The 72089-nt window shown below is 35.0% G+C and overlaps 5 protein-coding genes across 6 annotated transcripts; all 5 read right to left on the bottom strand.

Moving 5' to 3' along the window:
• Positions 1-19377: 19377 nt before the first annotated feature.
• On the bottom strand, positions 19378-20747 carry LOC122020606. The gene is made up of 5 exons (XM_042578605.1): positions 20676-20747; positions 20368-20490; positions 20074-20176; positions 19849-19992; positions 19378-19620 (listed from the first exon to the last, which is right to left on the bottom strand). Exons 2-5 carry the CDS (start codon positions 20479-20481, stop codon positions 19538-19540), a joined length of 444 nt encoding a protein of 147 aa, XP_042434539.1. The 5' UTR covers positions 20482-20490; positions 20676-20747; the 3' UTR covers positions 19378-19537.
• Positions 20748-23439: 2692 nt separating this feature from the next.
• LOC122019623 (F-box/kelch-repeat protein At1g16250-like) lies at positions 23440-23973 on the bottom strand. The gene has a single exon (XM_042577076.1). The coding sequence runs from the start codon at positions 23971-23973 to the stop codon at positions 23440-23442; it is 534 nt and encodes a 177-aa protein (XP_042433010.1).
• Positions 23974-25570: 1597 nt separating this feature from the next.
• On the bottom strand, positions 25571-29324 carry LOC122021046. 2 transcript variants are annotated; one of them, XM_042579115.1, is made up of 2 exons: positions 28967-29324; positions 25571-26366 (listed from the first exon to the last, which is right to left on the bottom strand). In XM_042579115.1, the coding sequence occupies exons 1-2, from the start codon at positions 29253-29255 to the stop codon at positions 26212-26214; spliced, it is 444 nt and encodes a 147-aa protein (XP_042435049.1). In that variant the 5' UTR covers positions 29256-29324; the 3' UTR covers positions 25571-26211. The 2 variants fall into 2 exon arrangements, with proteins under 2 accessions (XP_042435049.1, XP_042435050.1); XM_042579116.1 differs by lacking the exon at positions 25571-26366 and adding an exon at positions 28313-28824.
• Positions 29325-30665: 1341 nt separating this feature from the next.
• On the bottom strand, positions 30666-47359 carry LOC122018868 (protein translocase subunit SECA2, chloroplastic-like). The gene is made up of 19 exons (XM_042576323.1): positions 47289-47359; positions 47090-47182; positions 46906-47001; positions 46750-46835; positions 45869-45947; positions 45650-45763; positions 45321-45416; positions 45153-45216; positions 44748-45037; positions 40083-40138; positions 37065-37182; positions 36896-36976; positions 33917-33996; positions 33240-33294; positions 33090-33159; positions 32825-33014; positions 32595-32718; positions 31209-31283; positions 30666-31125 (listed from the first exon to the last, which is right to left on the bottom strand). The coding sequence occupies exons 2-19, from the start codon at positions 47111-47113 to the stop codon at positions 30961-30963; spliced, it is 1863 nt and encodes a 620-aa protein (XP_042432257.1). The 5' UTR covers positions 47114-47182; positions 47289-47359; the 3' UTR covers positions 30666-30960.
• A 10-nt stretch (positions 47360-47369) lies between these two features.
• Positions 47370-64359, bottom strand: LOC122018869 (protein translocase subunit SECA2, chloroplastic-like). Its single transcript, XM_042576324.1, has 13 exons — positions 64080-64359; positions 63875-64012; positions 63694-63763; positions 63481-63545; positions 63257-63377; positions 62480-62571; positions 62328-62393; positions 62146-62210; positions 61994-62081; positions 61824-61889; positions 61639-61754; positions 61036-61126; positions 47370-47424 (listed from the first exon to the last, which is right to left on the bottom strand). The coding sequence occupies exons 1-13, from the start codon at positions 64251-64253 to the stop codon at positions 47404-47406; spliced, it is 1173 nt and encodes a 390-aa protein (XP_042432258.1). The 5' UTR covers positions 64254-64359; the 3' UTR covers positions 47370-47403.
• Positions 64360-72089: the final 7730 nt, after the last annotated feature.

Raw genomic sequence — 72089 nt, 5'->3', positions numbered from 1 at the left:
GAGTAGTCAGTATTTCATGCAAGTTTCATCTCATGGACTTAATCCGCTTCAATCACCAGAGATTCAATCAAATGTATCGAGAAGAGCTAGTGTTGATGCAACTGACAGTGATAAAGGTACACCTTATGCAGTCCCCGATTCACAATTTCCTCCATTCTCATCTGAAATAGGGTTCGACGATATTATTCTCAATCAAACACCAGAGATGGGCAACCAATTAGATGAAAGACCATAGTAAGCGAACAGTATGGATAGTAGCAAATGATAAACTCCTTGCAGCGGCCTACATAATTATGAGTGAAGATTCAGTAGTTGGTAATGTCCAGAAGAGTGAGTCATTTTGGAAACGAGTTGTGGCATACTTCAATACCAATCGAGCTAAGGGAGCTAAAACGAGAACTGCGGAGAAAACAAAATCACATTGGGCTTCGTTGAAAAAGATCGTAAATAGATACAATGGAAACTATAATAAATGATATAATGATCGACCAAGCGGATGAAGTGACGAGGATTTGATGGTGCGAGCTCATGAAGAATATAAGAGTACTTCTAAAACTATTTTCTAATATGAGCATGTATGGAGAATCGTGAAAGATAGTTCGATGTATGCTCCTCAATCCTTAGAGCGGCGGGTTACAAAAAAAGCAAGAACATCAGAATCATCAGGTGCACATACTGATTCTTCTAATCCTAATACAACTTTTGATATAGATGATAGAGGAAAGACAAAGGAAGAGTAGACTTAATTGATGAATTGAATCAGACTATGCAATAATTAATGGTACATTTGGAAGAGTATAATAACAATAAGAAAGTGGATCAACTCATCCAAGCACATCAACTCCTCATAATGGACACACGAGACATGATAGACGAACAACTTCAAAATTATCTAGCGATATGTGAACAACTGAAGAAAAAATTAAACATGTAGTTAATTTCTATGATTTATTTTATCCGCTGTATGTTTATTTTATTAATTGTAATTTATCGTTATGTATTTTATTATTTTAATATGATTTGTATCCTGTATTTCAATTTTAAATTTATAAAATATTTGTATTTGTATGAACTTAAATTTATATATCTTCTATTATATTTTTCTTAAAATTAAATGTAAGTTAATTAAATGGTCGTGACCCATAAATATTTAGTTGGTGATCAGATATTTGATTGTGGAATTGAGGATATTTGAGAATGAATATTTGATAGGTGTGACCCATAAATATTTGATTGATGGAATATTTCATTGTGAAAGTTGAGATATTTGAATAGTAGGATATTTAAAAAATGATGTAGAAGTGGGGGTCATAAATATTTGGGAGAAATATCCTTAACTATCATGCATGTTCTTAGAATCACGATCTTCAATCCCTTTAGTGATAAAAAAAATCAAAGAATGGAACAAGGTATTCCATAGTGCTTGAGGAGTCCACTTGGCAAGCATGTTGGCATGGTTCTTGAGTTCAGTTGCAAGAATGAACTGCTCCCCTCTGAGTCTCGAGTTTCTGTCTCCAGTCTATGGAGCTGTATTTCGGATCAAACTCGTTGAGGGCGTTCAATATCATGAAAAACACTAACAGAGAGCATATTCAGGAGGGATATAACTTACAAAATGAGCTAAATTTTGTGACTACTTAGCTTATTCTCCAATAACCCTCCTAGTAAACTAACGCAAAGGTTCCTCAAGTTTGTCGTGGTCCAACATCTGATGTAGGCTGGTGTTAGTTATCTTTGTTTTGAAGAATTAAATGGACCACTATTCTTCTATCAATTAATCTTTGAGCGAGACGCCCTTCAACTTCAATGGGGCATCCAGCAGAAAAAGGCATGGTTTTAATCACTCCTGACACCTTTTGGATGGGTACGTTAATAAAGCAAGAAGAATTATTAAAGACAGAAAACTAATATAATGAAAGAGAGACGAACGATTTAACTACTGCACAACAAGAGCTTAATTATAAGTTTGCAGTTAACAATCATAATTAATTAATTGACATTATCATCATCTACTTTTTCCGATTTAATTTGCTCAGTCATTACACGACGCTGAAAGCAGGGCATGGATCCAAGATCACTTAAATACGATAATGCAATGGCGTTGACAAAAAGTAGAGGTGATTATTGTTTAGGGCATCTCCCACGTAAGATTTTTAAGAGCTTTGTAAAAGGAAAAAAAAATTTAACTATTGTGAATGTGAGTAGTGAACTTTAAAACCTGTTTTTTTTTTTCTTTCAAAATTAGTAATGTGGATAGGATTACTTGAAATAAAGATGTATTATTTGATAATGTAGGATGCAAAAAAAAGTTATAAGAAGATTTTAGTTTTTTTTATCGTGAAGAGAATAATGAATAATAATTTTTTATTTATATTTAAATAAATTTTATTTTATTTTATTATTGTTAATTAAGTTTTTTTTTTTTTGATATTCCTCTTCTTCAATTTAATGTGTACATTTGTCATATTAGTCGTAGATAGAACTATGGAGTTTAGTAGGATAAAGAAAGGAGCGTAAGCAAACATTTTCAATTAATTGATGCTTTAATATTATGAAATTCACTATATCTTTGATTCAAAGAAAATAATTTTTTCATTAACAAAAGGAAAGATCTAGTTCCCAGGGAAATACAGTTTCTTAGAAGGCAACACGAACCCAAGGCCTTACCAATTGATCTACTGAAACTATTATGATACATGTGGTTCATAGCTAGAATGAATTGATTGAGAATAGAATAGTTGTTCCTAGAGAGTGAAATGATGAGGAATGAAGTGGGAATAAATTTTCCTTAATTTGGTTCACGGAACCAAATAGATACATCATTTTCTTTAAAATATTTGATTTACAGTAATATAAACAAGTACAAATTCTTGCACGCACCATTCTATTTCTCATATTGAAAATAGTGATATTCTATCACTATTAGTAGTAGTTACGGAGCAATTGTTACAATGTGATATATATATAAAGAACGTTTATATAAAAAAACCTTTTACTAACTTAATTAAAAATATTGTAGAAATTATTTAATAGTTATTTATAAAAGTTTAGTAATTACCATAATTATTTTAAAGTAATTTTGACTAAGTTAGTAAAAAAATTTATATCTATAAAAGTATTCTATGTATAGTATGTTTGGCCAAATTGACTTAACATATAGTGGCCACTGACTAATTGCTTACAACAACTAAAATAAAAGTATTTTATGTGAAATATGGTGGGATGTTTTTTTTTTTAAAAAAAAGGAGTTACCCTTTGATGATTATATTAATTAAGAGAGCCTTTTAATTTTTGATTAAAATTCTTTAATATGGTGAAATATTTCCACCGATAATAGACAATTATTCATTTGACCTATTTAATTCACCAAATTTATTTAATTTGCTTGATCCACGTAATTTAAATGGCATGTTTGCCTTGTTCCACCAGAGCAATCGGTCCATCGGACTGCTTGGTTTGTTGAGTCGATTCAAAATATATATTTTTTATAGAATTGAATAAAGTAGGAATGATATCGGAGTACAAATAGTTGAAAATTTTATTAGAAAATAATAATTTTATGAAAAATTAGGATTTTAAAAAATAATCCACTAACATAACCGTTTTCCTAGTGCCTAAAAAATTAAAATTTCAATTTCATTTTTATAATCAATTATAGGAATAATTACTCCAACTTACCCGCTAGTTAATGATGTAAGAAAATCTCGGCACAATGATAAAATTGTTGCTACATAATTTTTTTTCCCCACTAGCCAGTGATAACATAATCAAGAAGTAAAAATTTTTTTTTATACTTGAAAATATAAGAAGAGATAAAAATAAAATAAATTGAATTAAAAAAAAATATATGAAATAAAAAGTACATAAAATATGGGATAAAGTCATTTTGGACCATGCAATATCCAAAAAGTCTAAAAGTAATATATAACAATTAAATATATAAAAAAATAAAAAACCGAAAAAATTTATTGCATAAAAAAATAATATATCTATTAATAATTTTATTTAAAAAATCAAGGGTTTCATAGCATTTCAACCAAATGTATAATTTGGGGGGTTAAATTCACATGTTAGGATATTCTTTTTCCATGTGACACCTTCACCCAATACCAAAAATAACTTTCCACTCACTTTAATGTGTACAAAAGAAAACTTGATTTACTTTACTTAAAAATGTTTTCCTCCCTAGAAGTAGTTTCAATTTTCATCAAATCCATGAACCCTAAGCTAGAAATTCAGGTGCTAAAGAGGAGTGACTATATAAATACTTCAACTCACCAAAGAGAGACAAAAGTGCTAAACAATATGAAATTTACTGGTCTAAATTTCATAAGAAGCTTAATGTCCCACAACAAGTCTTAACAATTTTTACTTTGAGTCACAAGATAAAAATTGGTTAAACTTAAGGCATCCAAGCTGTTGTCCATGTTGTAAGTCAATAATTACAGAAATAATGTTCTTCAGGTAATCTGAAAGTGGTACTAGCATGACAGAGCCTTTAAAAACTAATGATATAGATAAAAGGGTAGTCCGGTGCACGATGCTCCCGCCATACGGGGTCCCGGGGAAAGATTCATTGTACGCAGTCTTACATTTTTTTTTACAAGAGGTTATTTCCAGGATTCGAACCTATGACCTTTTTGATTACATGACAACAACTTTACCGTTGCGCCAAGATTCCCCTTCTAAAAATTAATAATACAGATATTTAATTTAATACAAATCATCATCTTATTTAACAACACATAGCACTTAATCCATGAAATATGTCTACTATATAATTTTTAATTATAAGAATAAGGTATGAATACTCAAACTTGATCAAAACAAAGAATCAAGGATGAGAATAACCTGCAAGACATAGGCAGAGTGTCTTTGAGCTGCAGCCTCTTGCTTTGAAGAGGTGAGCATCTTTTGTGACCTTCTGTTCTTGCTCAACCCGCATCAATATCTTCAAAAGGCAAACCTCGTTAGCTTAGATATTAAATAATTAACTATAATGAACAATGTGAAAGGATATAAACATATATCAAGTATTCATGAAAAAAAAAAGGCATGAATGTGTAGCATGGATAGTTTAAATTCTATAATTCTATAAAGTGAGCACCAAGGCAAACAGTTTCGTGTCCATTGTCTCAAGAGGCTCTTGTGTTAGTAATGGCCAGTTAGAATTGTTTGTTCTATTACTTAAGGTAACTAAACTTCAAGAACATGTGTGCATACATGAGGACCCTTCTTGGAAGTGACAACAGTCTAAGAATGTAAAGGATAAATCAAAAGACATCAAGAAACTGTGGCACGTATTACTTTTGCATTCAAAAGACATCTATTATCTTGTGATCCTGTTCAGAATCTTAGTCAGATGAAGGTCGGATGAGTTGTGGTTGGTGTTGACGGAGAGGCGACTGAGACACCTTTCTCGTATGCGCTTCCAAAAATGGACTCCCACGTAATACTGACGGACGATGATGATTGAGCCGGCGGTACCTGAGCTTTGCGTACACTCAAACAAGCACATGGGTATTAGAGGCCAGAAACTAGGTAAAAAGTCCCCGGAGCAGGCCCTCCGACATTCAAGTCAGGTACTTTTTCCCTAGAAGAACATTGTACGAAGGAGAAAGAGGTAAAAGATAAGTGCGAATGTGCAAGAGAGTGTACCTGTGCAAGGGAGAGGACCTCCCTTTTTATATGACAATGCGTACCTCTAGAGGCTGGCCGATGTCAGAGAATGTCGGGTGTCAGGTCTGTCGGGTGATGGAGGACACGTGACATCCTCCTGTAGACTGAAGGAAGGTTCCATTAGTAGATGATCGCAGTCTATTAGAATATTCCTTGACACTCAGCAGTTATTCTCTGACAGACAATTACGATTCCCTGATCTTGTTGTCATGTAGCGCCTTCTATCCTGATCGGATATGAATAGGGCAGCTCGGGATGATCAGTCGGGTATACCACCTGGACTAAACCGTGGGGGGTCGGGAGCTATGGAGAGATCGTCCAAGAGCCGACCGAGAGTTGGCTGACCGGGCGTTTAGCTTACTGAGGGTACTAGGCCTAGCTACAACCAGGTCGTGAGAGCCTGATCAGTCAGATCCAGGTCAGGTATCACCCCGACTACCTACCAGGTTTTAGACCAAGGTGTCTCAGATCTAGAGTTCCAGTCTGTGAGAACCCGACCGGGAATCATGTTGCTGACATCGTCACATGGTCCTACCTCCTCTTTCCATACCTGTTGACTGTCCCATCCCCTTGACTTCTAATCGCCATGCCCCCTTGAGTTCTGATTGTCACGTCCCCTTGACTTCTAACTGCCCAACTTTATCGGACCCCACCATTATGTATCGTATCACAAGCCTCCCCCCAAGTCTAGTCGAAGGAAGCTCAGGTCCGACTAACTAGACTCAGGCTTTGATTTACTTGTTCCACCATAACATTTTTAAATGCTGCTCCTTTCACCATAGTGTCCCCTGTACTTCATTAAATACTTCCTTAAATAAATGCAAATCTGGTCGGGCCTTAATCTTTGTTTCTTTTTTCTTTTTCCTGGTACTTCTTTGTTTGCTGATAACCTGCCCGAGAATAAGAGTACCTGATCCATGAGTTACTAAGCGCGCGTGTTAAGATGCAAAGACGAGAGTTTGAAATCCTTCCAGACGGATCATTGGTTGTGAAAGCAGGCTCACTTGTAACTCGCATTAGGGCGAGAGTTTGGAGGTGTGAGAGCAAGCTCACTTATAACTCGCACTGGGGCGAGAGTCTAGAAGCCTGACGAGAGGTTGTTGGTCGTGAGAGAAAGCTCACTTATAACTCGCACTGGGGCGAGAGTCTAGAAGCATGAGAGAATGCTCACTTATAACTCGCACTAGGGCGAGAGTCTGGAGGCGTGAGAGCATGCTCACTTATAACTCTCACTGGGGCGAGAATCTGGAAGCATGAGCGCATGCTCACTTATAACTCATATTGGGGCGAGAGTCTGGAGGCGTGAAAGCATGCTCACTTATAACTCGTACTGGAGCGAGAGTCTGGAGGCGTGAGAGTAAGCTCACTTATAACTCGTACTGGGGCGAGAGTTTGGAATCCAGACTGAAAGGTCGTTGATCGTGAGAGCAAGTTCACTTATAACTCGAATTGGGGCGAGAGTCTGGAGGTGTGAGAGCATGCTCACTTATAACTCGCACTAGGGCGAGAGTTTGAAATCCCGACCGAGAGGTCGTTAGTCGTGAGAGCAAGCTCAATTGCTCTGAATCTCCCAAGTTTCCTTTCTCTCAATTGCCATTGTATGTAACTTTGTAGACCTACCCAAGCACTGGTTCAAGCAGACCTATCATGTCTAGGGTTCCCACTGCATGGAAAGCTAATAAAAACTTGCCTAGTCAGAAGAATGATATTGAAAACTCAAAGTCAGGATTCCCATCTGGTCGAAATGATTAACACTACAATAGTGGACAGAAGCCCCGCTTTTAAATGGCATGATATTAGCATGAAATTATTAGATCATCATTAAATTGTATTTTGAAATATTTTCTTTCAATATATTTTCTAAATTGGTATGTGACCATTCTTGTTTGATGTGAAGCTGGTCTTGACAAGACCAATCAAACTCTTATAGAAATGGTGATTTTACCACTAAAAGAAGAGACCTTTTTACTTGTCTTCAAAAACCAGCTAGAGGTACATCTTTAGTTGATATTGCAAACTTTGAATAAGAGGAATCCCTGACTTGGATTTTAAATTTTTATATGTTAGGTCTTCTCCTCTTTGGTCCACCTGACAATGGGAAAACAATGCTTGCCAAAGCTGTTGCATCTGAATCAGAGGCAACATTTTTTTAATGTTTCTGCTTCATCTTTATCTTCAAAATGGGTACATGATATTCCCATTTATAGATTTTTTTTCTTGAAAAAAAGAGGTATGTATTATTTATCTGGAAAGTTTGATCACACTATTTTTTCATTTTCAATTATTGGTGACATAGGTTGGAGTCTTGGAGAAGATGAAAAGCTTGTTCGAACTCTTTTTGAGGTTGCTGTTGCCAGGCAGCCATCTGTAATCTTCATGGATGAAGTGAGTTACTCCATACATTATACACACACATATATAACATGATAGGTTATTTAAATGCACTTCATCAGTTCATATTAAAAAAAAACTTGTAATTAGGACTAGAAAGAGTTACTTTATCAAATTAAGGAATTCTTGACAACTATAGCTTAGTATGATGGTAGATGGAAATAAGCCTCAAGGCACACAGATTAGTTTGTTGTTCTTTGTAATCCATGAAAAAGAGATGATTAGGTGGTGAAAAGTTAATAATGAGAGCGTGGAACCATGATAGTGTTCACTTCCATATACGTGTGTTGATGTCATTGCTTATTCTATCAGGAATTCCTGCAGCTATCATACTTGAATCATAGAATCCAATAAGCTATGTCTAAAATAACCTAGGTTTATGAATGTTTAACATTTGTCTTTTGATTGAGGTTTCAATATAGTTTTCTCATGAAATAAAAATATCACCATCAAAGTGCATAGTTTCTGAAGCCCCAATATATTTGGGAAAAAGTTTGTCAGCTAAAGTAGCCTAATGACTGAGTATGGACTGGAGTGCTAAAACATCCCTGCTTTTCTTGAAGCTTACATATAGTAGGTGCAATTTTTGGTCAAGTTATAACTTTTCTTCTTGATGAATGTTTGGCATAATTCTTTGTTGACTGAGAAAACAATATGAAGGATTCAACAGTATGAATCCTTCAAACGTAAAATAGCTGAAACCTGGTATTGTGAAGATTCTAAAGTAGGAGGTATAAATTAAGAAAGCTCAAAAACTTGTATTGCATATCAAAGGTTCTATAATAAGAAATGCTTCTATGCTATTAGTCAATTGGCATATATCCTTGTTTCCTTTCTGAAGAAGCAGATACAAGCAAGTATTTTTGCTACTCCTTCTGAATTATCTGATTTAAGTATGTGGATTGTGAATAATGTTATTCTATTTTTACCATGTGGATTAAGGAACATTAATGTGGGAACTGTTCCTAGAATTAGATTGGAGACTTTTCAAACGATGTTGTTAGACTTTGAATGTTAATATTTCCTTTTTTGATCATGATCTATGAATTTCATCAATTATTCTCACAAAGAAATATGTTTATGTCCTTGGGGGCTATTGCCTAATTTTTTCTCGTACTCTGTTATCTAATATGAAAAGTTAAAATTCTATATTGTAAATTAAATGTACAACATATTGATACATGATAATCTGATTAATTTGCATTTTTCATTCTGAAGATAGACACTATTTTGTTCAATAGAGTTGCTAATGAGAATGATGCAAGTAGAAGGCCGAAGTCAGAAGTCAGAGTTCTTAATCCAGTTTGATGGGGTGACTCCAAATCAGAAAGATTTGATAATCGTAATTGGTGAGGGCATGTCTCTCAATTTTAGGTTAATAGACATATTTTGTTAAGTCGTATATGATTTTTATATACTTTGTACATATATTGTGTTTTGAGGTTAAATATTTTTTGCAGGTGCAACTAATAAGCCTCAGGAATTAGATGAGGTTAAATATTTTTGCAGGTGCAACTAATAAGCCTCAGGAATTAGATGATGCTGTTCTACATAGGCTGGCGGGTATAATATAAAGACTTGACATGCCTAGAATAAATGTGTTGCATGGGTTTATATCCTTCTAGGACTTTCTTCCTATTACTTTTATGTTTTAGTTTAACTTAAAATCTCTGTCAGGCAGCTTATGTTGATAATTGATATATCCTGTAAAAGGGGGCCATAAAAAACAAAGGAGGAACTTGCATCTCATTGAGGTTTCATCATTGGACCTCGTTTTTAATGTTTGCATGGATGCTTATCACCCTACGTGATCCCATGCCTTGCTCGATATTGTGACGCGCCATGAATGAGACTATGCTAAGAATGACCTGAACCATATGGGGCTTGGTCCATTTGACACTTATAAATTCTGATACTATCATACTGCCTTATCTTGATATAAATGTTTAAAAAAAAGTAGGAAGTGAGAAAGATAGCATAAAACATTATCTCTATCAGGTTTAGCTGATTACCTGTTAAACCTTAGACAAGTTAGGTTTTTGATAACAAACTGAATATCAAGATATTTTTTCTAAATCTTCTTCCTTACGTGGTGTCTTGGTTGATCTCAGCACTTAGACAATACCATTCTGATCATTGACCAAAAACCAATACGGGTAACTAGCACTTTAAACTGTGGAATGGCCTATGGTACATTTACTGGAGAGATTTTCTATTGAATTGGATGCAAGGTAACTATCCTATAGAATTTAGCTCTTTTTAGGACAGGATCTAAAGTTTGATGGCAACTAGAAGGGCAACTACTACAAAACTATAAATCCTGAACATAGCTTGTTGGTGCATCGATACTACTACAAAACTATTAATCCTGAACACTATCAAGTTGATTGCCCATGATGGCATAAAAAAAAAAGTGTGATCTCCTACTGTAATGTTATGCTATCTTAGCGTCCACTTCTGATATATCATCTCGGGTATGCAAAACAGGTGCTATGTTGTTTATTTGATGATAACCAATCTCTCTACCAATGCTTGCTTTTCTCGTAATGTGCATAAACTAACTCTTCCTATGAGGGTGATGAACTCCTTTCAGAAAGTGATGGTAACGAATTGCAACTGATATCTGGGATCCATTTAGACGCCCCCGAAAGCAATAAGGAAGCCAAGGATTTATACAGTTGCTGGAGCTCTACTTGGTGCGGCACGTCTAGGTGGAGTTTCAATGAGATACTGAAAGAGTCCACGCAGTAATATTTTGCATTCCTTTTAAAAATTGTTGGTGATAACAATTTCCAACTGCATTCTCATACTTGTGCGGTTCAACCACTTGCATGTCAGATATGGTCTTGAAGTAGTTCATCGATGGCGTAAGGTTTGCGGACTAAATACACCTTAAAATGGATGTAGTTAAGTTGTTTTCAGGAAAGGCTTGAGAGAATGGAGAACACAGAAACTCAACTTTTACTTTGGTTTATCTTATAGTCCTTGAAATGCTTACTTCTTTCCAATGCCATTGTTCATCTGATATATTAGGAATGGAGGTTGCTGAACATTGGAAGCAGCTCAACAAGATTGATACTCGTTTATTGGTGGGAGGATAAAAAATTAAATTGGTGATCTTTCTTACTTTACTTTCTATGATTCAATTATTAATAACGACTTAATTAGGTTGGTGATCTCTTATTACTTTACTTTCTATGATTCCATTATTAATAAATGGATTCTCAAACCTTGAGATGCTACTTGTTTTCTTTATTTATGATAATTTTATATGCTTATTTTACGTTAGAAGAGTGTGTATGCCATCGCCTCGTAAATTGATGCTTGTTAGTTGTTTGGATCAGTTAGTCATTTGTTGCAACCATTTCCTCGAATTGAATGACTTGAGGTACTCCAAAGTACCAATAGTAGTTGCGCAAGATGAATCCACTGAGGTTTCAGGTGCTACCACAAGAACTACTTGGGCATCATCATCTGGTCTTATGTACAAATTCAGTTATCCTTTGGCAACCAATCAAGTTTATAAGAATTAGCTAAACTCTAGGAAAGACTTCATTTGAGTAGTATTAGTTTTGTTTTTGTTTTCCCGCTATGCACATTAAAATTACTTCCATAATCACATCTTCGCCTTCGAGTCCATGATGCTTGGATCGGTCGAAGAGTTGATGCAACAAGGTTGATGCCAAACAGGTCAGGCAGATCAAACTACATAAGGAGGTTGTCATCTGGTTCGAGTCTCTTAACCAGCGATAGAGCATGGAGGTTGCCTTCTGTTTCGAGTCTCTTAACAAGCGATAGAACAATTGTGCAAAAATATATTATGAGCCAGTCCACTACTTAATTATTTTCTAAGTAATCACTGAAAGCATTAAATCTTAATCCAAGTTGGATTATAATTCATCTTACAAATATCCACCTTGTTATCTCTGATTAGGATAAAATCTGCTTATTTAAGCAGATATTTATAGAGGAATTGAGTTAGAATTGGATTAAATTAGTGTTTAAATCAAGTTTTGTTGGTGTGGCAGCAACATTGACTAAACTAAGTTCTACAATAAACAAAAATAATAATAATTAATAAATTAACTTTAATTTATATTTTTTTATTCAAATTGATTGACACCATCACTTACTATTATTTAAAGAATTAAACAACAAATTTGCTCCCAAAGTAATAGCGCAGTGGTTAGGTTATTCAAATAGTTAATTAGACATCTAAGAATTGAATCTCAGCTACGGTCTATTGCATATATTTTCTTTCGGTGGATTACTCAGTTGTTTCACGCAATGTTTGCCTACCTGAACTTAATGAGCCAGCAGTAATTTTCGACAAGGAAACTACACTAAAGAATATCTGCCAAGTTTAAATTATATTTTGGACCAATACATTCTGATTTTTTTTTTAAAAAAGACAAAATATGGTTCAACACCTGCATAAATTGTGCATGTTTATGATACTTATCTTGTTCATTTTTTTTCAAAATTTATATGATTTTTTAGACATAGGATTTGTCGCTTTAGTTTTGGTTTGATTACTAGATAAAATCATCAATTTTGATTTATTTTCAGTTTATATTTATATAAACCGTTAAAATCAAACAAAATTATTTAAAATTTTAAATATATATTTTGGTATTTACGTCAACGAAATATATGCAATGGCAGTAGACACATCCCAGACTTGTTATTTTCTTTAATACTGATAAAGAGTACTGGATAAGGCTGAGCATGGGAATATGGGATGTAACGAGTGGACCCGAAAGATTGTATGACACTCAAAGTTAAGATGTGGTGGAGATCAAAATCAAGACAGGATAGCAGTCAGAGGGTCACCCTAAGGCAGAGTTTAGACTCTCGAGTAGTAAGTACTAAGGCCTCCAATGCAAAGATGATCTGCTTAAGGGTTGATTGTTCTAAGGATGACCTGCTTGAGGATAGGTCGTTCCGTAATAACGAGCGTTCAAGTCTTAAGGATAGGCGGATAACCCTGTATATGGTAGGGAGGTCACAAGGCCGTTCGGACTCAAGGGACTCGTTTCTATGACTCCATATATTTGAACGACCCTAAAGATCGAGCGGTATTTCATACAGCGCTTCAGATGACTCATATATCCGAGCAACCCTAAAGACCGGGTGGTTCCTCACCCAAGACCCCAGATGACTCTATATATCCGAGTGATCCTAAAGACCAGGCGATATCTCACACAAAGCTTCAGATGACTCCATATATCCGAGTGGCCCTAAAGACCAGGTGGTTCCTCACCTAGAACTCAACATGACTCCATATATCCGAGCGACCCTAAAGATCGGGTGGTTCCTCATCCAGAACTCTAGATGACTCCATATATCCGAGCGACCCTAAAGATCGGACGATATCTCACACAGAGCTTCAGATGATTCCATATATCCGAGCGACCCTAAAGATTGGGTGGTTCCTCACCTAGAACTCCAGGTGACTCCATATATCTGAGCTACCCTAAAGACTGAGCGGTATCTCACATGGAGCTCCAATATGCCCACGCAGGTATGACAAAGCAGTACAACAAGAACCGAGCAGTAACTCATTCAGAGCTCTAACATGACCATGTAGGTGTTGGAGTAATCTAGTGATCCTAGGTTTTGATGTTTGTGTAAAGGTTTAAGTTAGGATTATTGTTGTATTTGATATGCATTAGGAGTGTGCAGGATACAGGTACAACAAGAAAAATCTAAGTGTGATCTTGGGAAAGGAGGAAAGTCCAAGGATGAGTCTTGGCGGTGTAAGTCCAAGTATGTAGTCTTGGCAACGTAAGTCCAAGTGTGACTTGACAATGGATGAAATCCCGGAGGCGCGACCTCTTGGCAAAGGAAGACCCGACAACAATGACAAGACTGATGGAAGCTCTAGAAGGCAAGACGTGAAGGATAGGAAGACATCCGAGGGACGCAAGGCTGATGAAGGAGGCTAGAAGGCTAGATCTAGGTTGGTCGGACGAGGATGAGTGCTGAGCGAATGTACTCGGGGGTCAAATCATAGACTCTAGGGTTTTACTGTAGTAGTTCTGCAGCGTTACTGTAGCAGTCGACTACATGTTTTAGCAGTCGACTGGTAAAGTCGACTGCGCAGTCGACTGAGTGCAAACAGAATGGTTATGTTCGTTCGGTCAGTGTGGAGTAATCGACTGCATATTTTAGCAGTCGACTGGTATCGAGCCGTTGGGATGTAACGGTCGAATTTCCACAGAGGACAGTCGACTGCTAGTTTTGGCAGTCGACTGGTAGGCGGAGTTTTCTAACTTGTGGCCTATATAACCAAGCATTGGAAGCTTGGTTAAGGTTGACGAAATTAGTGGTGGTTAACCCTAATTAGAGTCTCCAAGTGCCCAAATGATCTAGCGTGCTTGTACGAGGTTGTGGTGAGATTTCTCCACCCACAAGGAGCTGCGTGAGCTAGCCGGAAGTTCTCCGGGGAATCATCCACCGACGAATCGGGATCGTCCACCTTACGGACAGCCGTGGAGTAGGACCTTTATCTCTGAACCACGTTAAATCAACGTGTTAGGTTTGCTTTCTATTGTTAGTATTTGTATTTTATTTTCCGCTGCGTACTAACAAGTGTAGGAAGTGGCGATTTGGATGAGATGCTATTCACCCCCTCTAGCGGTGTCAAGGTTCCAACAGCAGGTACGGTAAAGCAGTACAGAATATCGACCAGTCTTATATAACTCAGGTTTCCATTCTGTCTTCACTTCAAGGGGCGCTTGGTCTGGCCAACTTTCGATCGAGAGGCATTTGGGAAACAATATTGTCAGAGAATTCTAACAACTTCTCAGAGAATATTCTTTTGGAACCTTCTTAAGGAGTTATTATGTTCCCCATCAGGCAACCACTTATGACAGCATATTCCTTCAACATCTTAGCAATGACATGAATTATAAACGACAAAAGAGGTATACATATGAGTAAACGGAAAATTTCTCGAACAATTATCGTAAATTGTTCAATATTGTTCAGGCTATACACTCTCCTTTACCTAACAACCTTTGAGATACTTTTCCACCTCATGATTATGGAAGTTAAGAGACATGGTATATAAAGGGGGAGCCATCTCCGTTGGCAAGGTACGTTCTCGGAGCATTTGAGTTTTACTCCTGTACGCACGTTCCTTATTGTTCTTCATTCACTCGCTCGGGCTAGTACTGATTTGAGCATCGGAGTTTTTGGACGGCCCTGAGGAAAGAGGCGAGCAAATGAAAACTAGACTTGGGTCCAGTTAGTCGGCTACACCTATTTCGACTAAACTTAAAAGGAAGACTAGTGATATGTGATGTAACGAGCGGACCATGAGGATGATATGACAGTCAAAGTCAAGATGAGGTGAAGGTCAGAATTAAGGTAGAGTGGTAGTCAGAGGGTCACCCTAGGGTAGAGTTTAGACTCTCGACTAGTATTAAGACCTTCAATGTAAAGATGACCTACATAAGGGCCAATTATTCTAAGGATGGTCTGCTTGAGGGTCGATCGTTCTGTAAGAACGAGCATTCAAGCCCTACCGGTTGGCGAGTAGCCTGTATATGGCAGGGTAGTCACAAGGGCGTCCGAACTCAATGAACTCGTTTCCATGACTCCATATATCCGAGCGACCCTAAAGACCGAGCGATATCTCACACAGAGCTCTAGATGACTCCATATATCCGAGCGACCCTAAAGATCAGGTGGGTCCTCACCCATAACCCTAGATGACTCCATATATTTGAGCGACCCTAAAGATTGAGCAATATCTCACACAAAGCTCCAGATGACTCCATATATTTGAGCGTCCCTAAAGACCGGGTGGTTCCTCACTCAGAACTCAAGATGACTCCATACATCAAGACCATGCGGTTCCTCACTCAGAACTCAAGATGACTTCATATATCCGAGCGACCCTAAAGATCGGGTGGTTTCTCACCCAGAACTCCAGATGACTCCATATATCCAAGTGACCTTAAAGATCGGGCTGTATCTCACATAGAATTCCATATGACTCCATATATCCGAGCGACCCTAAAGACCAAGTGGTTTCTCACCCAAAACTCTAGGTGACTCCATATATCTGAGCGACCCTAAAATTCGGGCGGCATCTCACATAGAGCTCCAATATGCCCATGCAGGTATGATAGAGCAGTACAACAAGAATCGAGTAGTAACTCATTTAGAGCTCCAACATGACCATGTAGGTATGGTAAAGCAGTATAGAATACCGACCAGTCTTATATAACTCAGGTTTCCATTCTACCTTCACTTCAAGGGGTGCTCGGTTTGGCCAACTTTTGGCTGAGAGGCATCTAGGAAATAATATTGTTAGGGAATTCTAATAATTTGTCAGAGAATATTCTTCTGGAATCTTCTTAAGGAGTTATTATGTTCCCCATCAGGTGACCACTTTTGACAGCATATTCCTTCAACGTCTCAGCAATGACATGAATTATAAACGACAAAAGAGGTATATATATGGGTAAACGGAAGATTCTTCGAACAATTATTACATATTGTTCAATATTGTTCAGGTTTTGCACTCTCTTTTACATAACGACCTCTGACACACTTTCCCACCTCATGATTGTGTCAGAGGTTAGGAGAGGTGGTATATAAAGGGGGAGTCCTCTCCGTTGGCGATGTACGTTCTCTGAACATCTGAGTTTTACTCCTGTACGCACATTCCTTCCTTATTGTTTTTCATTCACTCGCTCAGGTTGGTACTGACTTGAGTGTAGGAGAGCCTTCACTAGGGACCTCTTGATTTTGAGATACTGACATTTTGTTGAATCATTTCTGTATGCACATGATTAAAAGGAAGTTTTCCCGTGTAATGAAAAATCTTTTTCTAGTCAATCGCCCATCAATCTGAACTGAATTCTTCATTCCAGCGTTGCAGCTCCTCCCACGTGCTCTTCTGTAAGCTTGATCTGATCACTACTTGTAATCAGTTAGTTTTAATTTTTAAATTCATTTCTAGTTTGTCATTCAAATTGTTGTTCCACTTGAAAACCATGCTTATGAATAATGAATAAAAATATTAAGGCTCATTTGGTGTGGGGTCTTCATTCCAATGGAATGGTATTTCATAAGAAATATATCACATTTTCTGTTGTTTAGTTTTGCTTATGGGATATGTAGGGATTTGATCCTACACAAAGTGGGATTAGAAGACGAATGTGAGATTTGCTATTGTCCATCGATAGTTTGAGACCCAACTCGTGAGTTGAACAAGAGAGCCAATTGGCCCCTGACGCATGATTTTTTGTATCGACCAAATAGCCCTCCATTACATTCATATCATCTTTTGGTTCCTAATCATCTATTTGGAAAATAGATCTTCTAGTCCACAAATAGATCCACAGGTCAATAAAAAAAAAATATCAAAAAATGAACCACTTATAACTATGGTCAGATCGTGGTCATGATCCAGTTATAATTGATTACAATCTCTCTCTGAATTTACCGTCTGGCCAGGTTATAGTTTGGGTCGGGACAGGTGGCCACTGGCAGTGGACAAGTAGCTAGACAGTCTGTCGTTTTGAGGGGGGGGGGGCGGCTCCGATTGACCTCCGCCCACTCACCCCGACCCAAATATAACTTGGGGACAATAAACTTAGGGAGGGATCACAGCCAATTGCGATCGGATCACGACCATGATCCGACCAAAATTACAAATAATTCATCCCCTAGTCTATTTTTTGTGGACTAGGAGATCTGGACTCCTCTATTTGGATGGGATGAGAGGAGATCCATTAATGAAAAAGAAAGGAAAGGAAGGATAACTTCCTTACACCCTGATTTAAGGTATAAGGAAATAGTTTATTTGGGGTAAGGGAGGGTAAAAGAACCCCCCCACCCAAACAAGGGTAGACATTACCTTTCCTTCTCTTATCCTTTCCTCACCTACTCCCGGATACCCCCCCAAAACAAGGGTTAGACATTACCTTTCCTTCTCTTATCCTTTCCTCACCTGCTCCCGGATAGACTATATGAGCATCTGTATTCGCGTTCAACAGTGAATGTTATAACTGGATGTTAATATTAAAACCAATGTGATACAATGTTAAGGTTCATGTATTTTTAAAAATTTTATTTACTAAAAAAAATAAAAATTTTAAAATTAAAAAGGGAATAAAATAGATAAATAATAAAAGATGAGTGTATTTTATTATTATTATTTATTTTTTAAAAAATAATTTAAATAATTTAAAATATATTTATTTAATATGATATAATTTTAAGATAATTGAGTGACTTTTGGGATCCATAAACAATGAGTGTTAAAAAGGAATGTGGATAAAAATGATATGTTGTTATAATGAGTATGTGATAGTAAACTCCATATTTTTTTTAATGAGGTGGTGAGTGTTATAATAAGAATAAGTTATGGATGCCTAAGTTAACAAGTTAAACTTGTTATCCAATCTCATTTTTTTAGACACTGTACATCACTACTACTAAGAGCATCCAACATGAATGTCACAAAGGAACTCTCTCCCATAATGGAAGACAACTCCTTTGTTGCTTCCGAGGAAGTGGCTCCCTGCTTGGTTCTTGTTTTTTTTTTTAATTTATGTTTAAAGAAAAAAATAAATATTAAAATATTAAAAACAAAAAAAGATGATAAATATGAAAGGGAGAATATTATAAAAATTTATAAATTTAAATTTTATAAAAAATTAATTATATATAATGTAAAATACTAAAGAGAGATAAAAAATATATAATGAATATTATGAGATTCTAAAGGAACTATTGAGAGGAAAGACATGGCACGGATGTAACAACGAAAGAATTCATAGTGAAATTTCATGACGATAGATGCCCTAAACAAAAGCTATCTTAGAAAATAATAATTTAATATTTTTTTGCGTAACTTTTAAATCCGATTCCGAAGCATACAATATTTACTTTGTTTATCCTTCCAAAACCATTTTTTCAAAAAAAATTTATTTCTCTATTTTTTTTTCCGCACAAATCTAACCATTATCCTTCTTATCTATACCTCAACCATGTAAACCACGGTCGGTCTACAACCCTGCAAGGGCTGCACTATGCAGCCAGCCTCATGCCGCCACACCCCCCTACAAAGTGCGGGCAACAAGCACTACTGCCTCGTACTTGTCCAAGCAACAGGCAACCTTGCACCCGCTCGAGAGCAGGTGGGCAGCCAAGGAGAGATTAAAAATATTATATCCCCGTGTCCCCTCGTTGCTCAGACAAGTTAAATCACATCTCAAAAATACAATGCATATCATAAAAATAACGTGACCATCCGATCTTTAAGGGGACAAAAAAGACAGTAATTTTTGGGACAGAAGATAACCGTCGGATCGATGAAAGAACAAAGGGACACAATATTTGGGGACAAAGGATCTCAACTCGGCAGTCAAGGGCACTCGCCCGCGAGCATGAGTCGACAGCGAGCAGTCGAATGGCCTGGGGCACTCACCCACGAGCACCCAGGCTAGAGGCCCTTCCCCACGAGCATGCGGGGTGCAGTCGCCTGGGAGGCAACCGGCCTCTTTTTTTTCTTCTCTTTCTTCCATCCTCTGAAGCATCAAGTACACTAATTTTCATAATATCATATCTATTGAACATAACTAATGCTTAATGAAGTCTATAAAACAGCATAAATAAAAAAGAAGTTAATAAACTATCAAAGTTATTTATTTACATCATAAGAGTATATGTCTGTAACATTAAATATCTATCTACGACTGATATAATATTTCCACCAAACATAAATGATCATGATGGAATTGGATATCATCATACCATGTAAAATCAATCTCTGTGCTGGGTCATGCGTGTATAAACAAGCATTAACATATAGTGCAAAAATAATAATATAAACGACAGTAGCAGCTATCTTCTTGAGAGCAATCTTAGAAGATCCTCCTCCTCTTCCACCAGTATTACCTGAAAAGTAATATAATTTGTTAAGCAAACAAATAAATAAATAAAAAATAATCTATTACTCAATTTATAAAAAAATATTACCTCTGTCGATCTTCTCTAGGAGGGTTTCCTTTAAATCCTTGAAGTGATTATTCAATGTCACCTCTACTTCTTTCCGTGTAAGTATTTCATTATCTGATTTTATCTGTATTCATAAAGAATAAATAATGATTTAGATAGTCATCAATTTTATCATTGTAGAGGATTTAGATATTCTATTCTTATGGCAATGTTACTGCAAAATCAATCTACTCTACTACGAATTCCTAATAACAATCTCCAATGTAGGGTCAAGCATAAGCAAAAAACGTTATAAGTGATGACAAAAAATCGGACCTTTACTAGGAACTCGTCTAGGATATTTGGAATGATCACTTCTGGGGATTCCTCTGTAATCTCCTCGGACTGAAAACAGTTGGAAATCAGATCGCAACTTCGTGCCTCTGCCATGGCGTTGATCTATTGGAGCTCCAAAAAAAATGAATTTTTATAAGAAATAAAATTTCAAAACGGAGTTGAATCAGAGAAGATGAGTTTCCGGTGCCGAAACCCGCAGATTTTACAGTTTCGGTACGGGATCGGCCCAGAGACCCCCCTTCGACACCGGATCAGCGGAGAAGATAGAGAGAGAAGGAGAGACTTACCTGAGCGGCGGCTACGTACGATGAAGATTGAAGGGGGGCGTGAATCGGGACAACTCTAAACCTAACCCTTATTCTGATATACAATATATATATATATATATATATATATATATATATATATATAAGCATTATTAATGGTATAATTATAATATAAATTTAAGTTTTAAAAAAATATACCAAAAATGATTAAAATTAAATTTTAAATTCATGTTGCTAATTAATTATAAACAATCTAAAATTTTCAAAAAAATATAATTTCAAATATTCAAACTGGGGTTTTAAAAATTATTTTTTAAAAAATATATTAGAATAAATTTTTGAAAAACAAATTTAATATTTTTTTAGAGTTTTAAAAATAGTTTTATAATTTCATCTTTAGTTTTATTTTTTAAAACTAATTTTTAAATTTATTATTTTTAAAACAATTAGTTTTAATAATTACTTTTATATTTTTTAAAATATTTTTTTGGACAGTGGTGTATTATTGGAGTAAAAATTGCATTATTGTATTTTTTTTTTTTGGACAGTGGTGTATTATTAAGTACAGAAAAAAATTGCATATCTATCCACATAGAAACCTATTTTTTTTGGACAGTGGTGTATTTTTTATAAAACTTAATATCAAGTTTAAATAGAAACCTATTTTTATAGTTATAAAATTTCCATATCTATCCACATATAAAATTCATTACTTATATAAAGGCTAATTCATTTATATATATATTTTTTATAAAACTTAATATCAAGTTTAAATAGAAACCTATTTCTATGGTTATAAAATTTCCATATCTATCCATATATAAAATTCGTTACTTATATAAAGGATAATTCGTTTATATTTTTATTATAAAACTTAATATCAACTTTAAATAGAAACTTATTTCCATGGTTATATAATTCCATATATAGTTTACTTATTTAATTCTATTTATTCTTTGTAATTTCCCTTTATATATCACTTAACATTTTATTTCATATTAATTAGATAAATACTCTCTATAAATTTGTACATACTAAGTTTTTGCATTAAATTTCGTAATTATGTATATATATATATATATAAAATTCGTATGTTATATTAGTTTAGTGATTAGCTATTAATCTTTTATTTAATTTGTGTATACCATATAGATTTATATTTCTCTTCTATATCATTTAAATGAATAACCTATAATAAAATTTATAAGTCTTTCTAAATTTTACAAATATTTGTATTCTACTATCTTCTTAATATAAAATAAATAAATTCATAATTAAATATATATTCTAATTAATTATAATTAATCCAATAAATATCTTTCATTAAATAAATGATTTCGGACACTACATGATGCATTCCCAATTGTTTGCCTTATCTAAGGTACTTGCTTTAGCTTCACCAATATTGTAGGTATAGACTTTTCCTGCTCTAGAAACATACAATATTGTTACTGATATTTGGTTTTTTTTATTAATATGTGAAATGTCTACAGAGTTGTAGTTTGCCATTTATAAGGACAACTAATGTATGTCTTTGTATTATTGCAAATGGGATTTCCTATGTATATTGTCTTAAAGTTCAAATTATCATAGTTTGGTGTTGGCATACCTGATCGTAATATTTCTCTATGTTACTAAGTAGGCCCTTGATGTTGCGTTGGTTATCAACCCAGTGGCTAGTAGGTTAGTGTTGTTTTATTGATTATGCTGAAGAGTTTGTAATGGCATTAAGCATCAATGTCAAGATAACTCAAAATTTCATGTGAAACCATAATATATATACTAGATCTTGTAAAAAATATCCCACCATATACTAGAACATAAGAACATGAAAGAGTTCATGAAACTCAGCTGTAAAAAAGGTAGATAGAGATGAATGCACTTCAATTTAGGAAGAGATTTTATGGATAAAAGAGAAGAATGCACTTCAACCGATGTGCCTTTTTGGCTCAGCCATACATAACATGAATTTGCATTGGAAAAGGGATGGGCTATGATTACAATAGAGGGAAAACATCCATTTTTCACTTGAACATGAATACATCAATCAAATTTAAATAGTGTGGGAAAAATCGATGAATTTTAGGAAACAAATTAACAATAAACACTGTCGATAACAATAAGCTATGCCATGGAAACTGAGCTATGCCCTTAGTTGCTAAATTTTCTATTTCCAAAGCATATGGAAAGCAAGATGCTGAAGACTTCTATGGTGCGATTTTCTATGCTGAATCCATGACCTAAGTGATAGGAGAGTACCTACTGTATAAATTTATGTACCAGCCTTGTTGGTTAGTCTGTGAGTCAAGGAAAATATATTTGAGAGGACGCACTAACCTGAAGGCAAGAAGATGCGCTTGGCATGGCTACAAATATCTGTAGACCTCTCGCAGGGAGAGGAGACTTTGACATGACCAACATTGTTGATCTAGATTCAGTAGAAGATAATCATCTGTTCTTTACAAAGCCAAAGAGAACAGTCTCATATTCTTATCGAAGATAAAGGGCTCAGAAAATTTTGTTAGGAAGACCAGCCACAAGAAGATACACAGTCTGAAGCCACAAGAATACTTTCGAATGAAAAGCTATAAATAAGCATGCCAATGTTTATGCGACACATGATACTCGATCTGTAGATATAAATAATCCTCTAGTTACAATGACAAGCTACTTCAATATTTCTATGGCAACGCACTGAGTAATGCCAGGAAGCATTAACGGAATCCTTATTAAGATGTTTATTAAGAAACATGATGTTCCAAAATGAGTATGATACAAAGAAGCATCATCTTTGTTCCTCTAAAAAGGCACATCCACATATATGTCCCACTTCAATTGGCATTGATTTGACATCCTTCCATTCTAGCGGTAAAGTTGTTATGTCGCAAAACTTAGTTGTCTTTAGCTTTACAGTGGCATATGTAAAGTTGTTTGTGTTATACTTGAGAGTCAGACCTCCAATAACATATATGTGCTTTCGAGATGCAACAAATCCAAACCCAAATGATCTTAATTGTCTATTATGGCCTCGAAGAACCACAAGAGGATATGCACATAATTCGTGCCAGACCATTTGATCAGTTGTCATGACTGTAACAGTGCCATCTGCAAGTATGTGGTAGATGTTACTTCCAAGAAGAGTTGTAGAATGCCGTGACAATTCACAAATTGGCTCAAAATTTTCCACAACACGCCACTTCCGTGTTAGTGGATTAAAGATAACATAAGCATCTTGCCGAAAATTGTGAATTTTTGTGCCAACAACATGAAATTCACCTCCATGAGATATGCTGAAACAATCAATAAGACGGAATGGCATTGGGGGTAAATCTTCCCACCTGAAAGTGTTGAGTCCATGAGTTGTATAAGATTCTCCCAAAATAATAACAAAAGACATTTTATTCAGTGATGCATAGTGGTCAAAATTGATTAATTCAATCCAAATGAATTGTCTTACAAAATCAATACTTAGGATGAGCAACAAGAAATCAACTGCCAAGCATGAAATAGATAGAAAATATACCGGAATCCTTACCAAAGCAAGTGGAACCCGGCTTAGAGGATACCGGAAAATCCTACCAAACCTAGTACTATGGTAAGGATCCAGTTTAGAGGATATCGGAAACCTTGTCAAAGCTTGTGGAACCCGGCTTAGAGGATACCGAGCAACACTACCAAACCTAGTACTAGGGAAAATGTTTGGCCAAACGAACAAAGGTTGAGGTAAATGAGCCACTTTCAATGAACTATACTCATTTAAATATTCTAAAGTTTAATGTTGATGCGAAAGTAAATGTTTAATGTTAGTAAATTACAATTTGAAGGTGTATAGAATTAAATGGTGGCAGGAAATTCTAAATTTCATTTTAAATGTTCAAGCCATTTCCTTAAAGATATATTAAAAAGCATGTGTATGTGTAGTTATTTCTTGTTATAAAATGTTGAACTTGCTGAGTCATTAGACTCACTAGGTCTATATAGTGGAGGTAGTGAGGGGATGGAGGGTCTTGATGGATGAGCTAAAAAAAACTTTAAAAATCATTAAGTGTTAGGATGTTTCATCTTAAACATTTTATGTCCCATAAACTATTTCACATATTCTCCTTATAAATTGAAATATGATCATAAAAGGCTTAGAATTTGCAATCAAGATATTGAAAAACGAATCAAATTTTACCTAAAAATACACCTTAAATAGATTCAAATTTAGAAATACTCAAAATCATATTTCTTCAACTAAAGAATCAAATTTTACCTAAAAATACACCTTAAATCAAAGCTAAGTAGTGTCGATGTCTTGGAGCTATTTCTTTGAATTGTATCATTTCACATAGATCTCATTTCTTTCTTCTTAGAGATGGGAATATTCATTTTGACAGTGCCCCTTCTTATGGCACCCATTGCAAGTAACATCTTCCTTTTAGGACCCTCTTTCACCTTTTCTCTTAAAATTTTTGAAAAGTCTTTTGAAATCCATTTACTTATATATTTGCTCTTTCTCATCATTCTCTTCACATAATAGCCAATCTCATTTGCTTGATATTTGTTGCTATCAAATTCGAATAAAGAGGATGATGATGAGTTATCTTCTTGAATTGGCTTATTACTCTTCTTCTTCTCTTCCTTGGCAACAAATGCAATTCCCTTCTTTACTTTCTTGTTTATTCAAATTTGCTTCTTTATGAAGGTTCCATTTGGCAAAAAAAACCTCATCCAATTTGACTAATTTGAATTATTTTTGACACCTTAAAAGCATCAAACATAAAGGTCCACAAAGGAGTCCAAGAGAATGCCTTAAATGTGTATCACAATAAATTATGGTTGTTAATCTTTTTAATTCTCTTTGATTATAAATAACTCATTGCAAATCTTTTTAATTATTTTATGCATTTGACTCATGAATTCTCCATCCCACATCTTTAAAAAAAAATATTTGCACTTGTTTTACAAAAAGATCTCTCCTGGCCATGGATTTAAATCTCGTGTGATACTAGCCAACATAGGAGAAATTTTTCGTTCTGTCTACCAATCGATACACAAGAAGTTTCAACATCCCTATATGTGTGCAGACGAGTTCTTCCGCAGTCTCACTCTCACCTTCATTGCACGCCTTCTACCTTAGTTACAAGCTCACACAAGCCTTTCTGGTTAAGAGCTTTGGCCAACTTTTCACCTTCATCACGAGCTCTACCTAAATCTTTGGTCATCATCACAAGTTCTTCCTCAAATATAATTCATGCACATTTATCAAGAATCACACTACACACTTTTGTGCTCATTGTCTATTTTTGGCTTCCTGCTATAAATTAGTTATCAAGTTGGTCAGACTTCAAATATGATTTCCTTTTTATGGTTAAGGTATGTGGTTTAGTTATGTTTGTTTGCATTATACTACTTTAGATCACTAGCATAGAGCAAATTCTCCTTATCGATTGGCCAAGCTCAAGTGAGGGATGACAAACTGTCAACTAGAACATTTATTTAGTGTTGGCATCCAAACAAACATACATGACATATGCCAATGTAATGTAAATGTGAACCCTTAAATTTATTAAACTCATAAGTAGATAAAAGCATAATAATTACTAGGATAAAATTGAAGAATAGAATATACCACAATTCCTAGAGCATTTAGTGCAAATTCAGCTTCTTTAGCTTCTACCCTTGCAATCTCTTCAATAGAGCCGTCTAAGCTAGCTCGACCATCAAATCCTACAAAAGAAATTAAAAGGAACAACTATTTCACTAAAACAAAAAACAATTAGTTATAGTGTTTAGGTTTTAGCACGCCGAAGATGCAGTGAATTTTTTTTTTTTAAATCTAAACAAGATGCTAACAAAATAGATTAGATCAAACCAAAAGGAAGGCACACAAGAATATTCCTTGTGGGCATGAAGCTACTCGAGAGTATAGGCTCTAACTCATCCATAAGATACAAGACCTCAATAATGTAGTGGTCGGATAGACTAATAATCACCTTAATCCTTCCAAAGGACCGACACTAGAACAAGAGGAACTTCGAGCGAAGCCCATCAATTGAATAGTGAGGAAGGGGAGAGTTGGTTGAACCTTAAGGAATGGAGGTGGTGACAATAAGAGGGAGAGAGAGTAACTAGGTTTCGTACAAAAACAAATTAATATCAATCTTAACTATAATTGTTTGCTTCCTTATTTATAGTCAAACCTTTTATAGAAATAGTTTACTAAAAGGAGAATAATTTTTACAACATTTATTGAAATTCTATTACATACTATTATATTCTTGTGAATCTATTATTTTATCAAATTAATTCCATTCTATGAGATCATTCTATTATTTCTACAATTCTTATAGAAATATTCCTATAAAACTACTCTGATTCTTGTAGAAATACTCCTTTTATAAAAATAAAGAAAATTGGCTTTTGAAATTTATGTCTAATTGCAATTTATGTCTCTTAACCAAATTTCAAGTAGGTCCCTTTTAATCTTACTGAAGTAAATTAACCTTTAATTAGTTTCAATTAAGTCACTCTTAATATCATACTAAAGCAAATCAACTTTTAATTAGTTTCAACTTCATTCAATCTTTACATGCATCAACATCCGAGGATACACACTTTGTGTGTCAATTGTGACTCATTAGGCTCTTAAAATATTGATAGACGTTTAATCAATTAAATATTTTAATCTCACATGAAAATTAGGTAGACAAGTTATGTTGTCTCTAGTAAGGTATAGTGACTACCCAATATTTTGAAAGGTTTTATTGGCCCACAAAGCCTTTTACAGGAGTAGCTTGTGTAATTTAGTTCTTTTTATCATCTTATATGATAATGTGTCGTAGAACTTGAAATAGTGTCTATCTCATCAGTCATATATATAAATAATATTCAATTTCAGAATGATAACTCAATAGAGAGTGAACCTTTCACTATGCGTAAATTCTTTGAATGATTGCCTATCTAATGGTCAATTAAACACTCTCCATTCATTCAAAACAATAAGTTACATTGTTGACCATGCATTTAACTTCATAAGGGTTAGCAATATACTAACTAATAATTACAAATATATGTGCATTCCTATCAAGGGACTATCACACAAGTATGAAGGCATATTTGTTTCCAAATAAGATAATTATGATAATGCCAACTTTAAGAACCACTTTTGCATACGCATCATGAATACTCATAGATGTTCGAGTGAATACCAAATGAATTGTCAAAGTGAGTCAAATCACTTGCTAATCACAGGATTTATAAGCATGAGATTATTACCTTCTATCCACTAATAGAAACATAGGATGTATTAGTCTTACTGTAATATCAATGTTTATATTGCTGCAATAGGAACAATTGCTAAGATAGAGGCAATTAATAATACTATCTCAATGTATTAGTGTCATCTCACATTTAAAGGATCAATCACTAATATTGACATTGTCTCAATACGAACAATTAGTGATATTATAACAATGTATTAGTGTCACCTCACCTCCGAAGGATCAATCAGTAATGTCGACATTGCGCCCTCACGGCGTAGCTGAGTTGATAACCATGTGACAGATTTACAACATGGAGCAAGGTCGAATCCTGGCGAATCATGTGAAAAATGTCCTTCCCTATGAGGGCCGTAATATCAACATTGCCATGATATAGACAATCAATAATCCTCTCTCTCTCTCTCAATGTATTAGTGTCATCTGGCATCCAAAGGATCAATCACTAATGCCACAGTATCATAGAATTTTTATTATAATTATCAAACTATACAAGATAAGTTAAATTGCAATAAAAGAGTAACTTTACTAAGTAGTGCAATTATAATACATAGTAAAATTAACTATCTGATTGCCTTTCGGACACCATCACTAGCATTGTGCTCATAAGGCCTACTCTTCACTAATGATGTCTCCTAGTTAAAAACACAACTTCTCATGAGACTTCACAAATTGGGCATGCCTTCCTTTTAAACACTCTGTAGCAGTCATCAATTCACCTTGGACCATGTATGTCAAAACCTAATGTACATGTGTTTCGACATCTTATTATTTTTTATACAATCCAAGGGTGAAAAGGGATCTCGATGTCATTTTAAATTACATTATTATAGAGCACACTCAGTTGGGACAAAGTTGCATTTTTTTTCTCTTCTCTTGAACAATATTTCTAACACCGACGCAATTGCCTTTAACAGTAAGCAAGAAAAACACAAGAAAAAACAAAAAATCAAACTCCAGAGAAAGAATTGAGAAGCAAGAATTGACAGAAAACATTGATTCTCTGAGAGGATCAAAGTTCCTAAACCAAGAGTTAGCGGAGGAACTCACCAAAGGCTTCGAGATGCTCCCGGTTCACATTCAAATCCCCTTTCGTGCTCTCGCCCAGGTAATCCACATCTGATTTGGTAGAAGTGACGGAGAACACCTCCCCTTGCACGCAAGCCGCCTTGATCGCCTGGCGGCAAGGAGCACGGGAGCTCGCAGCGCCAGGTGAGGGGAAAACGAAAGTGGGCACCGGCCTTTGAGTGCGCTGCTCGAAGTGGGAGGAAGGCGTCGTCGGCGGCGAGTGGGATGCGAAGAGGTTCATCCTCCCGAAGCTCTCCACCATCGTCGACATTGGGAGGGGGGGAATTTGAGGGTTTGGAGCGGCGCAGCGTTATCTAATAACGGAAAGCTCTGGGTTTGAGAGAGCGGCTCAAAAGCTCGAGTCAAAAACGGTCAAAAAGTAGAATCTGTGTTGCGTCAGCAAGACAGCAACGGTCCACCACGACCACGAGGAAGAACACGAAACAAATGGACCACGTGCTTTCAGCATTCGGTTGAAGTTAATTAACATGTGTGAACTGATAAAATATTTTTCAATCTATAAATAAATAAATTAATTTTTTATATAAAAATATTAAATTTTTTAATAAAAAGTTAATCAGTTTAATGAAAAAATAAAAAATATTAATGTTTTTTTAATTTTTTATTGTTTAATAAAAAAATAAGATTAATCAATTTAACTCAATTTTAAAATTTATAACTGAAATCACCTAACCAATTTAATTAAAATAATTAATATTTTTTAAAATAAACTTTCAAATAGACCAAATCAAAATTTTGAATTAATTCAATTCAATATCCAACTAAAATTTTACTCACTCCTATTCAAAAAAAATTACAAAATGGATGAGATAATTTTCTTAGTTTATTTGATATAAAATTATGAAAAACAATATTTTTTTTGGATAATTTAACAATTTTTCATTATTTAAAATTAGATGAAATAAACTTATCTTCCTACCAACTTTGTGTCTTATGAATTCAATGTACCATGTCGCACCTAAATTGATTGAATTTGAATCCATAATGAAGAAAACAGTGCTATATCTATGTTAAAGGGTGGTATATCCATATACCAAGGATTTGATTCCCACATTGATATTTTCTATTGTTGGGTCGTCCTTTAGGATCTAGTTATATTTCTTAATTTATCACAGTGAACAGTAAAAAAATTTCTTAAAATTAGTTCAACATGCCTAGATTAACAAAAATTAATACCTTCTTGAAAATAGACTTCCCAAACACAATTTATATATACTCAAAAGTATAATATTTATCACATTTAAATTCAAATTATAATTCTCTTTTAATTCTTGTGAGTAATTCACCACTATATCAATTTCAAGGGTGGGTCGATGGCATGATGAGAGCTCAGATTGTTTATAGCATGTGTCACCTGAATTGAATGCATAACAATGAAGAAAGTTAGCATTCTTTCCAATGCTTTGATGAGGGGAAAAAAATACATAGTAAGAGAAGATAATAGATTTTTTTACAAGAAAAAGAAACAAAATTAGAAGAAGAAAAATTTTAATTCACTAGCTTTATTCTCAAGACATGTAAAATTAAATTATTAGGTAGGTGATGTACTACTAAAATTGAACCCTAACAAAAATAACTATCTTAAATAGAAGAAGAAGAAAAAAAAGCTCATGCAAAATCTAAAAATTTTACTAATTGAAAGATCGCTAATACATTGAGATGAACTAAACTAGGTACTCAATTAAACTCTTACTAAATCAAAACATATTACAATTCAAAATTCAAATGGAGGTTGCTTTCACTTTAATTGAATTCAAAAACAGTATATGATAGCAGCCACTCCCAGTCTTAGTTTTTTAACATATACAGGATCGTTACATCCAAAGCTTCATGATTCTGTGTAAGAGCAGTACAAGCAGGTAGTCTTTCTCGTAAAATGTTTAGGATAGAAAAGCTCACTTTAAATACATGAACATACTACTGGGAGAGAAAAGTGTAAGCGACGAGTCTGAATCCTATGGTGCATACAATTCTTCAGCCTCCATTGGAGATGACCAATAATTAAGTAATGATTCTACAGTCAATCTTCGAGTTGCACTGAGCATTGATATGAAAAAACGGCACCCATCGATCTTATATTCTTCCAGTGGATTTCTATGCCCGAAGCTCCGAACATTCACCTGGAGAATTATTAAACTTGTGATTTAGAGATCATATAGATTCAAGCAAACTGGTCCTGCTAAAGCTTAGTTTTAGAAGATACCGCAGAGCTGAGCCTGTTCATATTTATCAAATGGTCCCTCCAGAAGGAATCTAATGTCTTGACTATAACTTCTCTCTGATGTATGATGAGAATATATTAATTTTTGCGAGCACATATATAAAGAAAATCTGGCACAAAACAATTCAATTAAATCATGCTTAAGATGAACTCACAATTATATGTTCAAGGTGAATGAAATTATGCAAGATAAGTTTCAGAACTACAATTTAAGTGGCATTGAAGTTAAACTGGTGATAGAACCTCAACTTGAGATAGCTTGACTTCACAATTTAACTGGTTAATTTGGGATCAGATTTAGAGGAATTATGATAAAGTATTTACAATGCCAGACCTAGATAGGTACGGCGAGATCATCTTTAATAAACCAGTCTGACCACTCTTATTTCGACTTTCTTTGGTATTCTATAAATGTTTTCCCACATTCTACTTCACAAATTTTCCTCATCGCCCTCTCATATTTGCTTACAGTCACTCTGGTGCTGATCATTCCAAAATTAACAGTACTTGACTAATAACTGAGAGATGAATGTCCCATTCTGAAGCATGCCATAATGTTCAAGAAAGATTGAAAGATTGTAATTCGTGTTTGGTTGAATAGGTTCTGAGTCATTTGCATATTTAGAATCAAGATGGAAAGTGATTTGTAATTCAGATAAGAATTCACCACTGAGGTAAAACACGTTGATTGGATGATCACATATTTCAAAATTTTAACCAACAAAAACCTGTTGACCTATGCAATAATATTTTCAAAATGAGTCTGAGCAACAAATGGACAGACTTAATGGCAAATATTATCAATTCTAACTAATAGCAGATGTACCTTCAAAATTATTTACACTAGTATCTATTTAGGAAAATTATAAACGCTAGTAGCTATTTACATTCATATTGCATTATGGAAAATTGGTGAATTCAAGAATCTCTTTCATAATTGCATTCAAATTTTTGTGTTCCCCTCTGGTAGCAGATTACACAGAACTCTAGTGATAAAGCTTTCATGATTATACTCAAATTCTATGTGCTCCCTTAATTGAAGAGCAAAAACTATTGTGGCCTTAGATAAAGTCACTGAAAATGCTTCTAGGATGGAAAAATTGACCAAAGAGTTTAAAGTTAGCGTTATACACTGGATGCACACTATTCATCTCAGGAGTAGCCTCTAATGGCCGACTTTTGAATCATGTATCAAGTGATTAAAGGACATAGTACAAACAAAATTAGAGCTCTCTAAATGTTCTTCAAGTGGTTTCAAGATTCAGAATGTGCTAAGCAAGAAAGAATATTTTCATACGTAAAGAATAGCATGCACAGATTAACACATAGCAACAAAAGTACCATATTTTAAAGTGGCATGTAGGTTACCTCGATTTCTTGAATGTATGAATCATCATAACCAGAGTCTTGTACAACTTCTAAATAGGAAGCAATCAAAAACTCGCCTAAGTACTTGCGGAGAAGATTAATGGTCACTTGGTATCTTCCTTTCCTACAGGGAATGAACCACATACCACTTAGTGTGCATTAAGTAATATTTATTGTGCAAAGTGCAAGGAAAGAAAAGCATGTATGTGATTTTATCAAAAGGAAATTACTTAGTCGTCTCATCCGTACAGATACGAAGCCAACGTTTCAATGAAGAAATCTTCTTGCGGATTCCTCTGAAAGTATTTGGAGGTAAAGGCAAGTTTGGAAGAGAAAAGTTCCCCACATCCACTACATGTAACCTCTGAATTTGTTCAAGAGATGTCAGTAGATCCTCCTCCCCGACCTTTGCAAATGATTCTAGAAATTTAAAATAAATATTCTTTACATTTCCAATCAGAGTTATTTCAAATTAAAATATAGCACTAAATATACCAGCCAATACGCTCCTGCCAATTTGAAGAAACTCATCCAAGAGCATTCCCAAATTCCAATTCCTAGGATGCTTAAGCATAAAAGCAAATCATTCAGATGAAATGCATGATAAATTAGAAACCTCTTCAATGTAGTGACTAAGTTATTTACCTTTTCTGGATCACTATTTCCCAGGACAATTTCATCAACTACTGCTTGCATGTACCTAGAAGGAATAAGAAACTTTACAACTGTTTGATGGATTAGTTAATGATCAAAAGAAAACAAGATGTAATATATTAGAATTGAATAGACTACTTTGATTGTGTTAGCTGAGTCTGATTCCATAATGACTCTGAAATCAGTTTTACTCTGAAATTCTCCCAAGACAAAGATTCTAAACAAAGATTCATTGATCATTTTTTTTCCAATTATCTTTTCTTTTTTTCTTTCTTTCTCCACGGGGTATTGTATCAGTTTAGGGGAAATAGAGGATTCTCCATTAAATGTGATATCATTATCTGAAAAGCTCGCAATATTAGATCATGGAAGGATTTAGAAAATCAATCATTCACCAATCATGATGAATAGAGTTTGCAAAACAAATGACGATGAATAGAGTTTGTACAACAACAACCAAGTCTTATCCCACTAGGTGGGGTCGGCTAAATGAATAGATGCTTTCATTTGCAAAGAGAGGAAGCAAGTATTCTCAAATCATGACTCAAGTTTCTGAATGTGATCCTTAATGAAAAAATGTGGATCAACGGACAAGAATAATAGTTTTTTCAAAAAATGCATAATACAAACAATACCACAGTCAAAAGAAAATGGATTCAAAAACTCACTGGAATATTTGGTCAGTGCAGCTTTCAGAGTCACCAGATAATATCACTTGCCTAAGATTATAGACATGCTTCCTCTGGACCTATTTAGTCAAATGTCTTTGCTTAGTCAAATGATGCAAGAAGATACTACATGTAGTGTCATATTTGAAGAAACATTTAGTAGATCATAAAGAAATGAAAAGGCTTCCACAAATTGTCAACAAGTGTTAAAAATGATATGGCAGCTCATATGAAACCAAAAAAGAGAGTAAAAAAATGCAAATAGACATTGAACCGAGGTTACAAAGAGAAATTGTTGGTAACAAATGTGAAGAAGATGGCAAAGTTGTTGCTCCTGAGGAAAGAGAAAACAATAGCTATGGACAAAAGTAAAAAAGACAAACTTTTTTTAGCCATGTCCCTTGCTCTACTTCAATACAAATTTGAAACCAAATCACTAAGAGAGAAGCAGAGAAGAATACTAGTTTGGAAAGAAATAGCATCAGTGTGAGAATAACTGGTGAACAATATCTACTGGTGTATTAATCAAATGCTTTCGAGGGCATGGAAACCTAAATAACTAAAGATTAAGATGAAAATACAATAGGATTAAGCCAAGGCAAGAACAGTAGTGTCAGTATTGATTCTAAAACCCAAGTGGAAACACATGAAAGTTCTCACCAATCAAGCAAAAATACTGGTGTTAGTTATGGTGGAGATGCACCTTACTACTATGTGATATTTGTACCATATATACATGTATGATGAATATATATTTAAAGGCAACCCAGTGCACAAAGCTCCCGCCATGCGGGGTACCGGGGAAGGATCCATTATACGCAGTCTTACCATGTTTTTTGCAAGAGCCAGTTTTTAGGATTCGAACTCGTGACCTTTTTGGTCACAAAGCAACAACTTTACGATGAATATATATTTGATTTTAAAAATGTATATAAAAGGAGACAACAAAGAGATAATCGCAATCACCGTACTAACCATTAACTAATGACTAATCAACCTCTAAAATGCCATTATAAAGTTCTGAAATCAAGTGGTGGGTCTACTCTTTATTATTGATAAGAACAAATATACAAACACGGTTTTAGGGAGTCAAACAACAGTAGAAATGTGCAAAATCAAACCTTACCTTTTGACTCTATGATATTAAATTTTTTTCGGTCTACCACCTTACACCACTTACGTCCCCTCACTACACACAATTTAATAATCAATGGTGAGATATTTACTTCTTAAGATTTATTCTTTAATATAAACATACATAACATGTTTTTAATATTTTTCATTGTGAAATAAAATTTTTAAAAAAATGATATAGGAAGTACAATATGTATATATAAGAGAGATATATGGTAACCGTCAAGGTAAGAAAAACTATCAATTTTCTTTTATTAAGAATATGTGTACAATAATTAGATTTAGACCACCAAGATCAAATTTACAATTATAAATAAAAATAAGAAATGATTTTTCTTATATATTCATCACAAGAAAAAGGTACTCAACCTTGCACAATTTTCAAATCCATAATTAATGCAAATTAAGAATTTAATTTCTAAGATTCTAGATTTTGTAAAATGTTGATTTTGGCAAATCCTCTTGTTTAGGAGCATAAGTATTTAATTTAGTTTTTAAGATAGTATTTTTTTAATCTTAGGATGTTAAATAGTTTTGTTATGTTTTAGTTTATAAGCTAGGATAGTGTTCGTTGGAGATTAATGTATATTGATTCATTTTCTAGTTCATTTAGATTATGGTATATAAAGAAAATTCTCCAACGTATAATAATCATTTATTGGAAAAAATGTTTTGTTAAAGAGTTTTGTTCCTCATGTTCCTTTTGTTCGTTCGAGAATTTAGTTCCTCTCGATGGAACCTTCAGCTCACTCAATGTTAAAGGAACATAGTTGTAGCAAAAAAAAAATGATAACCCTCACCCCGGGCCCCTCCAAGACTGTCCTATGCAATCTTGAAGGAAGGTAAATCACGGGGGGCTTTGCCCAGCACAATGACCCTTTGCATGGATACCCGCGATGCATTTCGCACACGCTAGGAATCAACTGTGTCAACCCGTGGGGCATGTTAGAGGAACATAGTTGAGCACATAGTAGAGGATTCATGAACTCCTTGCTTTCTGCTCATTGTCCTCTTGTATGAATCCCAGATTGCCACCCACCTTAATTCTAACATGCTTCCGTGAAAGAATCTGCGACTTTCACCTTCCCATTCTCTGATCCAACGAGCAACAAGGCTTCCTACCTCATTCCCGTTACCATGCATGAACCTCTCAAAACCAAACAACAACTCTTAGTCAAAATTGATTTAAATTTTAAAATCAGATATTAATTTAAAATTAAAATCAAATTTTAAACAATTTAATCAATTTTAAAATAGAATTAACTTAATTCGAAATTATAATTAAATTTAATCAACTTTATATCTGAATTAAATTAATTTGAAATCAAGATTAAATTTAATCAATTTAATCAAGAATTAAATTAATTTAGAAACATCATATAATAGATGCATGATTTTTAAGTTTTCTTAATATATTTTTTATTTATTCATTAAATATTATTATTTTGTTGTTTCATTTTTCTTTTCTTTTATATATATTTTTTTAATTTTTTTATGAGTTCTATCTGACCTATTAGATGCGGCTGATAACTAATTTTTTTAAAACTTTCAATACTAATACAGATCTGGTAAACATAAATTAAGTGTAACAACCATTGTAAGCAAGATAAGGAAAAAAAAATATAGGCAGGTCACTAATAAAAATGATGTTATCCTATTTTAATGCAATCTATGCTATTAATTGCAATTGATAAAAGTATATTATAGTTCAGTAAACTGTAGAGAGAACAAAACTACTGCTGATTAATGAGGACTTTAGCATGTCCACTTTATCAAAAGATCAATATGCTTTGAACAAAACCATATTTAAGCCATCAACAATTTTACAAGTGTATAGATTGATACCTCCAAAACTTCATCAAACTCCACGAGGCTCTTTCTTATGCCAAAGAAGTACTTCTCTGCATTAATTTGAAGGGCCAAAAGCTGTGCAGTTTTGCAAACAAAAATTGAGCATAGAGAAAGCTGCTTTGTATCAAATAGGGTAATGCAGAAAGAGGGTTTCTGAGAAAACCTGTTTTACAATAGTTTGACCTTCAATCGGTATATCCTCATTGTTTGTTATTTTTGATATAAGTTTCACGGCCCACTCTGTATCAAAATTAAACTTCTGGAACATTTCATCCTGTAAGCTATTCAATACATTAAACTTAGTCTACAGACATAATGAGGAATAATTTTCCAAGAAAAAAGATGCACTGTTGATTATAGAAAAAACTCCTTGTTAAAATGAAGTCTAACACTATGGAGTAACCATTCACTTTAAATGAATTTCTCTTTTCATCTAAACAGCTCTAGATTGTCAACTACTCTTATAACAGGTTTATGCCAATCAAAAGAGCCAGTCTCAATGCATCATTGACCCTAACAGTCAAAGTAGTAGACAGACAGAATTGCATCAACTTGTTTACTCCCTCCTGTCCTCTCATTGACTACCTTCACTCATTAGTGACACCTCTCTCAATCTTCCCAAAAATGCTGTAGTAGGATTTCATGAGTTGTCACCTTAGCCACATTCCCAAGGCCAATCAACCCACTCTTCTAGATGGTATTTCTGCTACATCTCTGCTACTGATGTCTTCTACAAGGCAGTCAACTGACTCTTCTAGAGCATGTTTCTACTACTAATGTCTTCTACAAACCTGAATTTTCTGACAATTACAATGTTAGTTGTCATCTCATTCACCATACAAAGGTTTAAATGCTCAAGCCGTGCTGGAGATTTCATTAACTGAAACAGGATGGTTTGGTTTCAGTACCGCACTGTATCATGCTAATATAATTTTGGCATTTATTTACTTGTAAATTTAAGTCTATACCAATTTTAAAAATCATTTACACTAACATTTTAGAGAAATAAACTAACAGTTGCTACTGGCATCTGAACCACCTTGCTAATAACAAAAAAAGTATTCTGTTTTGAATGGGAGTATCACTTCTTACACCATCCACAAGAGATAAATCCTATAGTTTTGCAAGCCCTAAATTAAAGAATTCTCCTTGTGTCTATTAACATATCTTGGTTCATCACTAAGAGTTAGGCTTCAATTATCACCGCTAGCATAGGTGAACAATACAGATCCATACACATCCTTGAGCTCTAACACAATAGATCACCTTATAATGCATCAAAACCTTATAATGCATCAAAACTATAATAAGGTTAAGAGAGCAATGAACGTCCATTGGAATTAATCTCAACTAGGATCCTGCATATCCGTGAATATTTTAGTCATGATGTCTGGCACAGCTCAAATTATCAAACCATGCTTTATTCCAAGATTTCTCCTTGGCCCTGAGCTCAAGAAAGTCCAACTGTGAACCCACCCACAGCTCAAAGGTCAAAAGTGAAAGCTACATGAGATGCCGCCACCTACAACTAGCTACATTTGATCAGAGAATATCAAATTAGAGCTCCACTTTCACTTGAATGATTCAACGTACAACTTGCTCCTACCATCATTTAATTCATCAATACTGGTCAGCCTGTACTATTATGTTCAGCAATTCAGAAACCTTCATGCAATTGTATCCCCTCTCAAGCAAAGCTGAAATATTTCTCCTTATTGCATCACCAACACCCACTTTATTTATCTATTGGTTTGTATATTGGCTATAGGCTTAAAGAAAGACTAGGTACACCCTACCTCTTTCACTTCGAACATCTTCTCTTTCACTACTCTCTTTTAAAGGAGTTGTTTGATTTCTATCCTCTCTATTTCCCAACAACACATCCTTTAGCTCTCTTTTAAAGGATGAAGCTTACTCTGGGCATTTTCTCATTATCTCTCTTTTCATAACGGAAATGCTGAAGTGTTACTGATTCTCATCCAGTAACATCTTCTTGCTTCTGTTTTTTTAACTGAGTAAATACCAAACTTTTATTCTCTTGTAACATTCTCTACTCTGTTTAAATGGAAAGCTCCATTTATTTTTCTTTTAGTGTGTTTTCCTCTCTATTAGAATAAATTTTGGGGGTTTTCGTTTTTTCTTCTATAATTTATTAAATCATAGAGGCACATCTGCAAACTTCATCAAGAATTTAAAAGGTGGTTTCAAACAATAGACCATCAGCTCACCACATGGCACCCAGACGCTAGGTTGCACCTAGGCCATTGTCATTAAATTAATATTAACATAAAATATAGAAGACTAAATAAAGAAAATTGGCACATATATATAGATAAGCACTCAATTAATTTTTTGTTTTGATTGTTTTTAGATGTATTAATCTCAATATTTCACACATGTTTGTTGGTCCAAAGTTATAAATATAGTGAACGACGGGTGCGATGTTGTAAATACAGTGAGGGATTGATTCAATGTGCATTATGATCACTATGCCTATAACATATGTGATAAACTCAAATATATCTAGAACAATGTTCAAATAGATATATGAGATAACATAATATATAGTGTACATTATCACTAACAAAGTGTATTAATCAATAAAACAAACAAGTTTGCAATCACAACTAAATAATGATAATAGATAAGTAAACACATCATAATAATAAACCTGACCATATTTTACATTATGACGACAAGAATGGATAGCAGATAGCACAAACAGGTAAACATATAGCAGAAAGAAGGAATATGATAGAGATGGATAATTAGGGTTTTATTTAAGTAAACCAATTAGACAAATAAATCTGTTTTCTTAATGAACTCACCTAAGCTTCCTAGGTAGATCCCCTAGGCAAATCATCCAGAATGCTTAGTCAGACCACCTGGGATGCCTAGGCAGACCACCTGGGATGCCTAGGTAGACCACCTACTAGGCAAACCCATTTTTAGAACCGCTTTAAGGGACTACTTAATCACTAAGCAAAATGGTCCCTTCCATTTTCACTTGTGCGGCCACCAAAAGTGTTTTTTAATACAATGAACTTCATGTTCCAATAATCTATTCTGTTCAATAATGATTATGACGAAGGGATATTGTGGATATCTACTTTTAGTGAGATTGTCATCACCATATATGATTGTCGTGTTTGCCTAAATTAGCATTCGAACAAGATAGTACCTAACCATAAACCTTGTTGATCCAGGATCACCTTGCCTCCCTGCTCTACCACGAAGCTGGAAAAAATTAAAACAATAAAATAAATAAACACACAAACACCAAAGTAGATATGATGAAGATGCAATTACATGTATTAAAACATAAGGTCAAATAGATTGAATATCTTGAGTGTATTTTAAATTTAATGTTAGTCCTACAATAATAGGAAGTACTAACCCGATCAGAGGCTAGTTCTCATATTTTCTTTGTTAAATCTTGGTGAAAAAAAAAATCATGCTTCATAATTCATGTATTTGTAAAGTTGACTTTTATACCATGATATACTAATTACTAAGATATAACTTTTCTGCACACATATATATATTACTATGTGTGATATATACATGTATATTATTAATCTAAATATAGGTAGAGTTTCACCACTAAGTTACATGATATGAGAGCCTATGAAATGAATTGGAGTGTGAGCAAGTCTAAATTACCACTTTTCTCCAAGTGCCATTTTCTCATTATAGTCCTTGAAGGTCTTGTTTTCCATGAATCCCTCTCTTTAGGTACTTGCTATCAGTAAGACGACAACAATTGCATCTTTGAGACAATACTCCACTAGCCAAACTTCTACTAGATTCTTTAATTACTGCAAGTTGCATTGTTCTAGGTACTAAGGCCCCAACTAAAAACCAAGGTTGAGCAATGCTCAATCTAACAATATGTTTGATGCAATATAGAAGTAGATCAAAATTCATATAAAGGTTTAATACCATTTCAAACAGAGAATAAATGATCTCTTGCACAGAGAATAAAAACTCACAGAAAGAAAATTCTATTATGCATTACATTTGAGTTTCAATGCTTCAAATTTCCAACCACTGAATGAAAGTTGCTTTTCCAATGGTGGTTCTCATTAGTGATTCCACTTAAGCAAAATGAATAAATGATGGATGAAAGTTTACCTGCATTGGCAGTCCTAGAAACTCATCAAGTAAAATGTGGCTTAGCAACCCTTTACCCCATAAGCATGTGGTGCATTAGAAGAGAGGGCAACTGAAGCAATTAACCCTACTATTTTTTTCTCATGTTTAACAGTAGTAAAATTAGTTTTATAATCCTGAATATATATAGATTAATGGTTTACTTCAATTGTACAACAATCTTAACTATGCATATATAGATGGAAGGTTTAAGTTGTGCTGGATTTTCAAATTCTGATGGGAACAATATAGTTTGAATACCATATCATGTCATGTAGGCACACTTTCAATAATTAAATTATTAATAACATGATTAATTTTACTTAAAATAAGTTATATATTTTATTTATTTATTGAATAATTTGATCATATCAGTCTTTATTAAAATGATATTGATGTTTTACATTGGATACAAATAAGATGGTTAAAATAGAAGACATGAGATATTCTTTGTGATTGTAAGGTACTTCTAAAGCTTAAAGAGGAATTTTACAAAAATTAAAGTTGATATGTTATATGGAACTGAATGTTGAATTAGTAAGCAAGGACACAAGCAAAAGATGAGAGTGAGATGAAAATATTGATATGGATGTGCAGACGACATATGGGGATTGATAGAATAAGAAACGAGAGTTGCGCCTACTCGAGAGACACATTTAAGGTGAAATAAATATGTACTTAGGCATCCAATAAATGTCTCAATTAGGCAATGTGAGACCATCATAAATACATGCATCAATACAGGAAGATCAAAAAAGGTTTGGTTAATAACAATAAATCAGCATAAAACTCATTTAAATATAAATAAAGATATAGCACGGAATCAAGCTCAATGACATAGAAGGATTCATATAAATTACCCACTTAATGGAAAAAGGCTTTAGTGACTTGTTATTGTTATCTGTCTTCATCAAAATATAAAAGGTTTGCAACCAATTCAATTTTAATTTTCAGCTTTAGTGACTTGGAAAGTATGAATTTTTATTTTATAATAATTTACACTTTAGTATATTCAATTTTAAGTTGCGACATGCATTACTCTCAAATTCTACAACATTAGATCTATTTCAAATTGAAGACCCAAAAAGCTCATTGTTAAGGATATATTTTCTTTATAGGTTTATGTAATTGTATTTGAAATTTGTTCATAAGCATTTGATAAAATCTCACTTTTTTTATTATATTTTGGTTGACAAAAACTTAAAGAAAATTCCTCAATGTAGTGAAATGGAATACAAGCAAGATGATTGAAATAGAGGAGGGCGTCGAGTGTGTTATGTGATCGTAAAGTACCTCTAAAACGTAAAGGAAAATTCTATAAAATAATAGTTAGACCAGTTAGACCTACTATGTTATATGGCGTTGACTCGAACACATGTGCGATGAGAGTTGCAGAGATAAAGATGTTAAGATGGATGTGTGGATATATGAGGATGGACAGAATAAGAAATGAGAGCATTAGAGAGAAAGTTGAAGTTGCATCTATTGAGGGAAGGCTCTAAGAGACACGTTTAAGATGGTCGACCATGTACTTAAATGGTCAATAAATGCTCCGGTTAGGCAATGTAAAGCTATGACAAATAAGCACATCAAACGAGGAAAATCAAAAAAGACTTGGTTAGCAACAATAAAACAAGATAAAATTTATTTACATATAGATGATGATAGTAGGGGATAGAATCCAATGGCGTGAAAAGATCCATAGAGTCAACCCCACCTAGTGGGAGGTTGTTATTGTAGTAGTGAAATAATTCAAAAGTCTATGACTTGGTTTCAATCTCATTTTAATTTTTCCATGTAATTATAAATATTAGAGGTCAAAAATAAAGAGATCCAAAATTTTTGGATCCTCAAATATTATATTTTAGGTCAAATTAAATTTTAAATTTTGTAATTAAATTTATTTAATTAGATTAAAGATATTTTTTTTGATAAAATCAAATTCAAATTTGAAAATTGTTTACACTTAGAATTGAACTAGATAAATTTTTCGAAAAAAAAGTTAATCAATATGATAGTACATACCTCCTTTCATCATTTATTTTCAATTATATTCTAATAATATAATTTAAAATAATAAATATCATTTTAAACTTAATCAAATAAATTTTTATTTAATCAAAGCATTGTGTTGAACCCTCATTGTTCCTTGATGCTTGTACCAAAGCTGAGATAAGATACAAAAGAGAGTAGGAGGCACTTTGACAATGCGAACAATCTCGCTAAATCATAATTTTCCAATCACTTGTTTACACACAATCTCTCTCAGTTTTTCTTGACATCACAAAAGTTAGAACACAAAGAAAACCTTCATTGATTTTAGATATCAAATTTTATCCCATTTAAATTTTTTATATGTTTAATTATTTTAAAATTTTAAATAACTAATTAAGGTAAATAAAATTTTATTTTGAATTTCAAAGTTGACTAGAAGTTAGTTTAGACTTAGGTTGTCATTGAGTAGACATGGTGATTATGATCAAGTAGTTTTAAATCGAACTCGAGTTGGATTTATTTTAGATCAGTCTAAGATTGAATCAAAGTTTTATATAGCATAATCTAGTTCAATTATATTTAATTAAAATAGTGATATTTTTAGAAAAAATTAAGAATTATCCTCCTCTCCCTCATGACCCATTGCATTTGCTGCCTATCGTCACACCACCCCTATATCTCTGTGCCTATCGCTCACCACTTCACAAGTTGTCGTGCTCGTCATGCACATCGCCCATTCTCTCTTAAGTAGCCTTCTCCCATTCTCTCTAAGGTAGTCTTCTCCCTCTTAGTCTCTCTTCTCTACATCTCTTGGTTCTTCTCTCCCTCTCTAGTTCCACCATGATCTCTCCCTCTTTGTTTTCACTACAAACCATCGCTCCAGTACTAGTGCTAAAGCATCTCAATGTTCATGCAAACCAACACAACTTGAGACCTTAATCCATGTATATAGATGTAATGATTTGATCCTAGTTTATAACAATAGAATTATTTTTTTCTTCTCAACAGCTAATTTACATTGTTGGTAAGCCTATATTTTAGGAGTGCATGAAATATTCATAATGTGGTCATGACTCCTTATATCCCTACTAAAAACTTAACAACAACATAATTTAACTTAGTTTTTTAGAGCATCCTAATTAAATTAAGTTATGCTCCAACTAGAGAGGAATGTTAAATTAAGTATGATTGAACTAGTTACTATACATTGTTAAAGATTCTATTTTCTTGTATTCAATGAAATTTTTCTTCCGGCTGAACAAATAGAGCATTGCAAAATTTTCTAGAAACAAATAAGGGCCCTTTAAATTGTTCTTGAGACAAAAGTGTGCCTTAAACGTTGATATCTCCCATCCACCCAGATGAAACTATTTAACCATCTAACACTTTCACCTAGAAGAAATTATTTGACCACACCTTTTTGTAGGGACCAAAATAGGGTTAGTTTGGTCCATGATTGCTTCTATAAATTCTTAAACTAAAAATGCCTGAGATTGCTTTTTAAAAGAAATATGAGTTTGTGATGCTACTTGTTTTCCGGTCTTAATAAACATTTGATTATACTCAAAAAATTTTAATTAGAACTCCTTATTCACAGGAATAGAATCACTGAATAATGAAAAAACTCATACTGTATAAAACAAAATAAAAAAATTATATTTATGGTAACTTCTTCAGATTTTCAAGAATAGGAAGTTACTTGATTATCTATTCGGCGAGACTCGTGTAATGATGTCCCAATCACATGAAGCCCACCCAACATTTTCACTTCAAGTCCTTCATTAAAACAATGTGCTTCACAATCCTTCAAAACAGTGAGAAAAGCAAGTCCTATCATAGTATTAAGGGGATATATGGTTGGATCTTCAGCTAACTGTTTTTCCAGTTCTGCTATTCCAAGAGATTGGCCCATTTGTATGGACTCTGATATAATAGATTGTGCCGCCTTATATGACCAATCACGTCCCTTGCTTTTGCACAAATGCTTTGCTACAAATATTCCAAAGCAAAATATATACTTTCTATTAGGAAGCTTATAATTCTATCTTGGCAGGACAAGTATCGTACACATTCCATGACTGACACTATAAAAGAAAATACTTACAGATAACAGCAGCCTTTGCAACCAAAGCCAACGATGAGGGTCCTATTCTTACTTTTGAGAAACTCTATTTCATGTTGAATAAAAAATATTAACAAATCTAAGACCTTATTTAGAAAAAGGGAACGGAAGCAAAGAAAGATAATTTGTACAAGGAACATGACTCAGCACCTGTTCAGATAGTTGCTCCATATCAGTTTTGCCACTAGGAGTCTCTTGTGACATAAAAGGAAGCAAGTTATCCTCTACAATTTCTTTTGCTAGCATCTTGAGGTGACAAAAGAAAAGACAAAAGCAAAGAATATCATTGAAAGGTGTATAAAGATTTGAATATGCTAATCCACAATTGATATTTGAGCAAAATTATGTGGAAGATGATCTGATGACTATTAAAATTACAAAAATTAGAGTCAATAGACAGCCATCTCCCCTACATATCATGGATGGATGATCATCTCAATCCATGTTAGAAAAAATATTGAATTTATAAAATGACAGACCTTTGGATTACCACCAAGGATGATATCAGTGCCTCTTCCTGCCATGTTAGTAGATATGGTAATTGCATACTTTCTACCAGCTTGGGCAACAATTTCTGCCTCCCTTGCAGCATACTGGAGAAGAAATAGAGCGATCAAGCATAAAAGAAATGTTACCTAGAAGTTTTCATGAAGAAATTAGTCAGAATGATTATGGTAGATTCAAGACAACTGTTGAACCTTTGGCCTCGCATTGAGAACATTATGAGGAATATTTTGTTCCTTAAGAAGATCAGATAGATATTCAGAATTCTCAACACTGCAATAAGAAAATATGTTCATAAACAATGGTTATTGAACTTATGCAAGAATAAAATGGTCAGTTTCGAAAAATTCTGCAAGCTTATGGGTCAATATCATACAACAAGACCAAACAAACATCATAATTGGAAACTTGATTTTCTTAAGAAAAAAGTAATCGGTATCACTTATTATTGAACTCAAATTAGGAATTGTTGGATGAGAGAGAACTAAGGTGAAGACCTTATCTACTATAAAAGTGATCTACCAATCATCTATAGATGAAACCAAACACCACGATCTATCACCATTTAGCCTTAACCAGTTTGTAAATTAAATTGGCATAAGAGATCTGTTATTTTTGGAGATAAAATGCATATTACCTTCTTAATCAAATCCCTAATTGTGGCTAAAATGAGAATGTTGAGATAGACATGTTCAGTGGTAGGTCATTAAAAAAGATGAAATATGAGATTGATTTTGGTGGGTGGAATATGAGCCATCATGTCAAAGTGAAATATATATATATATATATATATATATATATATATATATATATATATATATATATATAATGAGAATGTTGAGATAGACATGTTCAGTGGTAGGTCATTAAAAAAGATGAAATAAGAGATTGATTTTGGTGGGTGGAATATGAATCATCGTGTCAAAGTGAAATATATATATATATAAAATAAAGACTGGATGATTTCAACAGCGATAAGAATATAACCACATGTTGTCTTGCATTTACTTTCAATTTCAAATGCATGGAAATTGAGATAAAGTAGCTGAGAGACTAACTGCTTCCCAAATTTTACCTAGTTGTTCCAACTAATACAGGGCGACCCAATTGATACATTGATTCAACTTCTGCCCTCGCATAGTCCCATTTCCCACGTGCAGTCTGAAATGGCATGCCATCATATAACCAAGTGATGTTCATTTACAAGGATTTGTGAAATTGAGATCCTTACAGCAAAAGCTTGAATAGGTAAATCACATCGAATGTTGGGTAAATTTGTAGGAACTTCAATGACTGGCATCTGAAACATTTTCAAGAACTCTTTCTCCTGCAGATGTCAATAGCAGCACTCGTGATCAATGGTATAGGTTGAGAGTTATAGTTTATGTATATAGCTAGAATTATGAGGTTCATACTTCAGTTTTAGCAGTTCCAGTCATCCCTGAAAGCTTAGGATAGAGCTTAAAGAGTGATTGGTATGTTATCTGAGCAACAACAACTGAATCAGCCTGCAACAACCAGCATAAATTCTCAAATGGTTATACAGCTTAAGACTGCATCACCTGTAATAACATTATGTTTGTCTCTATTTAGTGTTTTAAAATTTTGAAGTACCTGGATTTTCAGACCCTCTTTTGCCTCAACTGCTTGATGAATACCTTCAGACCACCTGCATTTCTCTTGACCTCCCTATGCAGCTGGACCAGTTTTTAGCTCTAATTATATAATGTCAACAGGACATGTTGGCAGCCTATGCAATGAAACATTATACAACAAAAGATAAGCATCATCTTTATCAATTTCCATGCATAAGTTAAAATAAAATTGAAAGCTTCTATGAAGTTATTTGAAAATAATTAGTCATGCATCACAAATAATTTGTACTATGAAGTTAAAAATCGAGAGACGAGCCGGCATCTATAAACCATCCGAGCGGAAGACCGTCGAGCTCCGACGTTAAAAATCGAGAGATGAGCCGGCGTCTATAAACCCTCCGAGCAGAAGACCGTCGAGCTCCGACGTTAAAAATCGAGAGACGAGCCGGCGTCTATAAACCCGCCGAGCGGAAGGTCGTCAGGCGTTGACGGTAAAATTCGACGTTAAAAGGCGAGCAACCGGAGTCTATAAATCCTCCGGACGGATAACTTTCTGCAAGGTCCTGCTCGGTTGTAAAGGCCGACCTCTGATCGGGCCTGCCGATAAGGCAAGAATAAAGAAAGCGTGGGGCCGTGCGGCTCCTTTATAAAACGCACTTAGCGCGAGAAAATTAGGACCGGCGCAAAAAGTTAAGGATTGGATGCTGATCGAACAAACAAATAACAAGGAGAGAGAATTCATTTACACCAAATGATGAATAGACAAAAGTGATAACAACAGTCTTCGCCCCGAACGGCGGGCATACAAAAGACAGCAGAAACTTGAAAGAAGTTTTACAAACCCTTCATTCACTATCACCAAAATTAAAGAGAGAATCGAGGATGGAGCCCATCATCACCGCCAGGTCTTCGTGGGCGACAGACAACTCGGCTGGTATGTGGCCCTTGGTCTTCAAATAGTCCACCGCCACCTTGATCGCCTCTTCAAAAGTCAAGGACAGCTTGTCGCTGAACCTTTCGCCAAATTCGTCCGAGCGGATGAAAGCTTTGCGCACCTCCGTCGATCAACCGGGCTCCCCGTCTTGATACTCTTTAAGCGTGGCTTTAGAAGCGTCAAAGGCAGCTTGAAGATCTTTCAGAGCCCCTTCCGCTTTAGCCTGGTCGGCCGAACGGCCCTCCCGTTCAGCGGACAACGAGGCGTCCAATTCCTTCACGCGCCGCTCTAGCCCCCGATTCTCCACCTTCATCAGGTCCATGTCGTCGATGGCTTTGCGCTTCCGGGTGGTCGCGGTCTTTATCTCCTTATCTCGTAGCTTGACCAAAGCTTCGAGGCGGGCCACCTCACTCGACAGATCGGAGGACTTACCCCGCTCGGCTTCCAGCAGTTTTTTGGCCTTCTCCAGAGCGGCTGTTGATTGTCTGCTTTCCCCCGAGGCTTTGAGCTTTTTCAGCTCGTCCTCCAGTTCGGCTAGTCGGTTGCTGATGGCAATCTGCTCCACCCAGTTCTGCGAACGGATATGAACAGGTTAGAAACTCAATCCAAGTAACCAACACGGTAAAAGAACATACCCCGGTCGCCTGTTGTAGATTGCTATCGCCTAGCTGACTGGGAGTCATCATTGCAATTCGGAGCCGAGCATCCTCCCAGGCTTTGGCAAGAGGACCCGTAAGGGTGATCTGCTGCTGGGGACCACTGGCCGATCAGCAGCCGCCAAGTATTCCTCCGACGGAAGGCGCAGGACAGTTTTTATCAACCTTGGGCCGCTCGGATCACCCTGGGGCATAGCGGCCTTACCGGACGGCTCACCGATGGAGGAAGAAGGATGGTCGCCCAATCGCCTGAGACGCCGCATGGTTCGGGGAGGACTGGAGGGCGGCACCTCGGAAGTAGCCCTTGGAGAACCGCGCGACGTTGGGGTACTCTCTATGGAGACCGTCCCGGATAGCACTGGAGCTGCATCGCCCCGCTCGGACTGCGGTTCATCAGATGGAGTTGGTTGAGTGGCTGGCTCTGGCCGTCTGCGCTTCCAAGTTGCCAGGGGGGCTTCGTCAGCCGAGCGGCCCTCCACCTCGACTTGAACAGGCTCTATATCGCCTGCAGCCTCGCCGAGAGAGGCAGAAGCGTCTAAGGCTTCGGGGACACTCTGAGTCCCCTCACCCTCTCCGCTGGCCGGACCAGCTGAGGCTAAGCTCCGCTCGGCGACCTCCCTATTCTTGGCCGCCTCGATCTCAGCGGCTCGCAGTTTCAGCCGCTCGGTAGCCTTGGCGCGCCACATAACTTCAATCAGTTAGAACAAAAAAAAAGGGGACGATAAGAGAACTTACTCATGCTGCAAGGCAGGTCGGCTGGAAGGGGGGACAAGCCAAATATATACGTCACTCCCGGAAGGAGCAGCTTGTCGATGTGGTAGCGCTGGTCGACCAGCCGGTCGGCTGCATGAAGGTAGGCTGGATCACCCCTAAACTTGCCAAGCTCCGGTTGCGCTAGCATCGCCGTCTGCCATTTGATTCGGAAGGTCGGTGGCTCGGGGAAGCGCATGTAGAAAAAATGCTCCTTCCAGTGTTTGTTGGAGCTCGGCATATTATCAAAAAGGACAAAACCTATCCTCGATTGAAAAACGAAAGTACCCCACTCGGCTTGCTTAGGGTAGTAAAAATAGTGGAAGACCTTGGGTCTAATGGAATGTCGTTCAGTTTAAAGAGAATCACTATCCCGCTCAGCAACCTAATGGAGTTCAGGACTAGCTGGTCGAGCGGGATGCAAAAATAGTTGCACACTTGTAAGAAAAACTTATGTGGAGGAGAGCGTAGTCCGGCCAAAAATTGGTCTCGGAAGAAAAGAACGGTGGCGGGCGGCGGGTTATGAGGCCGGTCGGTAGGGGTGGCTAATACTATGTGGTTGTCGGCCGGCAGGCTGTATGTCCGAGTGAGGCGCAGGGCATCCTCCTCGTCAAATCGGCTCTCCATGGTCGTGTACCATAGACCAGGAGCGCCACTAGTCGGCTGGGAAGTACTGGTCATGGTCGGGGGCAAGGAAGGAACGCGAGATAAAAGGAAAGGGAAATAAAGCAAAGAATGAAGGTGGCAGAATGAAAGAGGCAACCGACGGACAGAAAAGCAGGGAGAAAGCGAGGAGAAGAAGGGCTTACGAGCAACAGGATGGTCGCAAGGGGCCTCGGGGTCGTCGGAGAGTTGAGAAGCGAGGTCGCCGGAGAAGAAAGAGCAGTGGGGCGTCAGGGATCGATGAAGCAGAAATACGGCGAAGAAGAGGGGTCGCGAGCTTTATAACGTCGGCCTCGAGCAGCCTCCACCGTCCGATTCAGGTCGTAAAGAACGAGGCCATCATCCAGCTGTTCATTTCAAACGGCGGCTGTCCCATCGGAAGTAAGGCCAGCACCGTACGCTGACGATAGCGGGAGCGCCACGTGTCAACGAGACACAGGGCGCATTTAATGAACGCCTATCACCGCATGCAGCAAGCGTGCAACAAGCGTTAACACCGACCCGGTAATAGAGCCGAACGGACTTGACAGGGAATATAAGCCGAGCGGATGAGCATTCCCCAGCCCGGCCGAGCGGCCTAGTATGGCGACCCTTACTCAATCGAGTCAATAGTCCAATCAGTCGGACTCCGCCTCCTTCGACTAGACTTGAAGGGGAGGCAAGTGATCCTGTGGCAAGACCGGGGGGCCCTCATAAGGGAAAGTCCGACAACATGTGGAGATCGGCAGTCAATGGGGGGGTCAACCCCCTGTGCTCGAGGAGCGGGCAAGACATGCCGAGCACCAGGCAATAGCCCTTACCCGAAAGAACAACCATCCGGCCGGGCGCCAAGGAAGGAAGGAGCATAGAGCCGAGCGGATAATCCGTTCGACCGCGAGACAACGCACGAATGAAGGCCGAGCCGTTTGTCCGCTCGGCCAGGGTCTCAGGCGATACGAGCCGAGCGGAAGGACGACCCTCAGAATTCTCGGACGGGCGACCACCTACGTCGGACTAAAGACGAGCGCTCTGGCCGAGCGGCTGGATGGTCGATCCGAGAAGAGGAAGTCAAAGAGTAGGGGACAGTGTGGACGTCATCTCAGTAACCCCTGTTGCTGACAACAGACATGTTCGAAGACTAAACCATACGCAGTATGGTGCGATCGAATATTCTGTTGTCCCATCAAGGAGACGCTCAGACTGTAGCGGCATGGAGTCAAACATGCTCTTCTGACAAGCCCATGCTGCGGTATGGGATATGACACGTGTACACCTCGGGTTGTGTGCACCAAGCTCCCGTGGCTCTATATAAACGCCATCAGACTTCATCGGAGGTATGCAATCTGAGATCCCTGGAGCCACCTTCTTGCTATTCGTTTTTCTGACTTGAGCGTCGGAGGGTCGTCGCCGGGAACCCCTTCCCGGCCCGACTTCTTTGCAGGATCGCCGGAAGTTCGCACCAGCAGTCGAAGACCCACGTCAGCAACCGGAGAGCGCCACGTGCCCAGCGTCCGTTGATTCAGCTTTCGGACAGGATCAACATGTAATATAGCCATTTTGTAAAACTTCTCTTTAAGAATTAAAGATATCTTACAATCACAAAGAACACCTCATGTCATCCTCCATTTTACTATCCTACTTGTATCGTATGTAAAAACAATCTTCTTTATATCTCTATCAATCCTTCCATCCCTTTGCAATCCTTACAAGTTACTCATCATCTCCTAACTTACATTGTTTTACTACGTCTAATACTACTGAACTTAACTCAAATTTTTTGCTTCAGTGTTTCCTGCTAAGATTTGAGCTTAGCATTTAGTCCTTCACAAGTATCATCAACCAAAACAATATCATTTGCAAACAACAAGTACCATATTACTCCAAATTTTATCCCATTTAATTTTTTGCATTTTAAAAGAAATTAAAAAAAAAATAGGTGAGTAATTAAGCTAAATCAAACCAATAGTTTAAGTTTTATGGTCGAGTGAAAGTGGAGTCCATTAAATAGACATGAGGGTCAAATGAGTTTAAATCAAGCTTGATTTGGATTTATTTTGACTAATTTAAACCTGAATCAAATTTATATGATAATTTGGTTCAATTGTATTTAGTTTGGTTAATCGTATTTTGAAATATTAAGAATTATTTAATACACTTCATTTTTCTCTCTCTACATAATTCCTTATCTAATTCCCTCTCTCACAACAACGCTTGCCCATCACCGCTTGCCAACTATCGCCTACTATCACTCATCACCATCCAATTACTGCCCGCCCGCCCACCACTTGTTTCTGGTACTCCTCTCTTTATCCCTAGTCTTCCTTTCTCTCCCTTAGTCACTCTATTCTCCCATTTTGTATTCCACCACCCACTCCTCTCCTCCCTTATCTACTCTCCTTTCTTCTCTCCCTCTCTATTTCCACTATTCCAACGTGTGCAGTCATGACGAAGTAGTCTCACATGTGGAGAGGAATACTCCTTGATTAGATCCCATGTTGATGTTGATTGGCTAATCGATTTTTTAACATAGAGAACCACTACAAATCACATCCACTTGGTTAGGTAATGATGAAAAATTCTACTTGAATATATTCTTCAAAAACTATAATTCTTTCTTGAATATTGCTTAAGCCATCAATTAGCTCCCAAGTATCTTAGCTAGGATTATATGTTTTCCGAAGAACCTTAAACATTAATCCAACTTATTTGATGCTATTTGGATCGCCATAGCAAATACCAACTAGTTTTGCAACCTCAAATTTTTCACCATTAGGAGGATTAGATTCTTCAAGTTTGTCATTCTAATCATTTGAATCATTTCCTTCTTCATGTAAACTTTGGTACCCAATTACACAATACTTTGTACATAGTTTCTTGCACTCAATTAAAGGAGTAAAATAAATTGGTTTTCTCATTTCCCACATCACTCTAGATGATTCGACATGCATATCTCAAAGATGTTTAAAGATTTATGACAAATAAATTGGCACCCAAACATAGTATTGTGTTAGTGGCAGGGTCATCCGAGTTGGTATGTGGCGGGTGTTGCCACAATGAGGCCGCAGGGTCGATTCTCGGGGCAGCTGGGGAATAAATCACCTATCCCCGTATTACACCATGTCCGTCACATGTTCGCTCGGATGCTGCGATTTACCTCCCTCGCGAAGGCCTTGGGTCGGGTACGGCAGGGGCGCTGGGAGCGAGCGTTTCGCCTTTTGCCACAAAAAAAAGTGTTAGTGGCAAAGAAATGATCTTGCAGTTCTCCCCTTCTCACTTTCCTGAAATGACCATGAGAACAGCAGAAAAGTGCAAGCTAGATGACGCAGGCCGCCAGGCAAATAACACCTGCAGCAGGCCTCCCACCAATAGAGGAAAGAAGCATGTGATAAAAGTTAATTAAGGTAGTTCCGAAAGAAAAATGTGACAGAGACGTTAGTGGTTGAAGGGGAAAATGAGGTAGCTTCAACATCTCCAACTACTAGAGGAATGATACACTTAACAAATACAAACACCAATACTGCCACGGCTGCAGTTGGAGGTAAGAAGCAAGTGAAGACATTAGTGGTTCTAGGGCCAAACAAGGTGAAAAAAGCAACTTCAATACCAAATTGGATAGTGAAAGACAGTGATCTTAGCAATAAGGGATCTAATTTTGCTAGCAATCAAAAATATGAGCAAGCTGGAGAGCAGGAGGCAGAAAAGGAAGGTAGAAGTGGTGAGCATCGAGCTAGTGTCCAAGAAGAGGGTGGGATACAGCAAAATGTCAAAGAAAGATGTGGGACTTGGCTGTCACTTTATTGGCAATCCAATTCCAGAGGCCAAATCTAAACAATTTTGGCCGGAAAGTTACTAGAAGAAAAGAGTGGATGATCCAGTATTGTTAGCAAGTCAATATTATATGCAGGCCGTAATGGATGGAGTTCATTATAAATGTTTATGATGATGTAAGAAGCACATGAAGGAGAGGCTGATTAAATGGCTTAGTGATCTTTTAGAGAAGAAATGATGATTAAAGAGTATGCCCATTGCATGATTGGAACATGTTTCAAGGAGAGTATTATTGTCGGAGGAAAAAAAAAAAATAACAATGTGTTGGATGACATTATGTCCAAGATACAAATCCAATGAATGAGTCCAAATATTGATCTGAAATCTAATAAGAAAAGTATCCTGCCTTGTGAGCTTTACTGTGACATTTCTTATTCTTTGGCATACTCTACATTTGCTAATTTGCCCGATGAAAATGTTAGGAATGGTAATGGTTCTCCTAATTCTTCAAAACAAAAAAGCAGTATCAGATTTTGATACTACATTCACATGAAGGAGAGGCTGATTATATTGGTCATATAGTTGAGTTTTTTGAAGCAATTGATAAAGAACTACACTATAGTGGTATTTTAAGCAAAAGACACGATTATTAAAGAGCATGTCCATTGTCATGATTGGAACATGATTCAAGGAGAGTTTTCTTGTCCAAGGAGAAAAATAACAATGTGGTGGACAACATTATCTCCAAGATACAAATTCAATAAATGACTACAAATATTTATTTGGAATCTAATCATAAAAGCATCTCTTCTTGTGAGCTTTACTATGACATTTCTTATTCTTTGGCATTCTCTACATTTGCTAATTTGCCTGACAAAAATGTTAGGAACGGTAATGATTCTCTTAATTCTTCAAAACAAAAGGCACTATCAGATTCTGAGGCTACATCTTATAACCAAAAAAATGTAATCAATTCACTTAATTTTTATTCACATTATCAGGAAATTGCGAGGCGATCTAAATGGGCATATCATATTGAAAAATGAAAAATATAAATGGGTGCATAGGGGTTATGGGTTTGGAAGAAGAAATGAAGGGAAAATTATATTGGATTTTGCACATATGGCCTTATACTAGCTAATATGTTTTTTAAGAAAAAAGAACACTTGATCATGTTCAAAAGTGGGAATAATAAATCACAAATTGACTTATAGTTAGGAAGAGAGATAAAAAAAAAATTGTAAAGATTGTAGTTATCTTTGGAGAAAGCTTAATAACCCAATATAGGTTAGTACCGCTTGATATACGTCTCAATCATAGTATCAATCGAAAGAAAATATACACGACTCCTACAATTAAGTAGTGGAAGTTAAAGGATAGGAAGCAAAATATATTCAAGAAGAATGTGAGAGTAAAAGCATTATGTAAAATATACGATAATTGTAATACAACATGGAATAAGATAATATCAAAGTTAAAAATAGTAACCAAGAGTGTATACTTAGTAAATCAAATGGGCATGCACCACCGAAATTTTAGTGGTAGAATGAGAGAATACAAGAGAAAGTGAAGAAAAAACTAAGTATATAAGAAATTATATATTTATAAGACCGAGAAAAACTTTAAGAATATATACAATAGCCAAGAAAGACTAAGGAAGCGAGTAAAGAATGAAACTTTTGAACGGTTATATCGAAAATCAGATACAAAAGAAGGGGAAAGTATCATTTATAGAATAACTAAAGTGAGAGAAACAGACAGACAATAAATTTTATCCAAACAAGATGCATTAAAGATGAATATAATAGGATACTAGTAAATGATGAAGAAATAAAAGAGCGGTGGACGGGTATTTTCATCAACTTTTTAATGAAGGTTTAGATGACCTACTTTAGATGATCAACTTAACTTAGGAAATTCAAGTAGGTCAAATGACTATGGAAATTTAAATTTTGATAGTAGTATGGAAGTGCCTAGGAAAATAAGATATTGAATGACTTACAAAATTATTCGATATAATATTGAAAATGAAAAAATGCATGATAGGTAAGTACTCTAATTCTCTCATTTAAGAATAAGGGAGATGTACAAAATTGTACAAATTATAGGAGTATTAAACTAATGAGTTATATTTGGAAAGAGTAATAGAAAAAAAAAATAAGGAAAAAGACCACGGTGACCGAAAATTAATTTGGGTTAATGCCTGGAAGATCAACAATAGAAGCTATACATCTTCTAATGCAACTAATTGAAAAGTATCGAAAGCAAAAGCAAGATTTACACACGGTAATCATCCCAAAAGAAATTATATGGAGAATTCTAAAAAAGAAAAGTGTTTGCATAACATATATTGAACCAAATTAATATGTATGAAGATGTAACGATCAGAGTAAAGATTTCAGACGGATTACTGTGGTGCATGTTATTTACATATGATATTGTTTTGATAGATGAGACACATGAAGGAGTAAATGCTAAACTAGAATCTTGGCAAGAAACACTAGAAGTAAAAGGTTTTAAGCTTAGTAGAGTAAAGACAGAATATATAGAATTTAAGTTTAACAATAGTAAATGTAATGAAACAATTGTTAAAATAGGAGATGATCTGGAGCATGGCTTTAAATATTTATGATCATTTTTGCAAAATAATAGAGGAATTGAGAGAGATGTCTTACATAGCATACAAATAGGATGGTTGAAATGGAGGAGGACGTCGGATGTTTTATGTGATCGTATAGTGCCTCTAAAACTTAAAGGAAAGTTCCACAAAATGGTGATTAGACCTGTTATGTTATATGATGCTGAATGTTGGGCTATGACTCGAACACATGAGTAGAAGATTTGAGTGCAGAGATGAGAATATTAAGGTGGATTGTGAACATACGAGGATGGACAGAATAAGAAATAAGAGCATTAAAGAGAAAGTCGGAGTTGCATCTATTGAGAGAAAATTTCGAGAGACACATTTACGATGGTACGGGCATGTACTTGGCCAATAAATGCTCTGATTAGACAATGTGAAAGTATAACAAATACGCACATCAAACGAGGAAGATCAAAAAAGACTTAGTTAACAACAATAAAACAAGATAAAATTTATTTAAGTATAGATGATAGCATAGTAGGGGATATAGCCCAATGGTATAAAATGATCAATATAGTCAACCCCACTTAATGGGATAAGACTTGGTTGTTATTTAAAATTTCAAACTATATCAAAGTTTTGGTTTGAAGGGGAGCCTTGGCGCAATGGTAAAGTTGTTACTTTGGGACCAAAATGTCACGAGTTCGAATCCTGGAAACAGCCTCTTGCAAAAAACAAGGTAAGACTGTGTACAATGAATCCTTCCCCGAGACCCCGCATAGCTAGAGCTTCGTGCACCGAGCTACCTTTTTTTTATCAAAGTTTTGGTTTATAACCGAAATGATACGGTTTCGGTACCATACCATGTTGTCCGATATAATTTTAGTATTTTTTTCAAATATAAAATATATTAATTAAAAATATATTTTTAATAAAAAATTTAACTTAAATATTAAACATAATAACATAATTGTAAAAGAAAAAAAAATTGAGTGGCGCCTCCATGACCTCACGAAGGCCGCCATGGGATCGCTGCAGTCCACAATGCCAGTGCCTATTGCAATGCCGAGATTTTAAACCTTGTTTAATATCATATTGAATTTGGTTAACTAACTACTTATCCTAAAAGCTATTAAAAAAGAGACCAATTTATATTTATTATGGACCACCTCACTTTTCCATGTGGGAGCAATGGATGTGGAACATCCTAACTTCAACAATCTTATTGGACACAGATTAGATCCACTCTTGTCTTGGATACTCATACCCAAGTCTAAGTAGCATAAAAACTAATCGGTACTAGATTTTCAAAATTGTTATAAGTAAGTTCATTTGTCAAATTTACTATGTCGACCAACAACTACTATGGCAGTAAATAAGCATCCATGCCAATTTTGAGTCCCCAGAAGCAACATAGTTGGCTAGGTCAGGAAAGATGATAGGCTGGATTGTTAAAGGATGGATAATCATAATGTGTGCTGCAAAACGATGGCTATCTTCTAGCAAAGTACATAGTAGATTAACCAAAGTTTGTAGCTTAGAACCTGTTTTCAAGATGAAATATTAATGTTTTTTTCACGATAATAGTCATTTGTGAAAAAGGTTATAAGAGAAAATGAACACATTCTATGAATATTATGCAACTCAGTATGGGTAGTCTCTGTTGGAGTGTATACTAAAAGTCTAGCTTTTGTAAACATTTATTTGTTAAAATAAAAGAATCACATTGGTCAATATCTGCATTTATTTATTAAATATAATTGTTCAATTAATTTATATAGTAGACAACATGGAGTGTGGTGTCACACTCAGAAGATCATGTTGTAGGTTCTCTATAAATTATAAACAGTTGCTCGCGACTAAGATAGAAAGAAACAAACTATCAGTATAGTATAGTCGTAGTGTAATTAAGTATTAGTTTATCTTGACTAATAAATTACACTGATACACTTTAAGTGTATTGAGTAGGATCATTTAGGTATGTTCTTTTTGTACTGACTTAGTAAAAGAACTAAACCTTAGTTATTATGGAAGTGTGTGCTCTTAATACTAATATAATAACAAGCACATATATTTAATATTTATTTCTTTGACTTATCAAAGGGTGAGGTTTAGCTCGACAAATCAATATGCTCGATAAGTTGGGAAATGATATTACTTATAGTGTGTGTTGTTAATTATAGAAGGAATCTGTGTCCTAGTTATCTAGGTTGAGAATGTCCCCAAGAGGAACTCATAAGGATTGCCATGTTAAACCCTGCAGGTGGACCTAGTCCGATATGACAATAAAGTTGAATGGTACTACTCTTGGAGCTAGATATTAATTAAGTGAATTGTCAGTAACTTACTTAATTAGTGGGCATTCGTAATCTTAAACACAGGGAGACTAACACACTCATGATAAGAAGAAGCCCATAATGTAATTTGGGATTGGTGCGGTAATTCGGTAATAACTCTCTAGTGGAATGAGTTATTATCGATGAACTTGAGTTGTGTGTTCGGGGCGAACACGGGATACTCAAGCTCATCGGAAGGTCAAAACCAATTTCTCCTCTAGGTCCCTGTCGTAGCCTTATTATAGCCTCAAGTCCATCCAAATGTAAGGCTCTTCTTGGTGTCCAAGAAGTGGGTCGGTCCAATGCTTGGTGACCCTGCATGAAGGGGCCGACCACAATAATTCAAAAAGGGAGGGTTGTTTTGAATTTTTAAAATCTTCTCTTTGTAGAAAACTATAAGTTTTAAAAGAGATATTTTAATTTTTAAAACTTTCCTTATTTGAATTAGGTCACATGTTTAAATAGAGAGTTTAAAAGATTTTAAAACTTTCCTTTTTTAATTATCCTCATGGTTTAAGGAAAAAAAAGGGAAAAGAAGTTTGAAAATTTAAATTTTCTATCACCATGTTAAAAAAGGAAATTTTATAAGAGAAGTTTTAAATTTTAAAACATGGTTTTAATTTTTAGAACTTTCCTTTTTTAACTCTTACTTTAGGAAAGAGAGCTTGTAAAATTTTATAAGAATTTTTCTTGTAAAATTTTATAAGAATTTTTCTTGTAAAATTTTATATAAAAAATATTTATTTCTCTTGTGGGGGTCGGCCAACCTTGCTTGGTGCCCAAGCAAGGTGGTCGGCCATATTAAAATAATAAAATCATCATCCAATTAATTTTGGTGATTGATTCAATCAAGAGGAAAGAAAAGGAAAAATAAAAGGAAAAAGGAAAAATTAGAGGAAGATTTTAATTTTTGTAAAAATTCTTCCCTTATTTGCCTTGGGCAAGTAATATAAAAGAAGGGGTGAGGAGGCCTTATGATATAACAATTCTTATTCTCTTGTTTGGAGACCTTGGTGTGGCCGGCTCTCTCCCTTTCTTCTCTCTTTTCCCTTTTGCTCTCTTCTCCTTGTGGTGGTGGTGGTGGTCGGATTTTACAAGAAGAGGAAGGAGGCTTTTGGGTGGTGTTTATCTTGGAGGATCGTCGCCCACACGACGTCCAAGGCGAGGCGAGGAATACGGCAGAAGATCTCGAGGTCATTAGCATACAAAGAGAAGGTATAATTAGCAATTGTTTTCCGCATCATGCTAGTTTTTCTCTTTGTAAGAATTCTAAATACAAGAGGCAATTAGATCTAGTTTTTTCGAATTTATTTTTCGAGTTTGTGTTTTCTTCTTTTTCGAACTTGTGATTCGATTGTTCCTTTTGGTTAACCTAGAGTTATTTGAGGAAATAAATATTAGCTTTCCTTAAAAGGCTTTGCCTAGGCGGTTGTGGTTGCTCCCATATCCAAGAAGGTCATGTGCCTCGCCATGCAGTCCTGGAAGCCAATTTTGGAAATTAATATTTATGGAATTAATAACCTAGGTAGATTTGAATCAATAGTGTTAAGTTCCGCTTGCGATTCAAATCTAAACCATTAAGAACGGATAAGCTAAATTTGGAATCAATGATGTTAAGTTCCGTCTGCGATTCCTAATTTAACTTCTAAAAAACACAATAGGTTATTTAAGGAAAGGTTCGACACTTGTACAAAAAATTTTGTACAGTGAAACCGGTACGTTTTCCTAGGATTAACCAACAGTCTCAAGATAGAAGTTTCAATGTAGTTGTTTAAATATTTGTAATGGTCAATTTTCTAAGAGCAGAAAAAAATTAGCCACCAGCATCAATCAAAACAAATAGCATTTGGAAATAAGTTACTAATCAACACTAAACAAAGAAAATTAATCTCAAGCAAAAAAATATATGAATTTGCGAGCATAAACTATGGTACATTTTCTGAGAGTGAAATTAGCTGAGTCAGCATCAATCATCACTGATAGCATTTGGATGCATAGGTAACTAAGAAAAATAAGTTTCAAACAAATATCTAGATTAACTGAAACATAAAATACATAGTTTAACTACACAACATATCAGAAAAAAAAATAATCACCTCATTTATAATTAATGCTCTTCCATTCCTAACAATATATTGCACATCTCTCCGGTAAAATTCTTTAGCCTTTAAAGCATTCATCACAAATCTGCAAAATATCACACAATGGTACAAATGAAGGAACCAAAAGAAAGGGACATAAACTATAAACATGTTTTATAGAGAAAAATTGTAATTTGCTCATGCCATATTGTAGACTATATATCAGAATACATTTTTGAAAAAATATAAATAGCAATTAAATTAACAAATCTAATTTAATATTTACATTTATTTTTACATATTTATATATTAATTTGATTGATCAATTTATTTTGTTGGTCAGTGTTAATTCATACATCCAACTCAGATGGTTATAAATTTTAAAACAGGAAAAAAAAAATTCTTGGCTTTTTCTTATAAGCAGATTCAGGGAAAAAATAGAAATTCTTCAAATTTTAGAAAAGCAACATACCTACTAGTTCTATACCAGATTGACAAAATTTTATGTTCAAACCCACTAATGAGTGTCAAGCCAATAATTTGAAACTCCAATATGTACACTGGGATATCAAATTTAACAATAGAATATATAATACAGGAAAAATATCTTAATGACACCTTGCCCATGAATCCTTGTCATCCCACAAATCATTTGTTTCAAGAGCCATTTCAGCAAGAGCAACTCCTTCCTCAGTCAAATCCACTGAATTGTCTTTTAACTCAACATTGTAATGCTGAAGAAAAAAGTTAATCCATCACAGCAAGCTTCAGTTGGCAAATGAGAAGCAGAAAATTGAACTTACGATGCCTCGTTCAAGCAGTTCAGCAACTTTTGAAGCAACCGGATATCTGGCAGCATCTTTCCTATCCTATCAGCAAAGCATGATAGAATTTTCACAGCATGACTACAAATTCTTAGCGATGAAAATCAAAAATCAGACAAGCGTGGAAAATAGATGAATGCACCAATTACCTCACCGCTAATTAATAATGGATTCCTTCCCTCATCAATAAGAACTGAATCAACTTCGTCAACAATTGCATAATGAAAAGGCCTTGGCCTGTTTGACACAAAGCTATCAATAGTTATCATGAATGAGAGGTTATGAAATTAAATATACAGACCATCGCATAACTAGTTGCCTTCTATTTCCTGAAAGATTGTCACGGAGGTAGTCAAATCCAAGTTCCTGAGAAATATATAATGGTTGCAATTTCAATGTACATGTCAAAAGCAATGGCTAACACATGCTCATACAAATAGCTCAAAATGAACTGACACTAAACCATTTACTCCAGGTCCTTACTGAATTATTAGTGTATGTAATGTCACAACTGTAGTTGGATCTCCTTTCATCTGCTTTCATCCCTGCCTGCAGTTATTTTCGATGAAGACATGTCCTGCCTCTTAGTGCAATGTAGTTTAACTAAAATCGAGCACTTAGAACAAGGAAGCTACCTGTATGAGACCCACAGAAAGACCAAGGAAACGATGAATGCTTCCCATCCACTCAGCATCACGCTGAGCCAAGTAGTCATTAACAGTCACCACTATGGACATAAGGGAAATAGTAATGGCATACTATCAGAATTTAAAAGAAAATGTCAATCATATTCTAACTGAGAAATTTCTATTGCTGCATCTCTGATCTCATCTGAGGCATTGAACTTCAATGATTGAAGAAAGACCTTAGGTGTCATTTGAAAAACCATGAATATCACAGCAGTTAAGCCATCAATGTTGTTCCCAAGAATGAATGAAAAAGCAATTAAAATCTCTAACCCTATGAACTTGGAGTGTAAACGTATATGTTAAATGGAGGGATGTGATTCAATGTACCCAACCAAAAATAGATGGACTTACACAGATTGGTCATCACTTCTATTGCCCTTAAGATCTTACATGCTTTGTTATCTTCATTGCATGGGTGGAGATTTTTTAGAAAATGTAGAGCCAGGAAGTATGAACTAAACAATATACTTTTAAATGCACAAGTACACAAGGGAAAAATAGTTTTTCAGCTGTATATAGATTGAAGAGGCAAAGCTTCAACTCATATAAAACCTACTCCATAAATAGGAGAGCCTATTCAACCAGTTACCTGAACAGAGAATTAGAAATATAATAATAATAATTTCTAACTTGAACTGCAAGGATTTGTAACAAGATCTTCCATAGCATCATCAGTCAAATATGCAAACCATGAAATTAACAAACTTTTTCAACCAATCATACCATGAACTCCATTTCCCGTAAGTGCATTTAGATATGCAGCAAGTGTTGAAACAAGTGTCTTTCCTTCACCAGTTTTCATCTCAGCTATGCACCCATCATGAAGCACCGCTCCACCAATAATCTGACAGAATAAAGAAAATAATTAAGATTTTCTTCTAGAATTTGTTTTCCTGATCCTTACTTTCAGAATTAAAAAAAAAAATCAGAGTAAAATTACTAGGTACCTGAACATCATAATGTCGCATACCAAGCTTTCTTCTGGCAGCTTCCCGAACAACAGCAAATGCTTCTGTAAGTAACATAGATAGTTCTATGAAAAGCTTATAAATTGAGAAGTTTGATCGCACAGAAGAAAAACAAGTACGGAGGGAGTAAATTTTATCAATGAAAACAAAAGAGAAAAACATATAAAGAAAGCAACGATGCGAATCGTTAACCTGCTTGGATATCGGCAAGAGTTTCTCCTTGGCTCAACCGTTGGCGGAACTCAACAGTCTTTGCTCTAAGCTGTTAACAACAGAAATGTCACCACACACACTAAAATACAAATTTTCATACTAGTACAACGCAACTATATCTTCTTTCGATTTTATTCACTTAAATTTTAATTCACGAAACCTGTTCATCGGTAAGACTTTTAATTAGGAACTCGAGCTGATTGACTGTTCTAACGAGCCGATCGTAATCAAGGACGACCCAGCTGTTGATGCTCCAGAGGTCCTTCCATTTGGCGCTCTGCAAGTGCCCGACAGCCTCCTGGAACCAAAGAGGAAAGTGTAACCTAGCGACGAGCACACGGTGAGGGTTTTAAAGAAAACCGCACCTTCAGCGACTCGACAATTGAATCGGAAGAAGAGCTGGGCGGCGAGATGGAGGAAATGGCCGAGGGCACGACAAATCGCCGCTTCTGGAGGAATCGAGGGGAAGCAGAGACGGAACAGATAGAGGGTTTGTAGAGGGAAGCCGAAGGGCAGGAGAGCGGGACGACGGATGCCATGGGAGAAGAGCTGAAGTGGTGTCGGTGATCGATGTGTGTACTCCGACCGTCGCCTTTTCCAGGGAGAAGACAGCGGCCAGAAGGCTTAGAGCAGGATTTAGACGCTGAGATTCGGGAAATGCTGATCGAGATGAACGGCCATGAAAGAATATTGAGATTTTTATTTTAGGCAAAAGTTAGGGTCGAAGAGCATCCATAATAATTAGGGATATTTCTTCCAAGTATTTGTAGTATCCATTTTTATATCATCTTTCAAATATCCTATTATTCAAAAATCTCAATTTTTACAATGAAATATCCCATCAATTAAATATTCACTCTCAAATATCCCCAATTCCACAATCAAATATATTATCAACCAAATATTTACAGGGCCCACGACCATCTAATTAACTTACATTTAATTTTAAGAAAAATATAATAGAAGATATATAAATTTAAGTTCATACAAATATAAATATTTTATAAATTTAAAACGAGAATACAGAGATACAAATCATATTTAATTAATAAAATACATAACGATAAACTACAATTAATAAAATAAACATGCAGTAGATAAAATAAATCATAGAAATTAACTACATGTTCAATTTTTTCTTCAGTTGTTCACATATCGCTAGATGATTTTGAAGTTGTTCATCAATCATGCCTCGTGTGTCCATTACGAGGAGTTAATATGCGTAGATGAGTTGATCAACTTTCTTATTGTTATTATACACTTCCAAATGTATTATTCATTGTTGCATAGCCTGATTCAATTCATCAATCAGGCCTACTCTTTCTTTGCCTTTCCTCTTTATTGCCTTCTATCCCATTGGATGAGATCGGATTTCTCTATCATCTATATCAGCAGTTGTGTTAGAATTAGAAGAGTCAGTATGTGCACCTGATGATTCTGATATTCTTGCTTTTTTTTTTTTTTGTAGCCTGTCACTCTGAGGATTGAGGAGCATACATAGGGTTATCTGTCACGAGTATCCACACATGCTCATATTGTAAAGTAGTTTTAAAAGTACTCTTGTATTCTTCATGAGCTCGCACCATCAAATCCTCGTCACTCCATCCGCTTGGTCTATCATTATACCATTTATTGTAGATTTCATTGTATCTATTTACGATCTTTTTCAATGAAGCCCAATGTGATTTTGCTTTATCCACAATTCTCTTTTTAGCTCCCTTAGCTCGATTGGTATTGAAGTATTCATTTCCAAAATGACTCATTCTTCTGGACATTACCAACTACTGAATCTTCACTCATAATTGTGTAGGTCGCTGCAAGGAGCTTATCATCTGTTACTGTCCATACTATTAGCTTGATATGGTCTTCATCTGATTCATTATCCATCTCTGGTGCTTGATTGAGAATAATATCGTCGGATCCTATTTGAGATGAGAATGAAGAAAATTGTGAATCGGGGACTGCATAAGGTATACCTTTATCACTGTTAGTTGCATCAACACTGGCTCTTCTCGATTCATTTGATTGAATCTCTGGTGATTAAAGCGGGTTAATTCCATGAGATGAGGTTTGTATGAAATATTGACTACTCTGTCAATATTCTGGAGGATATGTATAAAACGGAGCTCGAGGGTCGTCACTCAAAGAATTTGAATAACTTTGAAAATTATGGTAATATGGTGGTGGGTATGGAAAAACTTGGAAATTTGGTGGATGTTGAGTGGGAAATGGAAATTGAGGATTGAAGAAATTAGGACGGACTCGAGAACTTTCTTCACTAGAATTTTCGTCGATATTTGGAGAGTTGAACAAATCCCTAAATTAATAACCAGAATTTTTATCCATTTCTATATAAATTTTTAGTAGGTAATGAGTATGGAAATGATGAAAATAGATGATAAAAAGGATGTATATATAGGGAGAAATTGAACGTTACCCAACATTTAATTTTTCGAATGTTTAATTTTTCGAACGTTTAATTTTTTTAAATTTTTTTAATGTTCTGAATTTTATTAAATTTTAAAAACATAAAAAAAAATCTAAAAGACACGGCAGCCCACATTTTTTGTGGGGCCCAAATATATTTAATTAAAAAAAAATAATAAAAACTCAAAATAGTGATCGTCGATTTTTTTAATGAGGCCCACAAGAGGAAATCATTGGGCATAAATTTATGCCCGATGATTTCCATTCATCTCTCAAATATCTCCTACAATGAGAGATATTTGAGAGGAAGGGATATTTGAAGAAATATTCTCTCCAAATATCCCTCATTGATGATGCTCTAAATGAAATTAAACTTAACCCTTTGAACTAAATTTAGTATTTTATTGACGGAGCCATCAATTTGGATTGAACGGTCGGATTAGCTCGTTTTATTAAATAATTTAATGTTGAAATTTTATCAATTAAAATTTATAGGGGTCGACCCGCCTAAGCTCACCATTGCTTGAGTTGGCTGATGAGAAATACATGTAAATTAAATTTTATATCAATTTATTATATTTTTTTATTATAATTTTAAAATAAAAATTATATTTTTCATCAAATATGATTATACATTTATATTTAAAATATATATTTCTGGATATATTTGATTGATAAAATTTTTAAAAAGACATTTAAAAAATTATTTAAAAAATAATAATAATAAATTTTTTTAAAAAAATTAATAGGCTCACGATTACTAAGATAACGAATCAACATGTCCTACCTTGTCCTATTAAATGACTAATCTGCCATGGACTGACTTGCCCCATCAAAGATTGGCCCGTCTGATCGTCTAGGATGAAGGTGATAAGTGATTTCAAATTCCAATACGATGACAACGCTAAATATACGGGTCATTTGGATGAAATTTCATGAATTTTTTTATTTATCTAATAAATAGTGGAGAAAAAAATTATAAGATCGTATTAGTTGCCTCTAAAATTAATATATTCCAGCAACCGAATATCTACTTATAAAAATTAATAATAATAAATTTAATATTTTATCAGTTGAAAATTTATGTATCTTCATGCATATAAAATTAATTGAATAAATACATTTAAATAATTAGTTAATTACTTAATTAAATGAACAATCACAAAAATATACCTGCAATATTCATGAATAAAAAAATTTATGAACTATTTATTAACAATATTCACCAACAAAACAAAGTTTATGAACCATAACCATTAATAAATTTTTTTAACAATTTAATAAATAAATAAACTTCCTAAATCAATAAACAAACTTGTATTATAATTAATCAAATAAACTTAAAATTATATAAATAAAAAAATATTGAAATTGAGAGTATAATAATATTTAAACGATACAAACTTAAGTGAAACTTGAACCATAAGTCTATAAAAAAATAAAAATAAAGCTGAGTTTGAACAACTATTTCAATGTTTGTTTTAGATATAATTTGGATAGATTGGTAAACACAAATATATTCATCTTTTATCATAATTTTAGATATAATTTAACTTAGATTATCACTCGACTTGACCCGTATAATAAAAGTAAAAAATTAAAAATAAAAAGATTATTATTAGAAAAATAATAGTAATCCCAGTGAATCTCATTGACTATCCCTGGATTATTGTTTCGGTCTATGGAAATTTCCCATTAGCCACCAGGGTAAATCGGAAAGCGCACGCGGCGGCCAGCCTAGAAGCCCAGCATCCTTTGATTACGCCCCTCATTTGGAATAAAAATTTCTACAAATACGTCGTAACTGGAGTTCGAACCGTGAATATCTCGGGGACAATCTAGATATCCTACCGTGCCATCGTAATCCAAGGACAAAATAGATCTTAGGGGGCGTTTGGTTCTCTCCTAGGAATCGGAATGGGAATGAGTATCATAGTATTATGGAATGGGAATGAATATGAGCTTGGGTATCATTCTTAAAAATGATGTTTGGTTAGTTAAATATTTTCAATCGGAATGAACCTAAATTTCCTTTTTTACCCTTACAGGAAAATAAGAGAAAAAATTAGATGGGAGAGAAAGTTGAATGTGAGAGAAACACATGATGAGAGAGAAAGTGTGTTGGGAAAAAATGAAGAGAGAGAAAGTATGATCGGAGAAAATGAGGAGAGAATGCATGATAGGAGAGATTGAGAAGAGAAAAAGTACGATGAGAGAGAAAGAGTGATGGGAAAAAATGAAGAGATAGAAAGTATTATGAGAGAAAATGACAGAGTGGAGGAGAGAGAAAATATGATGAGAGAGAAAGTAGGTTGAGAGAGAAAGAGTGAGCTTGGGTAATGGAAAAAATGAAGAGAGAGAATGTATGATGAGAGAAAATGGGAGATTGAGGAGAGAGAAAATATACTGAGAGAGAAAGAGTGATGGAAAAAATGAAGAGAGAGAAAGTATTATGAGAGAAAATGAAAAAGTGAGGAGAGAGAAAGTATGATGAGAGAGAAAGTGGGTTGAGAGAGAAAGAATGATGGGAAAAAATGAAGAGAGATAAAGTGTTATGAGAGAAAATGCGAGATTGAGAGAGAGAAAATATGATGAGAGAGAAAGTGTGATTAGAGAAAATAAAGAGAGAGAGTGTGATGAGAGAGAATAAAGAGAGAGAAAGTGTGATGAGAGAAAATGAGGAGAGAGTATGCTGAGAGATATTGAGGAGAGAGAAAGTATGATGAGAGAGAAAGTACGATGAGAGAGAAAATATGATAAAAAATAAGTAGAAAATGTATAATGGGAGAGAAAGTGTGATAGAAGATAATGAAGAGAGAGAAAATAAGGAGAGAGAGTATATGATGGGAGAGAATATAGAGAGAGAATGAGGAGAGAAAAAGTATATTGAGAGAGAAAATGTGATGACAAAATAAGGAGCGAGAAAATATGATGAGAGAGAGTGTGAAATAAAAAAAAATGAACAAATATACTGAGGGTATTTTTGTCTAAAACTTAATTCACAATCCTATTCCATCAAAACCCAAGGGAGGGGGTGAGTTTCATCCATACCCAAATTTTTGGGTTTCATTCTAAAATCTTGATTCTATTCCCATTAACCAAACACAAGGTTTGGGAATGAATCCATTCCCTCATTCCCAAACCCGTAAATCAAACACCACCTTAGTGTAGACAGATAGCCTGCTCGGATATATTATGGGCCTTTATTGGGCTTTCATAATGGCCCAGTTACATTGGAGAGGGCCGTTGGATGGCCTGATGCGCATCGAGGTTCATTGTGGATTTGAGAGGGCCGTTGGATGGCCTGATGCGCATCGAGGTTCATTGTGGATTTGAGAGGGCCGTTGGATGGCCTGATGCGCATCGAGGTTCATTGTGGATTGTTATTAGGCTTCGCTGGGCCTAAGTGGGTTGTTTTAAATCCTTTTTGTATCTCTCATAGGCCGTTATTATTTTTTTTTTAAAAAAAGTTTATTTTGTTTTTTATATTTTACAAACACATTGGGACCTTATAAAAAGTTTGTTTATTTTTCATAACAGTCCGTTATAAGTTTATTAAAATAATTAAGAATTTGTTTAGAAAAATCTAGGATATCCCAGAGTTTAGAATCTCATACACTAAACAAGTTTTGTATTTCAGCTTCTATTTCCCTAGATAAGTATTATGACTCTATTTTTTTAAATGAAGTTTTTTATTTTTTATATTTTAGATATAAGTTGGAGGGTTTAGACAAAAATTATTATTATTATTTTAAATAATAGTCTATTATAGTTTTTATTGGAATTAGCTATCGTGTACACGTGTTGTGTGAGCTACGCCCCTTATACCAGTGGGATAATGTAGAAAGAGATTTGAGGAAAGAAAAATTGCCTATAAAAAATAGTTTTAAATTTTTAACATTGCCTCTATTTTTATATTTTTTAGTAAGGTAAAATTTTAATATTTTTATAATTTTATATACCTTTAAGAGTACTTATAAAAAATTAAAGTGAAGTAACTACCTAAGTAGTTCCACCCATAATTACTTGTGTAAATATAATACATGAATGAGGATAACTTTCTGTTAGTTTTTTTTATATCAAAAAATCTTGATGCATGTCTAGGTAGATTTTGGGCTGTTATTGGGCTTCACAAGGCCATAATTGGGTGTACTGAATTTTATTTGGGCTTTTTATGGACTGCATTGAATTTTAAGTTAATCGTTATTTTAAAAAAAGGGTTTATTTAGTTTTTATATTTTTAAAATAAATTGGTGCAGGGAAAAAGGTTTTAAAAAATAAAAATCTGTTAAATTATTTACTAAAATAATTAGGATTTTTATTAGTAAATTCTGTTACTTCACCCACAAAAAAAAGTGAAAATCACGTCTCAATTCATCAAGTTAAAAATTCTTTATTTTTTAATTTACAAACTTCTTTTTTATTTTACAAGAAGTTCATTTAGTTTTCATATTTTACAAATAAGGCGGCAAGAAATTTTTTAGTTTTTTTTATTTGGATAATTAGAATTTTTATTAGAAAATATGTTAGAGTTTTTATTAGAAAATTTTATTATTTATTAAAGAAATTGCTTCGCAATGCGGCATAAAAAAACGATTGCTTTTTATTTAATCTATTAATTTATATTTCTTAAAATTTTAATAAAATTTATATATTTTTTTATAATTCAGATGTCTTAATTTTCGAGTTTGGTTTCACTAATCAGTTCATTGAGTGATGGCAGATTTCAATAATTTTAATCCATACTACTTCATGAATAGTCAAGGATTACAATCCTGTCAGCGGTACGATGATTAAAATATAATGTTATCAAATAAGTTTTTAGGGTTAAAATTGATATATTTGAGCATGTTTTCTCCCATGTCTAGTCACTTGTACTAATCATTAATGACTAGTAGTCATCCTTAATTTACCTTTTTCATATTGACCTAGGAACGGATTGATAGAGATGTTAAGGGCTAACGAATCATCTTTTGCCATATAAAGATTGCAACCCTCACAATACAATGACCAAAATGACCTCCTAAGAGTCACTATTTCATATCAAATTCCTCTCGTTCATAAAGTCAAAGTCAAAATCAAAATCAAAATCAAGTCGAGCTTAGGTTGACCCTAGACATTTTTTGAATTTGGACGACTATGTGTTGAAGATAATTTTTATCATCAAATTGCATATAAACTATATTATGTGTTTTAGAAACCAGTAACTTGTTTACTAATTTTCGTTTAAGACCAATGCAATGCTTTCCGATGATGCAAATGCTCAAATGATCCATTCCAAAGAGCTTCTCGAATTGGCACTCTCATTGTAGTTTTCGATCGCCTTGTCTTATAGAATTCAAGTAAAGTTAAATGTTTTTAAAGAAGTTTATATTTGATTGTCGAACTAGAACAATATGCACTAGCTATGGTTGTTTCACAATAGAAGACCCAACGTGAAGAACACAACAACAACAATAAAAATCAACTAAAAAATGAGGTTATAGTCATTGTTGTCGAGTCATTGTTGAGGGAAGTTTCAAAGACAATCAAGAATCCACGCTCGAATTGATACAATTGGAGGAAATACAGATAGAAGAATGTGAAAGGGAATAAGTTTCTGAGGAGCTACTACAAATGCACATATCTAAAAGCGAAGAAGAAGGTCGAATACTCGACCGAAGGTTATGCTAGAAAATAATCTATAAGGGTAAGCATGACCACCCCCAAGCTAACCCCTATGTGATCTCGTCAGTATCTATTTAGCACAATAAATGACCTACAATCTCGATAAGGAAGATGATAACGACTCAAGAAAAAATTTTGTTTGTTAGTTTAGGCCCATTTCTTTATTTATTGATTGTTTCAGGAGGTTGGAACAATACGTTGCTAATACTCAAACGAGCTCATATTCGAGAACGGCTCGCCAACAAAAGTGGGTGGCTAAAATGATAAGCCACCATAATGTG

This window comes from Zingiber officinale, chromosome 9A (genome assembly GCF_018446385.1).
Source record: "Zingiber officinale cultivar Zhangliang chromosome 9A, Zo_v1.1, whole genome shotgun sequence".
In the NCBI taxonomy this organism is placed as follows: domain Eukaryota; kingdom Viridiplantae; phylum Streptophyta; class Magnoliopsida; order Zingiberales; family Zingiberaceae; genus Zingiber; species Zingiber officinale.
The sequence above is the reverse complement of the archived record's forward strand: the minus strand, read 5'-3'. Positions and strand labels throughout refer to the sequence as shown.

What these genes read in the sequence shown, in the direction of transcription:
- LOC122020606 (XM_042578605.1), bottom strand. Translation starts at nt 20,481, where the DNA reads ATGGCAGAGGCACGAAGTTGCGATCTGATTTCCAACTGTTTTCAGTCC. An exon ending in CCTAGAGAAGATCGACAGAG is followed by an intron (nt 19,993 to 20,073) that starts GTAATATTTTTT and finishes ATTACTTTTCAG; the next exon opens with GTAATACTGGTGGAAGAGGA. An exon ending in ACAGAGATTGATTTTACATG is followed by an intron (nt 19,621 to 19,848) that starts GTATGATGATAT and finishes GATGCTTCAGAG; the next exon opens with GATGGAAGAAAGAGAAGAAA.
- LOC122019623 (XM_042577076.1), bottom strand. Translation starts at nt 23,973, where the DNA reads ATGCCATTCCGTCTTATTGATTGTTTCAGCATATCTCATGGAGGTGAA.
- LOC122021046 (XM_042579115.1), bottom strand. Translation starts at nt 29,255, where the DNA reads ATGTCGACGATGGTGGAGAGCTTCGGGAGGATGAACCTCTTCGCATCC. An exon ending in GGAGCATCTCGAAGCCTTTG is followed by an intron (nt 26,367 to 28,966) that starts GTGAGTTCCTCC and finishes TTTCTTTTGTAG; the next exon opens with GATTTGATGGTCGAGCTAGC.
- LOC122018868 (XM_042576323.1), bottom strand. Translation starts at nt 47,113, where the DNA reads ATGACTGGAACTGCTAAAACTGAA. An exon ending in TTCTCAATGCGAGGCCAAAG is followed by an intron (nt 45,764 to 45,868) that starts GTTCAACAGTTG and finishes TTTCTTCTCCAG; the next exon opens with TATGCTGCAAGGGAGGCAGA. An exon ending in CATACATTCAAGAAATCGAG is followed by an intron (nt 31,284 to 32,594) that starts GTAACCTACATG and finishes ATCATACATCAG; the next exon opens with AGAGAAGTTATAGTCAAGAC.
- LOC122018869 (XM_042576324.1), bottom strand. Translation starts at nt 64,253, where the DNA reads ATGGCATCCGTCGTCCCGCTCTCCTGCCCTTCGGCTTCCCTCTACAAA. An exon ending in TGCGACATTATGATGTTCAG is followed by an intron (nt 63,378 to 63,480) that starts GTACCTAGTAAT and finishes TTATTCTGTCAG; the next exon opens with ATTATTGGTGGAGCGGTGCT. An exon ending in TTACATACACTAATAATTCA is followed by an intron (nt 62,211 to 62,327) that starts GTAAGGACCTGG and finishes TATATTTCTCAG; the next exon opens with GAACTTGGATTTGACTACCT.